General features: G+C 36.4%; 1 long non-coding RNA gene across 1 annotated transcript; it reads right to left on the bottom strand.

Moving 5' to 3' along the window:
* Positions 1-41,581: 41,581 nt before the first annotated feature.
* On the bottom strand, positions 41,582-54,523 carry LOC139082641 (uncharacterized). The gene is made up of 4 exons (XR_011538848.1): positions 54,453-54,523; positions 46,210-46,238; positions 43,792-43,946; positions 41,582-41,719 (listed from the first exon to the last, which is right to left on the bottom strand). It is a non-coding gene; the product is annotated as an uncharacterized lncRNA (long non-coding RNA).
* Between the last annotated feature and the right edge of the window lie 17,566 nt (positions 54,524-72,089).

Here is a 72,089-nt window from a genome sequence, read left to right as displayed (position 1 = left end):
GTTTTTCCCCCATTGAGTATGATGTTGGGTGTGGGTTTGCAATATATGGCATTTATTATCTTGAGGATTTCCTTCTATCCCTGTTTTGTTAAGAGTTTTTTTTTTTTTTTTTTTTATCATAAATGGCTGTTGGATCTTGTCAAATGCTTTCTCTTCATCTAATGAGATGATCATGTATTTTTTATTCCTCAGTTTGTTAACGTGTTGTATCACATTGACTGATTTGCAGATCTTGAACCATACCTGTGTCCCTGGTATAAATCCCACTGGATCATGATATATGATCCTTTTGATGTATTGCTGAATTCAGGTTGCCAAAATTTTGTTGAGGATTTTTCCATCTATGTTCATCAGCGTTATTGGATGTAGTTTTCCTTTTTTGTGTTGTCCTTGTCAGGCTTTGGTATCAGAGTGATGTTGGCCTCATAGAATGTGTTAGGAAGCGTTCCATCTTCCCTCATTTTTTGGAATAGCTTGAGAAGGATAGGTATTAAATCCTCTCTGAAAATTTGGTAGAATTCCCAAGGGAAGCCATCTGGTCCTGGGCTTTTATTCTTTGGTATGCTTTTGATTACTGTTTCAATCTCTTTCCTTGGGATTTGTCTATTGAGATTGTCTGTTTCTTCTTGATTAGGCTCTGGGAGGTTGTAAGAGTCTAGGAATTTATCCATTTCCTCCAGATTTTCCATTTTGTTGGAATATAGTTTTTGGTAGTATTCTGTTATAATCCATGGTATTTCTGTGGTGTCCATTGTGATTTCTCCTCTTTCATTTTTAATTTTGTTTATCTGAGCTTTCTTTTTTCCTTTGTACATCTGGCTAGGGGTTTCTCAATTTTGCTTATCTTCTCAAAGGATCAGCTATTTGTTTCATTTATCCTTTCTACTATCTTTTTTGTTTCAATATCATTTGTTTCTGCTCTGATTTTTATTATTTCTCTCCTTCTACTGACTTTGGGCTTTGTTTGTTCTTCTTTTTCTAATTCAGTTAGGTGTAGTTTGATATTGCTTATTTGTGATTTTCCTTGTTTGTTAAGGTGTGCCTGTATTTCAATGAATTTCTCTGTTAATAGGGCTTTTGCTGCATCTCATTTGAGTTGGTATGGTAAGTTATCATTTTCAATTGTCTCCAGATATTTTTTGATTTCTCCTTTAATTTCTCCAATGATCCATTGTTTGTTCAATAGCACGTTGTTTAGTCTCCACATCTTTGTCCCTTTCTCAGCTTTTTTCTTGTAATTAATTTCTAGCTTTATAGCATTGTCATCAGAAAAGATGCTTGTTATTATTTCAATCTTCTTAAATTTATTGAGGGTTGCCTCATTTCTCAACATATGGTCTATCCTTGAGAAGAATGTGTATTCTGCTGTTTTTGGATGGAGTGTTCTATATATGTCTCTTAAGTGCAACTGCTTTAGCTTTTTGTTTAATTCCACTGTTTGCTTGTTGATTTCCTGTCTGGAGGATCTATCCATTGATGTGAGTGGGGTGTTGAGGTCCCTTACTATCATTGTGTTATTTTTAATATCTTCTTTTAGATTTGTTACTAGTTGCTTTATGAACATTGGCACTCCTGTTTTGGGTGCATAGATATTTATGAGTGTCATTTCTTCCTGATAGAATGTCCCTTTGATCATTATATACTGCCCCTATTTGTCTCTCTTTGCCTGTCCTATCTTGAAGTCCATTTTGTCAGATATAAGTGTAGTGACATCTGCTTTCTTTTGTTTGCCATTAATTTGCAGTATCATCTTCCATCCATTCACTCTGAGCCTGTGTTTGTCATTGGAGCTGAGATGTGTTTCCTGGAGGCTGCATATTGTTGAGTCTTGTTTTTGAATCCATCTTGCCACTCTGTGTCTTTTTATTGGAGAATTCAATCCATTTATGTTTAGGATGATTATCGATGTATGAGGGCTTTAATGCTGTCATTTTATCACTAGTTTTCCAGTTCTCCTGAATTTCCTTTGTTTCTCGCCCTGTATGTTTTGGTCTACCTATTGAATTATGTAGTTTTTTTATGATGTGTTTGTTTTCTCCTTATTTATTATTTGTCTCTGTTCTGCTTTTTTGTTTTGTGGTTACCATGAGGTTTGTATTTAGAATCTCATGTATAAGATTGTCCATTTTCTGATGGCCTCTTATTTCCTTAGACTAAACCGATTCAGTCCCTTTCCTTATACACTCCTAAGTTGTTTTTCTCAAATCCTATTCCATTTTGGATTGTAAGTTTGTTGTGAAAATGACGAGATTATCTCTGTTTTTGGTGTTTTCCTTCCCTTTAGATGAATGCTACACTTGAGTATTTACGATCCTGTTCTGATTCTGTCTATTATTTATCTCTTTACTCCGTGCATTGTAAAACCTTTCTCCCTTTTTTTTTTGAGGAAGACTTGCCCTGAGCTAACATCCATGCCCATCTTCCTCCACTTTCTATATGTGGGGAGCCTACCACAGCGTGGCGTGCCAAGTGGTGCCATGTCCACACCCGGGATCCAAACTGGAGAATGCCGGGCTGCTGAAGCAGAATGTGCACACTTAACCACTGTTCCACCAGGACAGCCCCTCTCCCTTTTTTTTTCAAGGTATGAGGGCCTTCTTGAGGATTTCTTGTAGGTGGGGTCTTGTGGCTACGAACTTCCTAAGCTTTTGTTTGTCTGGGAAAATTTTTATTTATCCATCATATCTGAAGGTTATTTTTGCTGGATAGAATATTCTTGGCTAAAAGTTTTCTCTTTCAAAGATTTCAATATGTCATTCCATTCTCTCCTAGCTTCTAAGGTATCTGCAGAGAAATCTGCTGAAAGACTCATAAGGGTTCCTTTGTAGGTTATTTTCTTCTGCCTTGCTGCCCTTAATATTCTTTTTTGTCATTCATTTTTGCCAGTTTTACTACCATGTGCCTTGAAGTAGATCTTTTTACATTGACATATCTAGCAGATCTGGAAGCCTCTTCCTCACTGATTTCCATCTCTTTTGCTAGGTTTGGGAAGTTCTCTGCTATTATTTATTTGAACACACTTTCTGCTCCATTCTCCTTCTCTTCTCCTTCTCTTCTCCTAGAATACCTATAATTCTTATGTTGCTTTTCCTAATTAAGTTGAATATTTGTCAGAGACTTTCTTCATTTATTTTTAGTCTTAGTTCTCTCTCCTCCCTTGTCTGGAGCATTTGAACATGTCTATCTTCGATTATACTGACACACGCCTCTATGATGTCCACTTGAGTGTTCGGGGAATCCGTATTTTGTTTTATCTCTTCCATTGTATCTTTCACCTCTTATATTTCTGATTGATTCTTCTTTATAATTTCAATCTCTTTTGTGAAGTAGCGCCTTAACTTGTTGAATTGTTTCTCTACATTCTCTTTACCCCATTGAGTTTTTTGATGATAGCTATTTTGAATTCATTGTCATGTAGATTACATATTTCTGTGTCCTCAGGTCTGAATTCTGGGTACTTGTCATTTTCTCTCTGGTCTGGAGATTTGATATAACATTTGATATTGCTAGACGGGGTGGCTCTTTTCTTATGCATCCTGATATTATTTGGTTGCAGTTACCACCTACCACTACTGGGTGGGGGTGGCTGTCAAGAGCCATGTATTCTGAGCCCTGTTCCTTCAGCTGAGATCCCAGGCAGTGGAGCAGGTGTGGGGTGGGTCACGGGAGGGGTGCTTTCTCCTGCATGCTCTCAGGGCTTTCTTGCTGTGCTGTCGCTATCTGCTCTCCAGGGGTTGTTTACTTGATGAGGTCACCCCCTGCGAATGCTCTTGCTCTGGTAGAGGTCTTCCCTCTAGGTTGCATAGGCCCTCGGGGATCCTTGATGTTCCTGTAAACAAACATCCCCTTCCCTGTTCCTTATCTCTTGAAGGCCTCTTGCAGTCAGAGATTGCAGTCTTTACGGGAGAGAGCAAAGTTTTCTCTTACCCCATTCTAGCTTCTCTGAGGGGAGCTCCAGCCTCTCCACCCTCCCTTGTATGTCTGTGTGTGTCTCTCTGACATTTTTTGAGTTGTGTTAGGATGTCCTCTGTTGGAATATGAATGTCCCTTTTTGTTGTATGTTGGAGGGAAGAGAATCCCAGGCAAGTTCACTCTGCCATGATGCTGATATCACTCTTCTTCATTTTTGAAGGATAATTTCACTGTATGGAGAATTCCAGGTTGATGCTGTTTCTTTAAGCACTTTAAATATTTCACTTCACCGTCTTCTTGCTTGCATAGTTTCTGAAGAGAAGTCTGATATAATTCTTATCCTTCTTCCTCCAAAGGTAAGTTTTCCCCATTCTCTAATGTCTTTCAAGATTTTTTCTTAGTCTTTGATTTTCTGTGGTTTACATTGATATGCCTAGGTTTCAAATTTTTTTTTTTTTTTTTTTTGTATTTATCCTGCTGCTTCTCTGAACATCCCAAATCTTTGGTTTTATGTCCATCTTTAAAAGTTTTAGTCAATATATGTCAAGTACTTTTTTCTGTTCCTTCCTCCCTCATTCTCCATATACTATTCCTATAACACATTATATCTATTGTAATTGACACATGGATTCTTGGATACTATTTTTGAGGGGTTTTCTTTCTTATTATTTTTTTCTATTTGCTTTTCAGATTATGAAGTCTCCATTGATGTATCTTCAAGCTCATCAATTCTTTCCTTGATTCTTCCCAGTCTACTGTTGAGACCATTAAAAGCATTCTTCATGCCTGTGACAGTGTTTTCGATTCTAGTTTTTCCTTTTGATTCTTTCTTAGAGTTTCCATCTCTCTGGTTATGTTACCCATCTTTTCTTGTGTGTTGTCCACTTTTTCCATTAGGTCCTTAACGTATTAATCATAGTTATTTCAAATTGCTGATCTGAGAATTTAAAATTCTCTATCATATCCAAGTCTGGTTCTGATTTTTACTTGGTCTCTTCAGACTGTGTTTTTGCCTTTTAATATGCCTTGTAATTTTTTCTTCAAAGCCAGACATGATGTATTGGATAAAAGGAACTGAGGTGAATAGGCCTTTATCTAGTTAGTATTAGTCTGTATTTACTATTTTCTCTAGCTGTGGTTTCAGAAGCTAATATTTCCTATAGTGTCCTTGTTTTTGTCTCCTCTCTTGTCCTTAGGTTTTCCTAGAGACTTGTTAAATAGGGTGTGGAACTGGCAGTTCTCTCAGCTGTACTTCTCTGTTAGTATATAAGAGTGCCATTGATGTGGTGATAAGGTTTGAAGGGAGGGGAAGCATTATATAATCCTATGATTAAGTTTCAGTGTTTTAGTGAGCTTGTGTCCTGTGCCTGTGCTGTGATCTTCACAAGTGCTTCTGAGCTTTTTTTTCCCCCTTAGGTGAGACCAGGAGGCTGGGGGTCATGGGGAAGGGCTGGAGTTGGGTATTTCCTTGCCCCCACTTTGGTTAGGCCCTTTTAAAATAGATTCACTTGAGGGTAAGCATGTGCTAAGGAAAACAGAGTACTCTTGATGCATTTGAAAGGTTACTTTTCCCCTCCCTTTGGCAGAAGCATGAAGGATATTTTCTTCTGTCTTCATATTCAGAACCTAGTAGGGTTCCCAGAGGTCAAATTTACGAAAGAGAGGGCCACCAGGAATTTTTCTCTCTCAAGCTGGCCCATGCTCAGTCTCCAGCAATTGGTCAATAACACTTAAGTGTTCCTACCAGCCCCAGCAGTGGCTTCCACTCCCAGTAAGCTGTGATTCCCTGTGTCTGCCTGCCTCTCCAATTTTGGTGATTGTGGTCTGCCCTGTGCCCTTAATTTCCTAATGGATCTAAAAAGAGTTGTTGATTTTCAGCTTTCTCAGGTTTTTTTCTTGTTGTAGAGATAGATGACTTCCAAGTTCTTTACATGTTGGATTAGAAACTGGAAACATACTAGAGTATCTTTGCTAGAGTGGAGAAGCATGTTCAATTCCTATTAGCCTCATCTTCCCACATAGGTATTTAACAGAACTTTAGAAATCAAACATTAAGGAAACTGTAATATAACATGGCTTTCTGAGGAATTAATTCTGTTGGGACAAAAATCTTTCCTTTATATGGTACAAGGATAAATCGTGAGATTCATAGACACATGTACTTGCCTTTAATAAAATTTCAAACTCCTCTTGCATAAATGTGCTAACTCATAAAGAAATTGGGACAAATAGTATGGGTTTATCTTCTGTTAGGCAACCATCAAATAAATACATGAACAAGTTTCAAAAATAGGTAAATTATTTAGTGCAAGTCTGATGGATATCACAGCATAAGTTCTTTAGAGACAATTTCTGGTTTTGTTTCCATTTAATATTTTCAGTTAATCTTATAACACATGAAATGGAGAACATATTCATCTTTTTCTGAAATTATCAAGATGAATGGAATGTTTTCATCAGCTTAGAGATATGAACTCAAATTTAAAAAGTCCTTTTCATACAATAAGAATGAGCAGAGTTGAACCTATTAAATTTCAAAGTGTCACTTGAAAAGTGGTCCATTTATGAGTAAATGGATGGAGTTGTACATTGACAATCTCAAGATAGTATCCACCATCAGGGAAGCCTAGCCCAAAGTTTCAGAAGTGACTGCAAATGTCATGCCAAATCTCTGATATGGGCACAGAGACGTATCCTACATCAACTGGAAAGCATCATGCTATAGGGACTACTTCATCTGACTACTGATTGAAAGTAGAAGTTTCAGAAGAGGGAGATGAAAAGCCTTTTTTATTTAAAACACCAATATTATAGATTTGCATCTAAAAAATTCATTTCATCAAATATATTTTAAAAGGTCTGCTTATTGCTCATAACACCCTCTTTCATAATAAAATGTATATTAACATATTAATATCTTTGAGAGGTCGTATTGCAAAATTTAATATTTAACTTTATTTAACCCAGCATTGTCCAAATTTATTTGACCATAGAGTGTTTTTATGGCATGTTTCAGTTATTAACTTTGTGGAATGCACTTCAGGAGATATTGTTCCCAAATTATTATTTTTTACTATTTATTCAAGTACATGAAATAGTATAACTTTCATCACAGGCTCAATCTTAGAACATGGTTTTGTATCCTCTCTCTGAGGAAATGAACCAGTACAATTAAATTGTGTAATTTTTATTGATATAAGTATTCTGAATTTAGAATCTTAATTTGTCTTTTGAGTAGTCTGTTTTACTGAGACATTCCTATATGAAATTGTTCAAATTTCCCCAGACAGTAATTGTAGAAATTTTGCATTTGCACAGCTGCTGGAAAAAATTCAATTCTCTACAAATAGATGAGGTAAGCTTGTTTTTTTCTTAACACATGACAGATAAAAATTCAGATTCAGCAATAGATTTAACAAGTAATTTGGGGGCACAAAATATGTCAAACATGATATTACTAGTTTCTTCTGTACCTCCAATTATCAGAAATTATTATAACTCAAAAGTAGCAGGCAGCATTGTTCTAAGAAGCAAGTCACACCACATAATTGAATCTGACTTCCCAATTTACTTGACTGTCCCAGAAAGAGAAGTGTATACTGCTTTCATTTTATCTTAACTTTGTCTCTGAGATGCCATATACATTTGTGGGGGTTTTTTCCCCTCTTTCCAGGAAAATTCAATTCTTTAAACTATGGCCCCTTTCCTAACTTATACCAGTCACTAGTGGGAAGACCTTGAAGCTATGAATGACTTTACTGGGAGATTTGTACACCAGCATTCATAATCTAGGACCCATTTTTAAAAACAAACATATGTACATGAGTGTGCCTATTTAAATGTTCTTGATAAATATTGCCTCACAGAACTGAACCCCAGAGTAGAACAAAGAACATATATGCACATTATGACCATGCCTATCTTGCCTCAGAAGAAGAGAAAAAATAAAAATTTAAAAAAATCTCAATGTCAGTAACTGTCACTCAGATGCACTTCAACATTATTTGAAAAATCAATCAATGCAGTTTCATCAACTTTTTCACATTGTTTCCTATCAACATCATACTTAGAATACCAAAAGAATGTCTAATGATGGCAAAATATTTCTAAGAAATATGGTATAACAAAGTAATTGTTTACTTAGATAATTGTATAAAACAATCAAGCAAATTTCTATAATAATTTTGGAGTGATCATTCTAAATTTAAAAAAGGAAAAAAAGAATAAAGACTGCCGCTGTAATGGCCTAGATGGGGAGAAGGGGAATATTTATTTATCTTTGTTTTTCCATCAATGTAATAGAGTTTATGAGTTTCAGATGTACATCATAATCTATTTCGAATTCTGTGTAGATTACATCATGTTCACCACCCAAAGGCTAATTATAATCTGTCACCACACATGAGCCTAATCACCCCTTTTGCCCTCTTCCTTTCCCCCTTCCACTCTGTAACCATCAATCCAATCTGTTGCTATGTATTTGTTTGTCCTTGTTTTTATCTTCTACTTATGATGAGATCATATGTATTTGACTTTCTCCCTCTGACTTATTTCACTTAGCATAACACCCTCAAGGTCCATCCATGTTGTCATAAATGGCCAGATTTCTTCACTTCTTATCGCTGAGTAGTATTCCATTGTGTATATATACCACATCTTCTTTATCCATTCATCCCTTGTTGGGCACCTATGTTGCTTCCAAGTCTTAGGTATTGTGAATAGTGTTCCAATGAACATAGGAATGTGTATATCATTATGTGTTTGTATTTTGAAGTTCTTTGGATAAATACCCAGCTGGATCATATGGTAAATCTATTTTTAATTTTCTGAGGAAATTCCATACTGCTTTCCATAGTGGCTGCACCAGTTTACACTCCCACAGCAGTGTGCGAGGGTTCCTTTCTCTCCACATCTTCTCTAATACCTGTTGTTTCCTGTCTTGTTAATTATAGCATTCTGACCAGAGTGAGGTGATACCTCTTTGTAGTTTTGATTTGCATTTCCCTGATAGCTAATGATATTGAACATATTTTCATGTGCCTGTTGGACATCCGTATATCTTCCTTGCAGAAATCCCTATTCAGATCTTTTCCCCATTTTTCGTTTGGGTTGTTGGTTTTTTTGTTGTTGAGCTGTATGAGTTCTTTGTATATTTTGGATATTAACCCCTTATCCAATATATGGTTTGCAAATATCTTATCCCAATTGTTAGGTTGTCTTTTTGTTTTGTTGACAGTTTCCTTTGCTGTGCAGAAGGTTTTTAGTTTGATATAGTCTCATTAGTTTATTTTTTATTTTGTTTCCCTTGCCTAGTAAGACATGATACTTGAAAATATGCTGCTAAGGCCAATGTCAAAGAACATGCTGCCTATGTTTTCTTCTAGAAGTTTCATGGTTTCAGATCTGACATTCAAGTCTTTAATCCATTTTGAGTTCATTTTAGTAAGATAATGGTCTACTTTCATTTTTTTACATGTGGCTGTCCAGTTTTCCCAACACCATTTATTGAAGACAGTCTCTTTTCTCCATTGTACGCCCTTGACTCCCTTGTCAGAAATTAGCTGTCCATATATGCATGGATTTATTTCTGGGCTCTCAATTCTGTTCCATTGATCTGTGTGTCTGTTTTTGTGCCAGTGCCATGCTGTTTTGGTTACTATGGCTTTATAGTATATTCTAAAATTAGGGAGTGTGATACATCTAGCTTTCTTCTTTTTCCTCAGGATTCCTTTCGCTATTTGGGGTCTTTTGTTGTTCCATATAAATTTTAGGATTCTTTGTTCTATTTCTGTGGAAAATCTTATTGGAAGTTTGATAGGCTTGCATTGAATCGATAGATTGCTTTAGGATCTTCCAAGCCAAGAGCACAGAATATCCCTCCATTTCTTTGTGTCATCTTCAGCTTCTTTCAACAATGTTTTATAGTTTTCGGTGTACATATCTTTCACCTCTTTGGTTAAGTTTATTCCTAGGTGTTTTATTCTTTTTGTTGCAATTGTAAATGGGATTGTACTCTTAATTTCTCTTTCTGCTACTTCGTATTTAGTGCATAGAAACACAATCGATTTTCGCCTGTTGATTCTCTATCCTGCAACTTGACTGTATTCATTTATTTATTTATTTATTTTAAAGATTGGCACCTGAGCTAACAACCGTTGCCAATCTGCCTTTTTTTTTTTTCCTGCTTTTTCTCCTCTAATCCCCCCAATGCATAGTTGTATATCTTAGTTGTGGGTCCTCCTAGTTGTGGCATGTGGGACGCCTCCTCAAGGTGGCCTGAGGAGTGGTGCCATGTCTGCACCCAGGACCAGAACCTCCGAAACCCTGGGCCACCACATTGGAGCGTGCAAACTTAACCACTGAGCCACAGAGCTGGTCCTATATTCATTTATTGTTTCTAAAAGTTTTTTTAGTGGATTCTTTTGGTTTTCTATACATAAAATCATGTCATCTGAAAATAGTGACAGTTTCACTTCTTCTTTTCCAATTTGGATCGCTTTTATTTCTTTTTCATACCTGATCGCTCTGACTAGGACTTCCAATACTATGTTAAATAAGAGTGGTGAAAGTGGGCATCCTTGTCTGGTTCCAGTTCTTAGAGGGAAAGCTTTCAGTTTTTCTCCATTTAGAATGATGTTAACTGTGGGTTTGTCATATATAGCCTTTATTAAGTTGAGGTATTTTCCTTCTATACCCATTTCATTTAGAGTTTTTTATCATAAATGGATGCTGTATCTTGTCAAATGCTTTCTCTGCATCTATTGAGATGATCATGTGATTCTCATTCTTCTTTTGTTAATGTGATGTATCATGTTGATTGATTAGCACATGTTGAACCATCCCTGCATCCCTGAAATAAAGCCAACTTGATCACAATGTATGATCTTTTTAATGTATTTTTGTATTCGATTTGCTAGTATTTTGTTGAAGATTTTTGCATCGATGTTCATCAGTGATATTGGCCTATACTTTTGTTTTTTGTGTTTTCCTTTGCTGGTTTTGGTATCAGGATAATGTTGGCCTCATAGAATGAGTGAGGAAGCCTCCCCTCCTCTTCAGTTTTTTGGAAGAGTTTGAAAAGGATAGGAATTAAGTCTTTTTTGAATGTTTGGTAGAATTCACCAGGGAAGCCATCTGGTCCTGGACTTTTATTTTTTGGAAGGTTTTTGATTACTGTTTCAATCGCCTTACGGGTGATTGTTCTATTCAACTTATCGCCTTCTTCTTGGTCCAGTTTTGGAAGGTTGTATCGTTCTAAGAATTTATCCATTTCTTCTAGATTATCCAATTTTTTGGCATATAGCTTTGCATAGTATTCTCTTATAATCTTTTGTATTTCTGAGATGTCTGTTGTAACTTCTCCTCTTTCATTTCTGATTTTATTTATTTGAGCCTTCTCTCTTTTTTTCTTGGTGAGTCTAGCTAAAGGTTTGTCAATTTTGTTTATCTTTTCAAAGAACCAGCTCTTGGTTTCATTAATTTTTTCTATTTTTTTTAGTCTCTGTTTCCTTTATTTCTGCTCTTATCTTTATTCTTTCCTTCCTTCTGCTGATTTGGGGCTTTGTTTGTTCTTCTTTTTCCAGTTCCTTTAGGTGCCCTGTTAGATTGTTTATTTGAGATTTTTCTTGTTTGTTGAGGTAGGCCTGAATTGCTATAAACTTCTCACTTAGAATCGCTTTTCCATATCCCATAGATTTTGGCATGTCGTATTCTCATTTTCATTTGTCTCTACATATATTTTTATTTCTCCTTTGATTTATTCATTGACCCAATCATTGTTCAGTAGCATTTTGTTTAATCTCCACATTTTTGTGGCTTTTCTGATTTCCTTCCTGTAGTTAATTTCTAGTTTCATACCTTTATGGTCAGAAAAGATGCATGGTATTATTTTGATCTTCTTAAATTTATTGAGACTTGTTTTGCGGCCTCATATGTGATCAATCTTGGAGAATGTTCCATGTGCATTTGAAAAGAATCTGTATTCTCTGGGTTTTGGAAGGAATGTTCTATATATATATCTGCTAAGTCCATCTTATCTAATGTGTCATTTAAGGCCAAGGTTTCCTTATTGATCTTCTGTTTGGATGATCTATCTATTGGTGTAAGCGGAGTGTTAAAGTCCTCTAAGTCCTCTACTATTATTGTATTACTGTCTATTTATCCTTTTATGTCTGTTAATAATTGCTGTATATATTTAGGTGTTCCTATGTTGGGTGCATAGATATTTACAAGTGTTATATCCTCTTGTTGGATTGTTCCTTTTATCACTATGTAGTGCCCTTCTTTGTCTCTTGTTATAGTTTTTGTTTTAAAGTCTATTTTGTCTGATATAAGTATTGCCACCTTGCTTTCTTGTCTTTGCCATTTGCTTGGAGTATCTTTTTCCATCCTTTCACTTTCAGTTTGTGAGTGTCTTTAGGTCTGAAATGTGTCTCTTTTATGCTGCATATATATATGGGTCTTGATTTTTTATCCAATCCACCACCCTATGTCTTTTGATTGGAGCATTTAGTCCATTGACATTTAAAGTAACCTTTGATAAAAATGTATTTATTGTCATTTTGTTCCTTTTTTCTGGGTGTTTTAGTAGTTCTTCATGTTCTTTTCTTCTCTTGCTCTCTTCCCTTGTGGTTTGATGGCTTTATTTAGTAATATGTTTGATTTCTTTCCTCTTATTTATTTACTTGTTACAGGTTTCTGGTTTGTGATTACCATGAGGTTGCTGTATAATAGTCTACATATACAGCAATCTATCTTGAGTTTATAGTCTCTTTAGCTTGCCCTCTTTCTAAAAGCTCTACTCTTTTACTCCTCTCCCACATTTTGTGCTTTTGAAATCATATCTAATCTCTTGTTTTGTGTGTGTCTATCAATTACCCTCTAATCATTGAAATAAGTAATTTCAGTACTTTTGTATTTAACCTACATTCTATCTTCATAGGTGGTTGATCTGCTACCTTTACTGTATTTTTGCCTTTACCAGTGATTTTATTGCCTGGGTTGTTTTTCTTTTTGATAATTTTCTTCTCCTTATTTGTAGTCTTTTTCCCACTTAAATAAGTCCCTTCAGCATTTCTCGTAGAACTGATTTCTTGGTGATAATATCCTTTAACTTTTGCTTGTCTGGGAAGTTCTTTATCTCTCCTTCCATTCTGAATGATAAACTTGCTGGATGGAGTATTCTGGGCTTTAGGTTCTTTCCTTTCAGTACTTTAAATATGGCATGCCACTCTCTTCTAGCCTTTAGGGTTTCAGCTGAGAAGTCGGCCAATAGCCTAATGGGCTTTCCTTTGTATATCACTTGTTGCCTTTCTCTTGCCACTATTGGGATTCTCTCTTTATTTTTAATTTTGGACATTTATTTATAATGTGTCTTGGTGTGGACCTGTTAGTGTTCATCTCGTTTGGTGCTCTCTGTGCTTCCTGTACTTGGATGTCTGTTTACTTCCTTAGGTTAGGAAAGTTTTTAGCTTTTATTTCTTCAAATAGATTCTCTGCCCCTTTGTCTCTCTCTTCTCCTTCTGGGATACCTATAATATAAATGTTAGTGTGCTCAATATTGTCCCAGAGTTCCCTTAGACTGTTTTCATTCTGTCTAATTCTTTTTTCCTTTATCTGTTCAGCTTGAGTGATTTCTTCTACCTCACTCATCCATTCTTCTGTATCCTCTAATCTGCTATTGAGTCCCACTAGTGAATTTTTCATTTCCAGTATTGTATTCTTCATTTCTGATTGGCTCTTTTTTTATATTTTCCAGTTCGTTGTTGATATTCTCACTGTGTTCATCCATTCTTCTCCCAAGATCAGTGAGTATCCTTATGAGGTTTTGTTTGAACTCTTTGTCAGGTAGATTGCTTATTTCTGTTTCATTTAGTTCCTTTTCTGTGGTTTTGTCCTGTTCCCTTGCTTAGAATGTATTCCTTTGCCTCTTCATTATGCCTCTTTCTCTGTGCTTATATCTATGTATTAGGTGAGTTGGCTATGTCTCTTGATCTTCGAGAAGTGGCCTTATGTAAGAGATTCCTTTTGAGGCCTAGAAGTTGCTTCCCTGTCATCACCAGTCCAAATTATCCAGAAGTAACCCCTTTGCGGGCTACTTGTGTCCTTCTGTCCGCTATGACAGGGTTGCTCTTACTGCAGGTACCCACGGAGTCTTGTCTTTCCCTTCCTGGCTGGCTGTTTGTAAATTGGGTTTGGGGAACCCCAGCATCATTGGCTGCAAGGTCTAATGGCACACTCGTGTTATAATTTTCCTGTTAATTGAGTAGGTACCCAGTGTAGGTGGTTGCTAGGCTAAAGGGCTTACATTTGCTGTAGGCCTCAGGCCTGCAAGGCTGTTGTCAGCTCTCTTAAGATTGCATCTGAGTAGGGCTGGCCCCAGGCATAGGAGCACCCAATTGTTTCAGGCTTTGGAAGGTGGGACCAATTCTCTCTGTGGCTATTTGTGAAGCACAGTTCTTCTGCCATTGATAAGCCCTGTCCCCCACACGTGCACACACACCATCCACACAGCCCTGATCCATGCACACTTCCCAAACCCCTGGAGCATACCCAGTTGCCCCACTGCAGAGGCCGCTACCTCTCCACCAACGTCCCCCCACAGTTCACCTGGTCCACACACAGGCCCTGCCCCACAGAGGCAGACCCAATCATCTGCCTGTAGAGGATCAAGTCACCCAGTCTATGCAGGCCGACAAGTATCCTGAGAGCTTGCTGTTGGGTGGGGCTGGTCCCTAGGGTGGGAGGCCTGCCCTGGCTGAACTGGATTAAAACTATGCTCTAGTGGGTGTGGCAGATCCCTGGGCTATGAGGCCAGGGGAAGAACTTCAACGGCATCTGCCAGGGTCTGTGTTAGCACTCTTGTACCAGGTCACAACAATGGCCACAACGAATGTCCCCATCCCCAGAGAGGTCCTATCTCTCACTGAGATGCGCTCAGAGCCCAGCAGGTGAGTCTCTTTTCACCAAAGGACTTTGCAGCCTTCTTTTTATTGATTTTAGGTTGCTCTCTAAGATGGATGAATTTGTGCAAGGGCCCTTTAAGAGCCAGGTTTTTGGCTTTCATCTGATAGCTTTTCTGGGGATACTCCCCCGTTGCTGTTAATAGCCAGTGAAGCCAGATAATATGACACTTATTTCAGTTGTGCTAAGTCTGAAGGATGCTTATAGCAGTAATGTGCCCCCACTAAGGTCCCCACTACTCCAGGGAGGACTGCATACCTTAGGTTGGCTCCCACCTGGCTGGCTGTTGAAGCTCTGCCACTCATGAAGGTGGCTTTTTTCTCTCCAGAAGGAATTTGTGCCTCTTGTGCCTCAGTTAGGACTGTCCCTTGTTGTGGGGGTTCTTTTTAACCAGTTTTCACTTTTCTCTCCAGGGTAATTTTTCCAAGAATAGTTGTAACCTGGCTGTGTTTGTGGGAAGAGATGAGTTCAAAGTCTGCCTACACTGCCATCTTGATGAGATCCCTATTCATTCTTTTGTGTTTGTCTTATTTTACTCAATAGTATTTGTGACATATATCTATGTTGTGCATAGCTATAACTAAGTCATTCTTATTGCTGTTATTTATCACCTAAAGATACCACAATTTACTTATCCATCTTAATATTAATGGGCATTTGGTTTCTTTCTAGTTTTTAGCTATTTTAAATAATGCTGCAATGAACAGTCTTGTAGATGCCCTCTCGTGGACATTTGTATGCACTTATTTTAGATATCTATCCAAGAGTGAAATCACTGGTTTATAGGACAAACCATAATAAACACTGTCAAACAGTTTTCCAAAGTGATTATTATAATTTTTATCCCCACCAGGAGTATGTAAGTGTTCCAACTTCCCTATATTTTTGTCACAACTTAGTGTTGTCAGTAGTTTAAATTTAGCTATGTTGGTGGGTGGTTTGTCATTAATTTAGTTTATTCTATGGAAAAGTTTACAAAAAGATTACTGTCATTCCTTAGGTAAGGATGGGATGTTTTTTCTGCTAGTACTTCAAAAGGCACATTAAAAAAATATTCTATCATTGCAATTTATAAAGTTTCATAAAATGCAAACTAACCTATAGTAACAAAAAGCAGACCAGTGATTTCCTGGGCATGGATAGGGGAGAAAGGTGGGAGGGAGAGATTACAAATGTTCTTGAGAAAATGTATTGAGGATATGCTGATGCATCCTGTTTATTTTTATCTTCAATGTGTTTGTCTGGAATTTTTTTAAAGGATAATTTGCTGGGTATAGAAATCTAGGATGTCAGTTTTCTCTTTTTTTCCAGCCTTGTAAACATCACATTCTACTGACTATTACTCTATTATTTTTGTCCAAAATCTGCCATCTTATTTTTGCTCCTTTAAAGATGATGTATCTGTTTTTCTTTAACTGTCTTCAAGATTTTCTCTTTTTCTTTCTCACTTAAGCAATTTTACCTTGATGCACCAGGATTTTTTTGTGTGTTTTAGCTACACAGGTTCATAGTGTTTATTAAATTTGTGGCACAAAGGTAAGAGTATTCATCAGCTCGGGAAAATTATCAGTAATTATGCCTTCAACAATTAATTCTGTTCTTAAATATTTTTATTGGTGTATTTTAGTATTCAATAAACTACACATATTTAAAATGTCCAATTAAAGATATATATTTATAGATTTACACATATACACATACATACATACCTAGAAAATGATCACCACAATCAGGATAAGGATTACGTCCATTACTCCCCCAAATTTCCTCATGTCCATTTGTAATCTCTCACTCCCATCCTTCTTCCCCATCCATTCCTAGGAAACCACTGATCTGCTTTTTGTTATGATATAATAGTTTGCATTTTGTGAAACCATATAAATTGGAATCATAGAGTATCCGTTCTTCCTTTGAATCTGGATTTTTCTCCTCAGCATAATTATTTTGAGATTTATCTGTATTGTTATGTGTATTAATTGCTTTTTCCTTTCTATGGTCATGTGGGTTGATTTCAGATTTAGCTATTGAAAAAATCTGCTATGAATATGTGTGTACAAGTTTTCTTTGGATGTATGTTTTTATTTCTCTTGGGTAACTATCTTGGAATATAATGGCTGTATCATATAGTAGGTGTTTGTTAAACTTTTTAAGAAAATGCCTGCTTTGCAAAGTGGTCGTACCATTTAACATTCTCACCAGAAGTACATGAGAGTTCTAGTTCATATTCTCGCCAATACTTGGTATAGTATGTTATACTATGGCCTTTTAATTTATCTACTTAATACATTTATAGTTGTATCAGATTGTGGTTTTAATGTGGAGTTCCCAAATGATTAACAATGTTGAGCACATTTTCATATGCTTATTTCTCATTCATATGTCATCTTTTGTGAAGTTTCTGCTCAAATATATTGCCAGAATTAGCGGGTTTTTTTTATTATTATTATTCACTCCTGACATCTCTTTATATATTCTAGATTAAAGGATTTTTTTTTATCAGGTATATGATTCTGTCACTAGGTGACGTGTTGTTTAATTCTCTTGAGTATCTCTAAAGAACAGAAGTTGTTATTTTTTATGAAATCCAACATATATTTTTTGCTTTGCCTTTATGAATTGTGTATTTGGTGTCATATGAAAAAGTCTTTGACTAATGCAATATCGGACAGATTTTTCTCCTATGTGTTCTAGTAGAAGTTGTATAATTTTAGGTTTTATATTTAGGTCTATGATCATTTTTAAGTTAATCTTTTCATGCAGTGTGAAGTGTAGATTGCAATTCCCTCATTTTTTGTTGTATATATATATATATATACATATACATACATATATATATAAAAACACAATGTGTATATATATGTATATATATACACACAATTATTTCAGCGTCATTTGTTGAAAAGACTAGCTTTCTCTCATGAATAATCATTTATTATTATATCACTATTATATCCATATTATTCAATCATGGATTGCAGTTCCCTCATTTTTTATTGTTTTGTTTTGTTTTACAAATTTTGATACATACACACAAAATTGTGTATATATTGTGAATATATATATGCATACACACACAATTATTTCAGCATCATTTTTTGAAAAGACTTTCACCCACGAATAATCTTTAAAACTTTGCTGAAAATCAGTTCTATATTAGTGAATCTACTTTTGGATTCTCTTCTACTCCATTCATCCATTTGCCTGTCTTTTATACTAATCCCACACTGTTATGACTATGGTAGCCTCATGTTATTTCAAGTCTTGAAATAAAGGAATATTAGTCCTCCAAATGTGTTCTTTTCAAAGTTGTTTTAGCTTCTTTGTATTTCTATGTGAATTTTAAATTCTGTCAATTTCTACAAACAGAAATCTTGCTAGGATCTTATTGGGTTTGCATTAAATCTATAAACCAATTAGGAGACATGATATCTTAGTAACTTTGAGTTTTCTGACACATGAATACAGTGTAACACTCTGTGTATTTAGGTCTTGATTTTTTTTTTTCAGCAATGTCTTATGGTTTTCAGTGTAGAGATCTTATACATTTTTTATAACATTGATCTCTAAGTATTTCACAGTTTTTTATAATGTTCAATAATATTAATATAATTATAATATTTAATATATAATAATTAATTAATTTTATATCTAATAATTATATTATAATTTACAATATATTATATATAATATAATAATATTTAATTTAAATAATTTAATATTTATAATATTTAATTTATAATATTTAATATAAATAAATTTCAATTTCCAATATTTTTTGCTATTTATAGCAGCACAGTTGACTATTTTATATTAATCTGTGTCCTGCAACCTTGCTAAGATCACTTTATAGTTCTGGTAGTATTTTTTTTTGTATGTTCCATTGAATATTCCATATGGACATTTGTTTCATCTACAAATATTAAGATAGATTTACTTCTTCTTTTCCAATCTGGTTGTCTTGTACTTTTTTTCATATTTTACTTATTGACTAAAACCTGAAATATCAGCTTAAATATGTCATAGTCTTGATCTTAGAAGAAAAACAGTTTTTCTCCACTAAATCGACGTTAGCTGTAGGTTTTTCCTTGGTGCACTTTAAGGGATTGAGGAAATTGCCTTTTATTCCTTATTTTCTGGGAGATTTTATGAGACTTGAATTTAGTTTCTTAAGGTATAAATTGAAGATATTGATTTGAGACCAATCTTTTTTCAGATATATAAAGCTTTTTAATGCTGACATTTCCCTCAAGTACTTCTTTGGCAGAATCTCACAAATGTTGATATGTTGTGTTTTCATTTTCATTTGATTCAAAACCATTTCTAATTTCTCCTTTGATTTCTACCCATAAGTTATATAGAAGAGTTTATTTAGGGAATTTTACAGCTATGCTTTTATTTGGGGATTTTCTAGATTTTTTTGTTGCTATTTTTCTTATAGTTCATTCCACTTTTAGGGAACATGACATTTATGACTTGAATTCTTATTGTTGGCGTTGCACTCTGCACACAGCCAAGTTGTAGCTTCCTTGCCTTTGTTATATTAGTAACCACACTTCCAATAATTTGATATTGTTTAAATCTCCCACCAGGTGTTCTCTCTTTTCTCCTGGTGACTGTATACATGTGTGTGTGTACACCCAGACATATGTATATTTAATTTATTTATTGCCATTTTAATGTAGGTTTAGAAGCAAGAGTAGGTGAATACATTTAGTTAATCTTCTGTTTGCAACCAGAAATCCTTTGCCAAATACGAATTTAAGGGTACAGATAATCAGCCCCTAACCTATATTAAACTTTATATTTATTTTGTGTTTTATAGAATTTTGCTTTTTACCTCTTTGATCACATCATATTCATATTTGCTTTTGTGCCTTTTCTCCTAGTTTTTCTATATCTACAATTATTTTCCTTGATTATCTAAAGCCTGTGCATTCTCTAAATCTAAGTAACAAGTCCTTCCAATTTTATGAAGGTTTTTTTTAATCTACAAAACTTCTTGTTGATATTCTTCTCTTATAATCTTTCTGACTCATAGCCATAGGCTGGGGCGAAGGAGGGTTGGGTATGGTGATGAATGTAGTCCAAGAATTGTAGTAATCTTCGGACATTACTATGTTGCATGGGACATTTTCAAAAGTTTCCAGATTTTCTTTTATAATTTTACTATAATGAGATGGGTTGTTGTCATTTAGTCAAGAGACAGAGATGCTAGAGGTTAAGCAATGTATAGGACAGTCCCTAACCACACAGAATTGTTTCTTAGCCTATATAACAATCTAACATCCTAGAAAAGATTCATGCAGTTGGTAATCAGTTTATAATTTCCTGAGCTTAATACTACCTATGTTTTACACATTTTTGATGAACTTATAAACTGTAATTTTCAGGAATGTAAATATCACGTAAATCAAGGGAAGATTAAATTTTCCCTAGAATTTTTAAAGTTTTTTCACTATTTTAGAAAATTGTATCATCAATGGCAACACAGTTTATGGAAATCATGTGACCAACACAACAGACCTATATTAGTGGTCATTTATAGCTGTTGCATGCAAATAAGCAATGAAGGAGATTTGAAAATTCTTTTAATTATTTGGAATCAAGTAGTATTTAAAGTAGACAAACATAAAATGTAGAGACTTCCTTGCAAGCTTCATTTGCAAGAGCTGTTTTATAACATTTCATGTTACCATCCTAAATATCTTTGTGTGTATTAGCACACTAGTAAAGTTACGCTGTGAAGATTTCATAATGAAAATACAGTTTTCTAAAGATTGGTACAACCCCTAAGTTTCTAACACACGATTTCGCTATTGAGAGAATTTACTTTCTCAAATTATTCTTTCCCCCCTATTGTCTGTAATGAATACGACGTCTTAAGCACTAGAGACTACATGTATATTTTGACTTGTGCTATACTTCAAGAGAAGAGATATGTTTTCAATGATACTTCATTTCTATACCGCTCGATGTTATGTAAACAGATATTATTGTGTCACCACATTATAAACAGAATAGACAAAGAAAGGAAAGAAAATATGTGTTCAATTCATACTTTGCAAAACTTTTGTTTTATTCATATAATCGTGTACTTAAGAAAATATATGTTAGTATCCTAAGTCATGACGCAATATGTTCCCTTACTGTAGTTCTCAGTAATAAATATATATATGTTTATAAATACACACAACATTGAAAGCGGGAGTCCTAAAGAAGGATTCTGCAGGAGTAAAATTCCACTTACACTACATGCAATATTTCACATTATTTCACAAAAAATTAGCTCCCACAGATCGACAGTTTATGTAAAACCTTATTACTTGCTATGGGTTATGGTTCAATTTCAAGTTTACAACAGCCAGTGTTCAGATTTGAGGTGGATACCAGAACAAAGAAACCATGTACTTTCAAATACACGTTCTAGTTTTGCACATTATTGCACAGAAAACCTGCTTACAGCTTTGAAATTGCAGTATTACCTTCATTACTTTCCACAAACATCTCTAAATCTTAGGGACATATTTTGTCATTTCTCAAATTCGAGATACCATTTTAGCCCTCCTCTAATAGAGGATCATATTCTCAAGGATATGGTCCAGTAATAGGTTTTAAGGTATCTTTTAAAAGATGAAATTGGAAGCTCTATGTATCCCTTCCACATTTATTGTCCAAGAACCCAGGTCATTTCTTTATACATTCTCTTTTATCTGTACCTAATGACTCCTTTGCTTTAGCTGTTAAACAAGTTACTACAGAAGAAACAAGAGTGAATAGATCCATGTCCTCTGTCCTCATGTTGTTCACGAGTTTAGGGAAGAGGAGACTAGTACTTGAAATTGGGGTGATCGGAATGATAAATTACTATTAAAATTCTTATACAGGTAAATGAAATAGGAATTCAGAGCAGAGAGGGAGAAGGCAGAGGCTGTGAAGAGAAAATAGAGAACAAGGCAACCAGTCTGATCATGAGAGAAAGGCCATATTGTTAAATCACGGAGAAAAAATGAGAGGGATGGAGAAAGAAGCAGACATATTACAGAGTCCCCAGTACATAATCAGCTTCATAAAAAGTACAATGTGAATCTGTGGCGAGAACAGATATTGCTTAAGTGGCTGGGTGAAAATAGCTTTTTGGGTCTTAAAAATTGCTTACATAATTTCCTAACATCACTTTTAATGCACTAAATATATTTTTCCTTACCTCTTTTGTATGAGATTCCTGATTTAAAAAAATCATTGTTATTGGGGCAGAAAGCTCTTTAAAATGTATTGTTTATTACTTAAATTTCGTATGTTTTTGCCTTTGTATGTGTTTTTTCCTATTGTAGAAACCTTTTAATGTTCTTATTCTCTTTGTTAGTAATTCAATTTTTGTTCTTTCTATTTTCTTATTTCTCTAAAGAGTCAGTATTAAGAATGTGTTTCTAACACTCATGGGACAAAATACGAAAAGACTAAGGTCAAAATAGGGCAGCATTAAATTCAACAAAAAACATGATAAATACATAAGCATTACTGTATTCATAAAAAGCTAATATATCTCTCATTCATTCACTCCCTGCTACTTCCAATGGCTGTTTTTGACAACCATATGTTGTTTTTGATCTTTTACGTGCTGAGTATTACTGGACGCTGAACAACCTTTTGCAGTTTAAAGCGTATAAATTGGTTGTATGTTACAGAGAACTAATCTTTAAAATACGTCTCTTGTGTGTACCTGTTCATTGATCCAATACCTTGCCTTATGGTCATGTCCACATTCAATAATCATCATTATGGAAATAACAATACTTGCCTGTTTCAACCAGAGTATCAGCAGATGCTAAGAGTACTAGAAATCACACAGGCTTTCATCCATACTTTTTGGACTGACTGACTGCTTTTGACTGGGGAATACATTTATGAGTGTATTCTCATTCTTTTCTCCACCTGTTTTAAATCTTCAAAAAGCTTAAATTCCTGCTCCATAATTTTAGTGCTTCAATATGGTCTCCTTTATTGTCCTTTTAATTTATCTACTGCTCAGAAGAACTTGCAAAAAACTTCAGGAGAGACCTCAAAGAATTGTGAAAGCTCTGACATGCTCTGGGATGACACCATCCAAGAACAGTGGAGTTGAAAACATTTAGGGAGGAAAAAAATTTTGCCAGGTGAGTTGACTTTTAGAGTTTTGACGATATTGTCTAAACAAATTCCTGTTTTAATTTTATCCCTAGTTATTCAGATAGCATGTAGTTACATATTTAAAATTTTGGAGGAAAGAGAAACACTAAATAGCTACCAACTTTGAGCAAATGTTATATGTTGTCCTTTTTCTCTCTCTAAAAATTACTTTATAGAATTTATATAATGGAAACATAAAGACCTGTTTTTGGGGGGCCTGGCTCCCATGATTCAGCGTAATTATTTTGAGATTATGCACCCATTTTGTTTGTGTATCAATAGTTTATGTCTTCATTGCTGACTAAAAATCAGTTGCATGAATATATCACAATTTGTGTCTCTATTCACTCTTTATGAATGTTTGAACTTTTTCCAGTTTTGTGCCTTTACAAATAAAGCTGCTGTGAATATGCATATACATGTCGTTGTGCAGACCTATGCTTTCCTGTCTCTCAAGTAAATACTTAGGAGTGGAATGGGTGACTAATGTGGTAGGAGGAGGTTCGAATTTAGAAAAAGTTAACTGCTTTTTAACTGTTTAAAAGTTAATTGCCAACTGTTTTCCAAAGTGGTTGTACCATTTTACATATCCATAAGCAGTGTATGGAATTTATAAATGTTCCCTGCTCTCACCAACACTTGACATAGTTAGTCTTAAAATTTAGCCATTCTAGTAGGTTTATAGTGGTATATTGGTGTGATTTGAATGTGCATCTCCTTAATAACCAGCGATGTAGAGTGTTGTTTCATGGGCTTCTTGGGTAAAGTGTCTGTTCATATTGTTTCACCATTTTTAAAACTTAGGTTCTTTGTTTTCTTATTATGTTTTGAGACATCCTTAAATATTCATGTATAATATGTCTTTTATGTATTATATAACTTGCAAATATTTTGTCCCCATCTAAGGCTTGCCTTTTCATTTCTTCAATAGGGTCTTTCAAAGAGCAGAAATTTTTCAATTTTGGTAAAGTCAAATTTAACAATGTTTCTTTTGGTATCAAAGTGAAGAAATTTTTGCCTAACTCAAGATCACAAATATTTTCTCCAATGTTTATTCCTACGTGTTTTATAGTTTTAGATTTTACATTTAGATGGATGATACATTTTGAGAAAATTTCTGTAATGTTGCAAGGTATCAAGATTTGGGGAAGAGGTGGATACACAATTGCTCCAGCATTATTTGTTGAAAAGTCTATCCTTTTCCCACTAAATTGTCTTTGCATTTTTGTCAAAAACAAGTTGTCCATATATGTGTAAGTCTATTTCTACACACTCTATTCTGTTCCATTGGCATATTTGTGTATATTTGGGCCAATACCACAGTTTCTAATAACTGTAGCATTATATATAATGTGTTGAAATCAGGTAATTTTAGTCCACCAAATTTGTTTTTCTGTTTCAAAATTGGTTTGGCTATTTTGGGTTCTTTGCACTTCCACATGAATGTTAGAATTGGCTTGTCAGTTTCTATTTAGAAAGCCTAAGGAGATTGTGATTATAGTTTTGTTAAATTTGTGCATCAGTGTTGAGTGCCCATTTGTGGTCTGAGGTGGTAAATCCAAAATGAGGAGTTTCATTCATTTTGGATAGGCAGACTATTAAAAAAGAATGGTATTTGAATAGCCAATTCTCCCAAGAAGATATGCTAATAACCAATAAAAAGATGAAAAGATATTCAACATTATTTGTTATCAGAGAAGGGCTAATCAAAACCACAATGAGCTATCACTTTATGCTCAAAAGGATAGCTATAATCAAAAAGACAACAGTAAGTGTTTGCAAGGGGATGGAAAAATCAGGATCTTCATTCACTGCTGATGCCACTTGGAAAGTAGCCAGGCATTTCTTCACAATGTTAAATGCAGAGTTACCAGATGACCCATCAATTCTACTCCCAGGTACCCAAGAGAAATGAAAATATATTCCACACAAAAACTTGTAAATGAAAGTCCATAGCAGCATTATTCAAAATCCCCAAAAAATATAAACATCCCAAATGTCTATCGTTTGATGAATGCATGAACAGAATATAGTTATGTCCATACAAATCACACATCTGATAAGGGCCATATATCTAGAATATATAAACAATACTTACAACTCAAAAATAAAAAGATGGATAATCTGATAAAACTGTGGGCAAAGGATTTGAAAAGATACATCAACAAAGAAGATGTATCAGTAGCCATGAGCACATGAAAAGATGCTCAGCATGATTAGCTATCAGAGAAATGCAAGTCCAAACCACAATGAGATACCACCTCACATCCACTAAGATGCTTAAACAAAAAAGACAGACAATACAAAGCGTTGGTGAGGATGTGGAAAAATTGGAACCCTCACACACTGCTGGTGGGATTGTAAAATGATGCAGCCAGTTTGGAAAACAGCTTGTCAGTTCCTCAAAATGTTAAATATCAAGTTACCACAGGATCTAACAATTCCACTCCTAGGTATATATTCAAGAGAAAGAAATTAAAATATATGTTTTAAAAAAAACTTATATATGAACATTCACAGTAGCATTATTCCTAATAGGCAAATATGGAAATAACCTAAATGTCTTTTAACTGATGAATGAATAAACGAAATGTAGTATATCCATGTGATGGAGTATTATTCAACCGTAAAAAAGAATGCAGTACTGCAACATGCTATAATGTGACTGAACTTTGAAAACACTACTCTAAATAAAAGAAGCCAGTCACAAAAGACTACATTTTATGTAATTCAATTTATATGAAATTTCCAAAATAGGCAAATCTATGAGACAGAAAGTGAATTAGTCGTTTCCTAGAGCTGGTGGAGTTTAGGAGGATTGGGGGAGTGATAAGTAAAGTGCGGTTTCTTTTTATGGTGATGAAAATGTTTTGAAGTTGACTGTGGTGATGGTTGCACAACTCTGAGAATATACTAAAGACCATGATTATACACTTTAAATGGTGGATTGTATGGCAGGTGAATTTTGTCTCAATAAAGCTGTTACAAAAAATATTTTTTAAAAGTGAGTGCCATAGAGTGAAATAAATTCTTTAATAGGAAATAGGTAGCCTTATGTAGGCACTTGATAATTAGAAGGCTCCTTAAGGAAATGACAGCTCAGTGGTAGCATGAGTATTAGGTTGGAATAGATAGGTGAGGATAGGGCATGGGGAGATTTTCATAAGGAAGGCAAGATAAAGGAGAAAAAAATATTCTAGGTAAAGGCAATAGCAGGTTCTAGAACTCAGGAGTAATAACAAGTTTGGCAGATGAAGGAAATTGAAGAGGCCCCCTATCTGGAGTATTAGGGGCTGGTGTATGGAAGCAGGAGCACTGACAGATGAGGCGAGAGAAGACCATGGAGTGTCTTATAAGCCCAATTAAGATATTTGGACTTTTTCTTAGATTTATTGAGATATTATTAAAAACTCTATTAGGGATTGAACCTTTCAAATACACCTGATTACACACTGGCTAGTTTTAAAACAGAACTTACATAGAGCCCTCAAGGAAGAAAACTCTTTATAAGAAAATTTACATTTTTGCTATCCGTAACTGGCTTTGGTCTTGATGTGTGAAAACGAGAACATATTTCTTTCTTACATCTGTACCTATTATTTAAAATCATAACGATTTCCATGGTAGATAGCTTCCTGGTTCACATGAAGACATCTAACCAGCTCAAAACTTCATGCAGTTTTCTCAATTAGTTTGAGCATCTTAAACATAAGGGGGAAGGCAACACTGGAATTCAGAAAGATGTTAATTTGATTTTTATTTTTCTGTAACCTCTTTGACATCTCTTTATCAGCAAAATTAAAGGTAAAAAATGTCTACCTTTAATTTTGTTTGAATTGGGGAATATTGTTTTTTAAAATACTGTTTCATTGACTGTTAGGTGACTGGCAGGCAAACAAAGATAGCCATCTTGAAGCATGACACAAACGTAGCAGGGTAATATTTTGAAGTGTTGATTTGGCCTGTGCCTTTTCCCATGCACTCAGGCTTTACTTGTGTATTTGATCCCAGTAAAAAACACAAGAAAAATACTTTCACTTCAAAAGCCAAAACTTTTTAGTTTAAAAATCCTAAATCCTAAATTATTTAGAAATTAAAATTTGTGCCTAAAATTATTTAGGAATTCAATTTATTAGTGATTTAGAAAACCAAATAGTCAGAATGAATTTTAGGGAGTGCTTCTGCTACCTCATTTCTACCACCACCCCTGAGCCTAGATAAAGTTGGTCCATAGGAGTTAAACAGAAAGAAATGAAACAAGAGTTTAAATACTGATGATTCCCTAAAAGGGTCTTTGACTCCCCCGGAGAAATCTTGGGGCAAGGATGGGAACTACTGATGGATTTAGACTGGGAAACTCAAGAGCAGATGGGAGCCAGAACCACTTCTTCAGTTAGGGCCTAGGAAGAATCAAGAATCAGGGTTCTCTCCTTTCCAGCCCAGTATAAGAGCATAAGAAATATCTGCATGAGCTATCTAGGCAGTCAGTTCTGAGTCAACTTGATAGAATCCCTGTTTGTACCCATCATGAACCAAACCACAAAAAAAGAGTTTTCCTCTGTAGCCAGGAGCAGACAAATCTGGCACCTCAATCTGGTAGACTGGAAGGCTACTGTGGCAAGATGAAGCAATATGTCAAAATGAACCAATGATCTTTGAGGAGCCACCATCAATGAGCAGAAGTGAATGAGGACTTTATTGTAGAAACCATCATAGATACACGACCATGCACTTTGTTAGACATATCTTGCCTCCTAAGCATAGGCCTTCGTCTTAAGTCCCAAAGAAAAACAACTCCATGAATCGAGGCGAAGATCAACTTGTTAAATTTAATATTTGGCACCTGATAAATGGTGGCTCAAAAGTTAAGATTTAATCCAACACCGACACCAATTTAGTCAGAGAAAAATCATAATCCTTATTCAAGAATTATGGCCCGAGAATTGCAGCTATTAAACCAATAAAAATCATTACTATTTACTGAGTGATTACAAGGTGGCACGGATTAAATTAGCTGCTTTACATAGGTTATCTCAATTTTATTAATAGTAAGGCATGGTCTAAAAATGTTCCCCCTTGAGCAAATGTTTTTAATGACGACTCATTTCAGTCTGATGATAAAAGTTGGGATTGGTACACCCTCTTATAGTTGCTTAACACAAGACACCTTAGATAAATATTGGATTAATTGTTCTTATATCTGGCAGTTTTAGATCTAGCAATTTGAGGTTCCTGTTCACACCATAATTAACTTAATATTCACATCCCCTATCTTTTAATGCCATTTCCCTTTAGCAAGACCTTTAAGATTTTCCAGCACAGTTGGCAACAATTTTATTTCTACCAAGCAAAAGACAACAATATGTTAGAGGTATTCACTGTAAAATAAATAATGTTAAAAGCTTATCTTGTCCTGGGGCTATCCTTGCCCTTCAAAAAAATTAATTGGCCCCACAGGCTTAGATGAATTTTAAATTTTTGAAGAGAGAATTAGACAGGGAGGATGGATGTTAAAATTATCATTTCTCCTTTCCCTAAGGCACCCCCTTAAAGGCCACTCAGAATGGGAAATGTGAGCTTGAGGCCTCGCCCAGCAAGAATTAACAGGAACCACACCTCATTCAGCTGCAACCTTTACAGTACATTTCTAAAAAGTGAATTCGGTCTTCAGCCCTGCCAAAAGGTGTAAATAAGCTTTACAGGTTTGACCCTAGCTAACTGGGAAGCAACCAAACAAGCCGATATCAAAGAATATTTGCCTCTATTTTTCAAACATTTCTTTCGTGCTTCTAAAAATCTAAAGGTAGGCTGAGTGAGTAGGGATGGGGCAACAGGAAGGTGGCCTGGATAGGTAAGGGGTGGTTTCTGTTCTCTTGATAAGCTGGTAAAACTGCTAAGCAAAAATCACGTATGGAAAAAAGGAAAGCAATTGTTTCTATCGATCTAACCATTGTGTACATTCTTCTGTCCTTGAGTGGTGTGAGTGTGTGCATTTGTGTATGTGTGTCTGTCTTAAATCATTGCAATAAGGGTAAGATTACAAAGAAGAAATGTTAAACCCCTCAGATATGAAAACAATCCCTAGGTATTTCTCTTGACCCTGCAAAAGTAAAAAAGCATGAAATAGTTTTGCCAAGAGGAACAGATGTTTCTGTTGTATATTTCTTACTCTCTGGGCATGTTGGAGAATTCTAAATATAAACGTTCAAACAGACAGGGTGCAAACACACAGGAAGTTTGGGGGAGTGTGAGGATTCATTTAGGCAATTCAATCTGATTTACAACTTTGCACATGAATCAAAAATCAGGGAAATTGGAAAAGGGACCATTTAGACATATTAACATGTGTATGGCATACATCTTAAAAAGAAAGCAAATTCAGAGAGTTAGCCAATCTCCTGACTAACTTACACTACATAAAGAATCAATAGAAAGAAGTTTCAAAGACATACATACTAACGATTTTGCATAATTATCTCATTGCCCTTATTTGACAGATTGGGGTCAGACATCTAAATATCCAAATTTCACTTATATTTAGTATGGTTTTATACATTAAATTAAACAATGAAAATTTTTCTCTCAGCAGAAACAGTAGGTGGGTCAGAATGATTATTCTAACTAACTAACCAACACGTTACTTGGCACATAGTCATCTAATATTCAGTACAAGGTCATAATCTAAGCTCGCTGATCAGGGTGCTATAAACAAATTAAGCTTTGAGCCTCCAATGGACAGTGAAACAATTTTTATTTCGGTGATCTCCCTGACATATAGAACAAACTATAAACAGTCTCCTTCACAAAGTAAAATAGTTTATTATGATGAAAATAATGTTTCTGGGTGATGTCATTAGGATGGCAACATAGATCATTCCTGACTTCAATCCCCCTCATAAGAACCAACCAACAACTATCCATAGATGAGACACCACTGAGAACATCCCAGAACCCAGGAGTGAGGCTGAAGCACTCCCCTGGACCACAAAGACCAAGAAGGTCCATATCAGAAGGGCTGGAGGAGCAGCTACACTCTGACCAAACTGCCCTCCCCCAGCTCTTGCAATGCCATACCGAGAGGGCCTCCCTGGGCCTACAGTTTCTCCAGTGGGAAAAAGAGAGCCCAGGGTTGACATCCAGCTCCCCAGAATTTCAGGATGCTTCCTTGGAGGCCCACTCAGATCTCCTCTCACAGGGACCATGAGGATATTCTGCAGGGCTGGCCCACTGGAGATCAGATAGAGACGGAGAAGAAGACGCGTTTATAACAAAGAGTGCTCAGCTTTCAGACTGCATTCCTCCTGGTAGGGCACTTGAGCAGAGATCCCAGCAAGCAGTTCTGCCCATCTGCACAGCAGAGCCAGTGCCCCCATCTGGCCAGAGGGCTCAGCTGATAGTTCTGTCTGATTTGGGTCCCAGCCAGCATGCCTTACTGGATCTGGAGCCCATTCTACTCCCCACCCAAGCAGGGAAGCAAATTTGAAGCCTTGTTGGACTGCTAAGTACAGCCTCCAGTTCCACCTGACCAGTAGGCTGGACCAGAGAATCCAGGTGGCCCCAGAGTCCATTCCACCCTTGAGCAAGAAGCCAGGCCAGCAGTACTGCCCAACTGTTAAGTATAGCCACTGGCTCCACTTGCCCAGGGAGACTGAACAGTTCCCCTTAACCACCTCAGAACCCAGACTATGGTACCACCCAGCCATGAAGCCCAGCCTATAGAAGAGTCCAGCCCACAGCTTTGCTGAATTGCTGAATACAGCCTGCGGCTTTGCCCAGGTTGGGACCCCAGCCAGTGATCCCACCCAATCATGGAGCACAGCCTGCAGCCCCACCTGACTAGGAAGCATCAACAATGACTCTGCCCTATCACGGAGAATAGTCTCTAGCACCGTCCAACTGCAGGATTCAGCTGGCGGTGTCTCCTAACCAAAGAGCCCAGCCAGCAACTTTGCCCGACAGAGGAGCACAGCCAGGTGCCCATCTGGCCATGAAATCCATCCTGCAGCCCGCCCAACTTTGGGGCACTGTCTGCATCCCTACTTGATCACAGAGCAGAGCCTGAGGACTTGTCCAACCTCGAAGCCCTGCCTGTGGCCTCACTTGAACAGAGCCCAGCCAGCAGTACCGTCTGGTGGGGGAGCTCAACCTGAGACCCCACCTGACTAAGAGCAATTGCAGAGGCCAGCTCACAGCCCTGCCTAGTAGTGGAGTCCAATGAGTGGCACCACCCTACAAGGGAACCCAGCCTGCGACCACATCTGACCAGAGGTGACTGCAGAGCCCAGATAGTGGCCCCACCTGGGACAAGAAGTAAATACAGAAAGTAATCTTGGAGTATCTTATTGTGCCTGAAAATAAGCGAATTCTGAAAAAAACCCCAAAATGATGGGAGTATTTCAAAAGGACACAGGGCCAACTGAAAGAGCTACTAATGGCCAAAGCTCCAACAATATTCTCAATAAAATAAGGCAATTATAACCCAAAGTATAAAATACATATATGTGGGTCCATACTGATAGAAATACATGGTTGAGTAAAGAAAGAAATGAGGGAGAAGAGGCAAATCTCCCATACAAAAGAATTCAAATAATTTATGTAGATATTTATTCCAGGAAATACCCTTCCAGGAGATGGAGTGTATCTCTGTATTCCTTAAGTACAGAATGCACACAGTGTTTTCCTTCCAAAGACTAACATCTGGAAAGGGGGATAAAGAGTAAGTTTACAGTGGAGAAACCTGACACGCCCTTCCTCAGCCAAGTTATTAAGGTTAACATCAACAGCAATGGCATATTGATAACATATACCTTTGATATGACATGAGGAAATTGGCACTTTCCCTCTGTGGTCTTCCTTCCAAGAACACCTAAGTTCTATTTAGCGATGAGAAAAATAACAGAAAAATCCCTACTGAGACATTTTACAAATTATCTGACCACCACTCTTCAAAACTGTCAAGACCATCAAAACCAAGGAAAATCTGAGAAACTGCCACAGCCAATAGAAACCTGAGAGGACAGGATGATTAAATGTAATATGGTATCCTGTATGGGATTCTGGAACAGAAAAAAGATATTAGGTAAAAACGAAGGAAAATCTGAATAAATAATGCACTTTATTTAGTAATAATGTATCAGTACTGTTTCATTAATTGTAACAAATTTACCGTACTAATGTAACATTTTAATAAGGAAACCTGGGTGCATGGTATATGAGAATTTCTTGTGCTATCTTCTCAATTTTTCTGTGAATCTAAAACTTTCCTAAAACGTAAAGTTTATTTTGTTAAAAAGGCAGTTTTTCTTGAATGCTACTGAGCCCAAGTTGAGATTGAGCATCTGACCATGGCACGTTAAATAAATATGTAAACAGAATTTTCCATCAAGATCTGAAATTACTTGGTCAGTGGACGTAATCCAGGTTCCGTCCTCGGCTACCCAATGATTATAAAATGGATTCATGAACTGAAAGCTTTGGTTGCAGAGATGGAGGCTATCTCTGTACATCCTAGTAACTACTGCTGCTGCTGAATGTCTGAACCACAAGCAACAGAGACTAACATTGATCATCATTACAGAACCTTCCTTGAGGAGACCACCACCTATTTCACGGCAGGTTGATTTTCTCAGATCTCTTCGACCATGGAAAGAGAAATTATTTATCTTGACTAAGATTGACATGTATTTTGGGGTATGGATTTGCTTTTCTTCTGCACAGTGCCTCACTCAGCACTACTATCAGAGGTCTCAAAAGATGTCTGACCTGCTGCCAAGGGATTATATATAATGTTGCCTCCGACCAAGGGACTCACCTTATTGCAAAGAAGGCTCAGCAGTAGGCATATGACCATGAAATCCACTGGTCCTGCCTCATCCTATACCGTCCCTAAGCTGCCAGCCTCATACAGCAGAGGCAGAGTCTTTCAGAGGTACTGCAGATGCACTGGCTTAGAGGTAACCACCAGGCAGCACAGGGCACTTTGTCCCCACAACTTTAGGTTCTAAATGTCTAGAGGTCTTTGTTCCCAGAGAAAGGAATGCTTCCATCAGAGGATGCAGTTAGTGTCCCAGTAAACTTAAGAGCTACAACTACTGACTAGACAATTTGGGCTCCATCTGCCAGCTGACTAGCAGGCAATGAAAAGGGTGACAGTTTTGGTAGGTATAACTGATCTTGATCCTTACAAAGAAATAGGGCTATTCTGTCACATAATGCAGACATAATGTGGACAGGGAAGAATATGTTTGGCGCTTAGATTGTGTAGGACAGTATTTTGTGTTTTTTACCATCTCCAGTTCTAAATAAAAATGGGCAAGTACTGACAACATACCCTCCTAAGGGGATGGTAGTAGGGCCTGAGATGCTTCAGAGAGGAGGATCTGAATCACACAGTGGGCAAGTCACAGACAAGGAGAAGTTCTAGCCAGATAGGAGTAGAAATTTAACAGAGAAAGTGAAGAAGGGAGATGATGGGCATCGGTGATAGCCACGGGACCAATTATAGTAGCAAGAATTGTAATTCATGCTACTAACTTCCTCTTACAAGTATTTTCCAGAAATTGTGACCAACCAAAATCCTAGAGAAGTGTGCCCAGATAGAATGAATATAATTTGATAGGCAAGAAGAGCTCGTGCATGCAAGGAGGTGACTGGAGTAGATATTGTTGATACTGCTTGAAGATCTCCTTTACTAAGCCTATGTACACATAACCTGGCTACAATGCATGTTGGGTGCTAAAAACTTATAGCTGTCGCCTTCCCTGAATAACTGGCCTTGGCCAAATGGAAGTTCTTTCGTATAAAATATTATCCACACACAGAAGGGGCAACCCACAGCAACTGAACGATAAGGTGGTACAAAAGTCTGGTTTTGTTGCTTCAAACAGAACTACTTCTTATAGTGCAATTTATGCTCCAGTTTCCCATGAGATTTCAGCTGAAGCAAAACTCCACCTGAGTCCACTTCCTTACCAGCGCCGTTCTCTGCCCTATTCCCTTTCCCTCAAATTTTTCTCCTGAGACCACTCCTTCTCTAAGTCATGTTCTACATTCAAACTGCTGTCTCAGTCTCTGCTACTAGATAACTCAGTCAAAATTGAACTATTCATGAACAAACATTAAATGGCGTTTATTCAGATAGGAGTTTGGATCATTCCTTACACAGAAACCATAGTCTCAGTTTGTTTGATGTTTTTTCAGTTGCTTTTTAAAGTGCATGTATTAGACACTGAGCAACAATTCAGAATGTCCTTTCTACAGAACTGTGACATAGGATATTACCTTTAACACTACAAATAGCTAAGTTTTGAGCCCTCATCACATACCAAAAACAGCAGTAAATGCTTTACTTGCATTATCACATATCCTCAAACAACCTGTTAAATAGGGGCACTGTTATCATGCTCCTTTTACAGATGGGGACACTGAAGATTAGAAAGGTTTTAAAAATCCCTCCCAAGGTTATATGCTTAATAAGGGAAGGAGTCAATATCGAACACCAAGGTTTAGCTCACACTATAAGCTATAAATGGAAGCTAGTCTGAAAACACTAATTTCTATAGATAAACGGCTTTCTTTTTTTCAGCTTTTGTTCAAATAAAATGTACAGAAACTTGATATGTGAGGTAGACAAAAATAAATTTGATATTTATCGTGGAAACAGGGCTGTAGAATATGGATCTATACATAGTTGACCCCCTTCCCTCTCTGGACGCTAAAGTCGCTCAATAAAATACCTGGATTTCTGCAGAGAACAGATTGAAAATAAGTGCTTTGTATTATAGGTATTTGACACAAACTTCCTGTTGTTTACCCAACACTTGTTCACCTTACCCCTTTTTTCCTGATAACAGAATGCAGTTCTGGAAAACGAGTGATGTCTTGCCTAAACTAGAAATGTAATCTCATTGCCATTGAGCAATGACTTTTCAAAGATGAGTTTATAAACCAATTTTGACTAATGAGATATGTGAGGAAGTTTTCTAGACCTAATGGTGCTTGCCAAATAAAAAACACAAATCTCTGTATAGAAAGAGCCCTTCTTTCTCCTTACCCGGATTTCCCTGCCTGACACTAGGATAGAATGCCTGAATGTGCAGCAGGCATCCTGTTAGTCTGAGGCAGCAAAGTCAGGATGCTAAGCCCAGGTGGAGCAGAAACCAGAAAGAACCTGAGGTTCTGATAATGGATTTGACTCAAAGCAAAAGCGCTAAATGCCTACTTTGTTAAATATCTTGATATGATTTCATTCTTCTTCAATTTATTGCCTTATTCCCCAACATATGGTCTATCTTTGAGAATGTTCCATGTGCACTTGAGAAGAACATATATTCTGCTGTTTTTGGATGGTAAGCTCTCTATACGTCTATTAAGTCCATCTGATCAGCTGTTTCACTTAAATCCACTATTTCCTTGCTGACTTTCTGTCTGGATCATCTGTCCATTGATGTAAGTGGGGTGTTGAGGTTCCCTACTATTATTGTGTTGCTGTTAATTTCTCCCTTTAGGTCTGGCAATAGTTGTTTTATAAACTTTGGTGCCCCTGTGTTAGGTGTATATATATTCATAAGTGTTATGTCCTCTTGGTGGAGTGTCACTTTTATCATTATATACCACCCCTCTTTGTCTCTCATTGTCTTTTTCATGTTGAAGTCTGCTTTGTTTGATATAAGTATGGCAGTATCTGCTTTCTTTTGTTTGCCATTTGCTTAGAGTATCATCTTCCATCCCTTCACTCTGAGCCTGTTTGTCTTTAGAACTGAGATGTGTTTCCTGGAGGCAGCATATTGTTGGGTCTTGTTTTCTAATCCAGCCAGTTACTCTGTGCCTTTTGATTGGAAAATTCAATCCATTTACATTTAGAATGATTACTGATATATAAAAGCTTAATACTGCCATTTTATCTCTTGTTTTCCAGTGGTTCTATATTTCCATTGTTTTTCTTCCTTGGTATTTTTGACTACTATTTCATTTTGGTGGTTTTCTGTGGACGTTTTCTCACTTGTCTCTTTTTTTGTGAATTTTGGCTCTGCTCTGATTTTTTGTTTACTGGTTACCTTGAGGTTTGTCTGAAAAATTCTGTAAATGAGATAGTCCATTTTCTGATAGCCTCTTATCTCCATTTGCCCAAGCATATTCCATCCCCCTCCACTTTCCCTTCTGAGTTACTGTTGTCACAAATTTTTGTGCTTTGTGTTGTAAGTTTCTGACTGAGTTGAAGTGTTTATAGTTACTTTTGATGGTTTCCTTCCCTTTAGCTTTTAAGTCATAATTAAGTATTTTGTTCCCTCTTCTGAGAGAGAGCTGCATTTTTCTGATTTCGTCTCTCTATTTATCTCTTTGCTCAAAGCTTTGTGGACCTTTGCCTTTTTATTTCAGGTATGAGGGCATCGTTCATTATTTCTTGGAGGCGAGGTCTAGTGGTGATGAATTCCCTCAGGTTATGTTTATGATGATTACCATATATATTTTAACATATCACAACTGATTTAAGATTAGCATTGTACTGTATCAAATAAAATATAGAAATTTACAATGGCATAATTTCATTTACCAACCCCACTGTATTACGATTCATTCTGGTCTGATGACTTTTCCTTTAGCATTTTTGGGAGTGCTTTTCTCCTAACAAAATTTTTTTCAGTTTTTGATTCCCTGAATGATTCTTTAGGCTCATCTTAATTTTTTGTTTGTTTGTTTGTTTTGGTGAGGAAGATTGGCCCTGAGCTATATCCACTACTCAATCTTCCTCTTTTTTGCTTGAGGAAAATTGTCCGAGAGATGACATTTGTGTCAATCTTCCTCAATTTTGTGTGTGGGATGCCACCACAGCATGTCTTGATGAGTGATGTGTGGGTCTGTCCCCAGGATCTGAACCTGTGAATACCAGGCCACTGAAGAGGAGTATGTGACCTTAACCACTACGCCACTGGGCTAACCCTTCACCTTAATTTGTAAATCACATTTTTGCTATGTATTAATTTCTGCATTGACAAGGTTTTTTTTTAACTCTCTAAGAATGTTTTACCACTGTCACCGGACCTCCATTGTTTCCAATTGGAAGTCAACTGTACTTTCATTATTTTCACCATGTGTATAAGGGATCATTTTTCTGTGCTGCATTCAAGATTTTTCTCTTATCTTTGGTTTTCAGTAGTTCAGCTATAATGTGTCTCTGTATTCAGACTACGTAAGGATTTTTGAGCTTCTAGAATCTGTGAGTTCATATTTGTCACCATATTTGGGAAAATTTTGTCATTATTTACATTTACTCCATTTATTTAAAAAATTTAGTCTTTTCTCTTTTTTAAATTATTTTTACTCCTATATTCATATTGAACAATTTCTATTGATATATTTTCAACTTTACTGACCATTTCCTATACAATCTACAACATGACTCAAATTCCATCCACTGAATATTTTCTTTTCAACTTTTATACTTTCAAATTCTAGATTTGCTTTTTTTTTTTTTTAGTTTCCATATCTCTGCTTAGATTGCACAAACTTCTACTAATTATGACCATGTTTTCTATTAAATCTAAGAACATATTTATAAAATCTGTTTTAAAATCCTCGTCTGCTGATTCTAACATCTAGGTTATCTCGGGTTAGTTTCTATTGATTACTTTTTCTCTTGACTCTGGGTCACATTTTCCTGTTTCTACTCATGACAAATGACTTTTTCTTACATAGTGGACATTGTGGATGACATATTAACAGACCTTTTTCATTTAATTTCTTCTTAAGAGCAACAATTTTGTTGTAGCAGGGAGTTAACTTGGCTAGAACAATATCTAAACCCTGTCTCCCCTTGTGGGCAACAACTGAAATCTCTGCTCAGTTCCCTCAAATTTCTATCGGTCCCTTACTCTGAGCTCCTTAGAATCTCCCTTAGAAAGTACTATTCTAGGGTCATCCAAGAAGCTGTGCGTAATTCACACACACAATTTTGGGCTTCCCCAACAATGGGTGTCTATTTAAGGTGTGGGTGCCTCACACTGATGCCTCTCTGGAAGGCCCAAACTCTATCCTCTAACTTTTCAAGCCAGAAAGATTACAACTTTCTACTTCAGCTTCAGCTGCTTTGCTCCACAGGAAGTAGGATATGTCTCAGGCTCCATAAATAAAACAAATATAAAATTGCTATATAAATTCAAATCTCACCCAGCTTTTCCTTTTAATAATTGGCTCTCCAACTTTTTTTTCATAATTTTGGCAAATCTCTAGTACTTTCAAAAACTTTTTTTCTTTACTTTTCTGTACAGATCTTATGATTAACATCTCTTGGGGGGTTAGTTCAATACAGCTTACAAACATACCCCAGTTAACTTCAAAGGTAATGTGAAATAAAGACATTGTTAGAGAAACAAAAGGTGAGAGAATATGACACCAGTATGTCTGCACCAAAAGTAATAGTAAAGGTTATTCTTAAAACAGAAAGAAAATTGCTACAGATAGAAAACACAGAAATGTGGGAAGGAATGAAGAAGAATGGAAAGGAGAAATATAAATATTAAAAACAAAACAATTGTTGGGGCTGGCCCCGTGGCTGAGTGCTTAAGTTCGTGAGCTCCGCTGCAGGCGGCCCAGTGTTTCGTTGGTTCGAATCCTGGGCGCGGACATGGCACTGCTCATCAAACCACGCTGAGGCAGCATCCCACATGCCACAACTAGAAGGACCGACAACGAAGAATATACAACTATGTACTGGGGGGCTTTGGGGAGAAAAAGGAACAAAAAATCTTTAAAAAAAAAAAATTGTGTGAAACAATTATGAAAGTCTAGAGATCAATAAAATAGGTGTACAATTAAAATTAATGAGAACAATAACACAGTGGACAGGAGGAAACTAAATGAAGTTAATATTCCAAGGTCCTCGAATTGTATGGAGAGCCTTGAAAAATCTAATTGGTAAGCATATTTGGAAGTACTAATAAGTCAGGAATGCATGTTGTAGTATTCAAGTTCTCTAATAAAATAATATTAAAAGGATTTATCTAACAAGCTAGTGAAAAGAGAAAAGAAAAGAATTTTTTAAATTATTTTATTTATCGAAATGAAGGCGAAAATGAGTAAATTAACATAAGCTCAGTGAGACAATAGAAAACAAGTGATATTATGATAGATACAACCTAACTCTAATAATAATAATTTTGAGTTAAATGATTTGAATTCTAAGATTTGTTAACCCGAACTCTGTACAAACACAAGCAAAGCAAAGACATACTCAATTATATGCCGCTTACGGGGACACCATTTCAGTTTCAAGACACAGAAGCTTTAAAGTAAGAGTGGCAAAAAGATACACAATGCACACACTGTTTAAACATCTGGCTTTTCTATATTAATATCAGGAAAAGGAAATACTAAGGCAAAAAGCATCTTTAGAAATAGGAGGGACATTTCCAAATAATAAAGGGGCTAATTCAACAGAAAATTATAACAATCTTAAGTAAATATGCACCAAAATTAAATGGCTTCAAAGTAAATAAAGTAAAAGTTGTCAGAACCAAAAGGAGAAGTTAACAGATTTATAATAAGAATGAGAGATTTAGCAAATTTCTTTCAGTGATTGACAGAAAAAGCAGATCAGGAAAAAAAAGTATAATACAGAAGTTCTGCTCAAGATTAACAAACCTGATCTAATTGACCTATATAGAACAATGTAACTAATAATAATAGAATAAATATTAATTTTGAGTGCCTTTGGAGCACATAACCAAATAGACTGCATGTTAGGCTCTAAGTCATGTCTCAGAAAATTTCCAAGAAATGAAATTATATGAAATGTATGATATGACCATGGTGAAATTAAGCTAGAAATCAATAACAACAAAAAAAGTTAATTAGGAAATTGCCAAGTGTTTGGAAATTAGGCTTTATATTTATAAATCAGAACATATTTTAACTGTGTAGTTATGAGAATTCAACATATCACAATGTCATGTAGTTATATTAGAGGCAAATCAATAACCTTTAGTGCATATATTAGGAAGAAGAAAGCCTAGAAATTAATGAATTCACTATCTTATAAGTTAGAAAAATAAAAGCAATTAAACCCAAAGAAAGTAGAAAGATGAAAATTAAATTATAAATTAATAAAATAGAAAACAATTTTTCAAAATCAATAAATCCATATTGGGAAACACTTCTTCATGGGTCTCTTGTGATTTACTTGATTGGTTATCCCAAGAAGTACCAGTGTGGGAATTGTGAGGGAAGGAGGAAAGCTAAAGATAAGGATGCATAACTGAGGTTAAGGTTGTTTTATAACAATAGAGGTTCCATTTTGCTGCCACCTCCTGGGTAGTTTAGAAAATATAGGCAAAAATTGTGCATTTTAAAGATGGAAGCCTAGAGCATTTATAAACCAGCTCTCAACATCATTTGGTGAGGGATGCTTCGGGTGCCTTAACCACCCTCTACCTTTGGACTGTGCTTATGTGGAGGTGGCGTTTCCACAGCATCAGTTTAGGCTCTAGGGCAAAATGTAGAAAGATACACAGTATGTGTTTGAGATGAGATACTGGTAGCACACGTGGCCCAAGTAGCAGGACAATGTGGACTGCAGCTGTATTGACTGCAAGCTGCTCACTTGCTCTAGGCTCCACTCAAAATGAACAGTATTCTGAGTCACTCAGTAAATGAGTTGCAGCAGTATTTTCAAGTATGTTACATGCTGCCTCAGAAACTGACAGAATCACTCATAGCTCAGTTTATCTTTCTAAGCCGTACAGAACAAAAAAATGCAATAAATTTTCTTATACTTTAGAGAAGTGTCCCAAAATGCCCCAGACCATTGAACCTTATTTGTGGCAGGACTCTGAATCTTTATAGTGTTTATCTCCCAATCTCTGCATATGTGTGTCATGCTACAAGATCTGATGTACTTGCTTCTTCTTGTCAACCAGGTCATGTTAGGACGACTCATCAAATTAGTAAAGCAGCATAAGGCAAGAAAAGCAAGGTTCTTGTGGATTATAACAGAACTGAGGATATTAACATTATCCTGGGGCAAGAATGTGGGGGGTAATGTGCACTGCTATCCCTCCCAGGTGAATGTAAATGCTTTTGATCTCCTTTCCTGAAGGTGACTAGAATAAATTTTTTCCATATCAACAGCCACAATATAAGAAATAGATGCTGTGTTGATGAGTTCTAGTAACACTGCCACATCCAGCCTAGCAGCTAAGATTGGGGCTACCACTTATTATTCCATTGTTTGCCACAACTCATTTGCTGTTTCCCCTAAAGAATGTACAGGTTAATTAAACTTGGATGTAACGGGAATCACCATGTCTGCATTCATTGAGTTTTTGAGCATGGCATTATTCTTACAAATTATCTTAGACTCCAGTACTGTTTCTGATTTACCATCTTGGCCTGAAATGGGAGCAGTTTCTGGGGCTTTTATTTGGCCCTTCTTGATATAGACTCTTGGTCAAGCCATAGTAGACTCCATACTAGCCAATCTGCCATTTGTTTAGTATATCATTCCTAAATATGTATTCTTAGAAACCAAGAAATAACAACATGAAGGTTCTGTAAGATCATCGGCTTTACTTTATAGGAATGACTCAGACCAGGACTTCTGGAATTCCATCAGCTCCCATACTCACTAGAGGACCCTGATGGTATTTCTGTTCTTCTGATATCAGAATCAGTTAAGGGCTGATATCTAATAACAAAGAAAAGAATGTTATATATTATTTTCTCCCCAAGTGTATAGTTATTTCTACTAAACAGCCACAGATTTCTTTGGGGATCCTTTACAGTAAGTGGTGTTACAAGGTCCTTCACCAAAGGGATCTAGACTCCACTTCAATCCATATGCTCAAGATTTGAGATGTAGCTCATGTCTGAAAATCTGGTGAGTAAAAATAATTTTCCATTTGGAGAACTAATATCAGCCCTCTGTCTGTCAGCTACCAATTTTTTTTAGGTTGCATATGTTAACACCCTATTCAGCAACCCTACTATCAAAAAAGAGCATGATTTATTAACCATCACCACAGATCCCTGTGAGATAAGGCAGCTAGTGGTCATCTGGCAATGCTGTAGGTTAAGATAATTACTTTTTTAAAAAAATGTAATTCCACAGAAAAACTTTGAGAAATGATGTAAAAATATGCCTCTTTCAGCAAGGGCAGGAGAGTTGGGTTTTTTATTCAGATTCCTTTAATCATGCCCTAGGTATGCTCCCAAGGAGTGTTATTTATCCTGATATTCAAACCAGTTACCTGTGCAAAGTAACTTCCAAGTCTTCAGTAAGAACAAACAAAAAACTTTTAGGCAAAAAGATGCAAGTGCTATCAGTTAGAAATGGTCTGGAACTTGGTGACAGCGTATAGATGTGGCACCAGTATTTGCTACATTGCACCCTTTACGCTATTCAGATCCACTTACCTCCCTGGGGAATGGAGATATCCTTTGAGTTGTAAAGCTGTATACAGGAGTCTCATCTTCCCCTAGTAACATTTATTTAGATTCCAAAGTGTAAGGACCCCGAATACTTCCCATTATATTTCCAAAGAGACTCTTAGAAGGAGAGGAGGGACAGCTGCCTCTTTCTTCTCTAGAAATGCCAAATTTCTTTTTTGTGATCCTCACCTACAGTAGATCCTGTTACATACAGGATCATAACTGGTTCTTTTCACATCACCCCAGGGATAAGAATTGAGGCAAAGAGAGGCCCAAGCAGTTATTACTGTATATAAGGAATAACAATCTACCCTGTTCCAGAATCCTCATGTGGGCATTCAGGATAATGTTAATGAATGTAGACATTAAGGACGTAAGAAACTCCTTTTTCCCTCCTGTTTGTCTACTGTCTAAAAGAGTCCAAAATGACAAAGCAGCAGCCGTAATCCTGACTAAGGGTCAGGGTTAGTGGACCCTTTCTAGGTTTCCTGATAGAAGCATACTTTTTCTTCCTCTTTGTCCCCAAGACACCACTCCCCACACTTCAGGAATCAGTTTCTTCATTCCAGCAGTGTCTAAGTTGTGCACATAGAAACACAAATTCCCAAGGGTGTCATGGGGAGTTATGACGAGAGGAGCAAATCTTATTTCCATGCGATTGTTCCCAGACCAGTGAATTCTACCTATCAGGAATATAGTGCCACAAAATAGGCCAAAATTAGGCCAAATTGTATATTTCATCTTGAAATATAGCAGCCCAGCTTCACAGAATGTCATGCCCAATTTTGTACATTAGGTAAGCATTTACCTAGTCATTACAATGTTTTCCCATTCAGATCTCAGGCATAATTTTTAGCAAATTTTTTCCTCTAGCCATAGGAGATGAGAGATTCTTTAATTCTCCCACAGAATCCTTCTACAATTCACTGTGTACCATGAATCGTTTGTTAGCTAAAATATGCCTGTCATTTTCTTCTTTCATTGCACTGAATAGGAAATTTCCAAATGTACATTCATTTTAATTGCCAATGACATCATCTCTCATGCAGTGGTATAAACCAGTGTTTTCTGGAGTAGTTTCAAGAGTCTAAGGGTAATCTCAAGTCCTTAGCATAGACTTGTTCAGAAATGAGGCCTCAGCTAATTACCGTATGACCTAGCCATGGGAACAGATAATATAAAAAGTCTGGGATTTCTGAGAAGGCAACACACTTCAAAGGAAGCAAATATAAAAACGGCCTCCATTGTTTCTTGGACATGATGGTATAAGACGTGAAGCCAGCAAACAAAAAGAACATACATGAGGGAATCGCAATAAAATGGAACTACCTAACTTTGTTGATCCCGAGACACATAGTCCTCTGGATTCCCAGTTGCAAGCTGAAAAAGTCATCACTCATTAGGCCAGTTTAAGTCAGGTTTTCAATTTCTTCCAGCAGAAGTCATCTTAACTGATATGTGTGGTAGAACTGAATGCTATCTGTCTAGAGATGAACAAATTTTATCTATCATAAATAAATTCAAGGGAAAAGCTAGAATAAAAATGCACTTAAGATTAGACAGTAATTATTATTTTTTACATATTTTTCCAGCTTAATTGAGATAAAATTGACAGACAACATTGCGTAAGGTATACAACATGATGATTTGATACATGTATATATTGTGAAATGATTACCACAATAGGGTTAGTTAACAACTCCATCACCTCACATAATCATCATTTTTTTTGTATGTAGTGAGATTTAAGATCTACGCTCTTAGCAACTTTCAAATATACAACATGGGATTGTTAACTCTATTCACCATGCTTTACATTAGATCCCCAAAACTTATTTAATTTATAATTGGAAGTTTCTACCCTTTGTGGAATTGTGATTTATAACAAGAAATATGTATTTGGTCTTCACCCCCATATCTGGCACAGAGCTCCTAAAACCCTTGGAATTTCCTAAGTGATGAGAGTAATAAAGGTACCTCTTGTGTTAATGAGGTGACTTTTGGATCCCACCTAAGAATGTGGGCTGGTTGCAAAGAGAACCAAGCATGTGATTAGAAGGTTGGAACTTTCAGTCCCACCCCACCCCGACATCTGATCTCCAGGGAGAGGAAAGGGTCTAGAGGTTGAATCAAGTACCAATGGCCAATGATTTAATTAATCATGCCTAGGTAATGAAGCCTCCATAAAAACAAAAAAGATAGGGTTCCAAGAGCTTCCAGGTTGGTGAACATGTGGAAATCTGGGAAGTTGGCACACTTGGAGAGGGTATGGAAGCTCCTTGCCTTTTCCTATACTTTGCCCTAGGCGTCTCTTCTATCTGGCTGTTTCTGAGTTACATCCTTTTACAATAAACTGATGATCTAGTAAGTAAAATATTTCTCTGAGTTCTATGAGCCATTCTAGCAAATTAATCGAACCCAAGGATGGGGTTATGGAAACCTGTGATTTATCAGAGTTGATCAGAAGTCCAGGTAATAACTTGGACTTGCAACTGGCATCTGAAATCCATGGAGGGGATAATGGGAACCTCCAATCTGTAGCTGGTCAGTCACAAGCAGAGGTAACCGCCTGGGCTTACGAGTGGCATCTGAAGTGGCTGGGGGGCCGGCGGGGGGGCTGTCTTGTAGCACTGAACCCTTAACCTGTGGAATCTGATGCTATCTCCGGTAGAAAGTATCAAAATTGAGTTGAATTCTCAGACACCCCGCCACTGTCTGGGATTGCTTGTTGTCTTATGGGGGACCCCCTTTCCACCACACAAATTGGAACTGGGTCCAGGAACCCACAAGACCCTTTGACCATCATCTCCTCATTTCCTCCACCCTCCTCCCCATCAACCACCATTCTAATCTGTTTTTATGAGTTTGGCTTTTTTATATTCCACATATAAATGAGATCATGCAATACTTGTTTTTCTTTGTCTGACATATTTCACTTAGCATAATGCCCTCAAGTTTCATACACGTTGTTACTAGAGACATAATTTCCTTCTTCCTTATGGCTGAATAATATTCTAGAGTGTGTGTGTGTGTGTGTGTGTCACATTTTCTTTATGCCTTCATCTGTTGATGGGCATTTAGGTTGATTTCACGCCTTGGCCATTGTGAATAATGCTATGATGAACATGAGGATGCAGATACTTTAAGACAATGATTACCAAATTCATTGTTTCCAAAATAAATCCTGAAGTGGGGTCAAATTCCACGTGTTCTATGAATTGGTGTCTGATCTTTTACCTATTCCAGACATAATTATATTAAGCTGGATCACATGAAATTCCTTTTTTAAAGTCAAAAATTGTCAAATATTGGGGCCGGCCCAGTGGCATAGCCATTAAGTTCGTGAGCTCTTCTTCAGTGGCCAGGGGTTTGCCTGTTTGGATTTTGGGCACAGACCTATGTACTGCTTATCAAGCCATGCTGTGTCAGGCATCCCACATATAAAGTAGAGGAAGATGGGCACGGATGTTTGCTTAGGGCTAATCTTCCTCAAAAAACAATTGTCACAAATTAACAAGTTTATATGGGACAACCACTTCATTATCTCAAAGATATGTGCATAATACTATAATATTGCATTGTGTTATGTTTTTCTATTTTTATATCTGTTTTCCTATATAGCCAATGTGATAGAAATTAGACAGACAAAAATTAATAAGATTTCATCCCTTCTCTTAAATAACTTATAGTTGATACCTGATAAGTATGAAATAAAGTAAATGAACTTATGGATAAATGAATACATACAGAATGCAAGTGGCTGATACTAGGCAGATCTAGGAGTAAATGAAACAATAGAAATGAAATTAATAAAGCAGTCATTTATTACCTGGGGATTACTAAGTAAATGCTTTGTAAATAACAATAATGATAATCATGCTTTCAGTATATCATTCCCCACTTAATCATTAGAATCACATAATTGCAGACAGTAAATTTTTGTTATCTCCCTGAGTAAACCATGTAGGGCTATTTTCTCTTAATTTAGTACAAGAAAAAGATAAAATGTGGTGGCAAAGAGATTTGTAGCAGTACATCTTGATTATGAGGCATTCTAACAGTTTTCTTTTATGGGGGACATATAGGCTCTTTTCTCCAGATATAAGTTAAGCAGATAATGTTTAGATGAAGACTTCTTTATAAGCACAGCATCTTGAAGTTCTGTAATTTTGTAGCTACATCAAGAAAATATATAATCCACAATGGTGAGCATCAGCTAACACATATGATTGAGCTATAACACTTGTTCATCATAAAAGACACATTATTCTTTTATTAGAGAAAGTATAAATTAATCTTTAAAGAAATATTCTTAATAAGTTCCAGATCTAGAAAGCAACTTAAAACAAAATTCAAACTAAAAAACACGCTGTTCATTTTTTTTCTCATTACACGATATATTTTTTTCCAGAATAAAAGAAAAATTAGGGGCTCCTTTTAGATTCACAGCCACAGTAAATTCACTCTTGAATTTAGTAGGCCAGGATAGCATTATAGATTTGATTTGGATTTCTCCCTCTCTAGATATTTATTTACTTAAGAGCCTGAGTACTAAGAATATTGAAGTGCACATTAGACCTGTAGATCAAAATATATTTGAAGAAGAAGCACTTCAGGAATGTCAGAGCAAGACCTCTGAAAAGCTGCTCTTCCATAACAGCAATGAGAATGTTGGTAAAAATTGACTTGAACTTTTTCAGAATTCTAGGAGATTAACCAAAGGCTTCAAACAACCTGAGGAGACATTATTCAAGAAAAAAAGACTGAATCTCAGGAAGTGGTTAAAGTGAGGTTTAAAGTGTTATAACAGGCCCTCTGCCCATCGCTTTATTCCCAGTGCAGAGTAGTCTTGGAAAACAATAGCCTGGCCAGCAGTAACTGTGAAAAACCTAGCAGCCATTGGAGGGGGCAGAATGGATTAAGACTCCCTGTAAAGTTCTATCCCAGAGAGTTGTCACTATTTACCTGTCTGTATGGTTTACAAAAAGCTTAGTTCTCAGAATTTGTCTGTTTTTCACTTGATTCAGAGCATGTTTGTACCAAACAGCACTTACTGTGGGTTTTTATCTAAAACCATCAGTGGCAATTGTTTAAAATCTCATCTGCTTGAGGTGACAATAATAATTGGGACTAAGAAGAGGGTTATCAAAAACTTAAAAGTGAAAAATGGAAGATGAGATCTATAGGGGACTTTGAAAGCTCTAATATGTTTCTGAAAATCAGGAAAATAATGCCCATGTGCAGGGTTACATGCATGCCAAAATAAAACAAAAGAAGACTTAATCTCTAGGCTCTGTCTGACCTTGAAGCTCTGAGAGGAGGAAGTGAAAGCTAAGGCAGACCTGTAAACTGCCTGCCAGAGCACTGAAAACAAACACAGAGCCCTTCTGCTAAAACTGGGAGTCTTATAGTTTCAAGGGATTTAAGGAAATCCCTTTTGAATCCTTAACTGACAATTAAGCTAACCAAGAAAAGAGTTCAGTGGCCACACCAGACGAAGAATACAGACCTTATAGAATTTGCCCAGGAAAGACACAAAACAAACAAATAGCAACAAGAACAACATAACAACTCAACAGTCAATAACAACCAACCCCAGGGGAGGGAAGGAATTGAGTTGCCAGATCCTCCCATATTACACTACTTAAAATATGTAGGTTTCAACAAAACATTATGAGACACAAAAAAAACCAAAAAGCCATGGCCCATGCACAGGGGGAAAAGCATCAGTAGAAACTCTCCCTGAGAAAGTCCAGCTATAAGACTTAATATTCAAAGAGTTTAAAAGAGCTAATGTAAATATATTCAGAAAGCTAAAGGAAACCATGTCTGAAGAATTAAGGAGACTGTGGGAACAATGTCTCACCAAACATATATTAATAAAGAGATAGAAACTATTTTTTAAAAAAGAAGAAATTTGGTGGCTGAAAAGTATAATAAGTGAAATAAAAAGTTCACTAGAGGGGATAAACATCAGATTGGAATGGATAGAAGAAAAAAGAAACAGCAACCTTGAAGAGAGGTCAATTAAGGTTATCCAATCAAAGGAAGAGAAAGAAAAAAGAATGAAGAAAAATGAATAGAGACTCAGGATCCTGTGAGGTACAATCAAGCATGCTAACATATGCATAATTGGAGTCTCAAGAGAGGAGTGAGAAAGGAGCAGAGAGAATATTTGAATAAATAACAATTAAAAAAACAACTCTCCAAATTTGGTGAAAAACATTTATCTGCCCATCCAAGAAGCTCAATTAACTCCAAGAAGGATAAACGAGAGAGATCCACATCTAGATATATCACAGTGCAACTGACAAAAGCCAAAGACAAAAAGGACGCTGAAAGCCACAAGAGAAAAGCAACTCATCACACATGAGGAATTCTCAATAAAATTAGCAGCTGACTCTTCCCCAGATAATGGATGCCAGATGGCAGTGGGATAACATATTTAAAGTGCTTAAAGAAAATGAATGTCAACCAAGAATTCTGTATTCAACAAAACTATCTTTTAAAACAGAAGGAGAAATGAAGATGCATCCTAATAAACAAAAACTGAGAAATTCCATCACTAGCAGATCTGCCCTATAAGAAATATCAAAATGTGTCATTCAGGAAAAGACACTGTACAGTAACTCAAGTTCATGGGAAGAAATGAAGAGTGCCAGTAAAAGTTGTTGTATAGCTAAATATAAAAGACATTATAAATGTATTTTTCTTTGTAATGCTTCATTTCTGTACAAATAAATAATTATAAAACTGTGTGGATGGACTTGTATAAAAGTGTTTATTTATGTGAAAATAAGAAAAAGGGGAGGATGGAGCTATATTGGGGCAAAATTATTGTACATTCTATAAATTGTTTGCTTTAATATAAACTAGATTGTTTTAGTTAAGATGTTAGTCGTAATCCCTAGGGGGATATACCAAGAAAATAACCAAAAAATATGATAGCAAATACAAAATAGAATTAAAAGTAATACCTCAGAAAATATATATTCAGCAAAAATAAGCAGTAAAAAAAGGAACAATCATACAAAAATACCCTTATGATATATAGAAAACAAATAGCAAAAATGTCAGACTTAAATTTCTTCTTATCAATAACTACATGAAACACAGGTGAATTTAATGCTCTAAAAAAGAAAGAAAGCTGACTGGCAGAAGGGATTAAAAAACATTAACTACTGTCTGCAAGTGATACACTTCAGGTTCAAAGACGTAAATAGGTTAAAAGTCAAATGAAGGAAATATGTATACTGTACAAAGACCTGCAGCTGCTATGTTATCAGACAAAATAGACTTAAAGACAAAAATTATAACTAGAGACAAAGAAGAACATTTTATAAAAATAAAGGTCAATCCATTAGGAAGACATAACAATTATAATCATATATGTGTTTAAAACACTGCCTAAGATACATGAAGGAAACACTGACAAAATTGAAGGGGAAAAAAAATTCCACAATAATCACTGGAGACTTTGATATCCCACTTAAGATAACGGTTAGAAAAACTAGGCACAAGATGAACACAGAAATAGAAGACTTACTACTAAAAAAATCAAGTGACTTAGATGTCTATAGAGCACTTTATCCAACAGTGGAATACGTACTTGAGAGTGTTATTCTTAAGTGCATGTGGAATATTCACCAGGACAGACCATTTGTCAGGCCACAAAATAATACTCAATAAATTTTAAATGATTTAAATCATACATAGTATAATTTCCAACCACAACTGAACTAAATTAGATATCAATAAAGGAAAGAAATTTGGGAATTTCACAAGTATGTGGAAATTAAATAACACACTCTTAAATAACTAATAGCTCATAAAAGAAATCACAAGGGAAATTTGAAAATGCTTTGTGATGAATAAAAGTACAAAGTACTAAAACTTATGAGATTCAATTAACTAGTTCTTAGAGAAAAATTTATAGCTGTAATCACCTGTATTAAAAACAAAGGCTCTCAAATGAGCACCCTAATTCTCCACCTGAAGAAACCAAAAAGCAGAGAACAACCAATCCCAAAACAAGCAGAAGAAAATAATAAAGAATAGTGAAGAAATAAATATTATAGAAATAGAAAAGCAACCAGAGAAAACCAAAAAGATCCAAAGTTTTTTCTTTGAAAATATTGAAAGAAAATTGACAGCACTTTAGCTAGAGTAGCCAATAAAGAAGAGACAACACTAAAATCAGAAAAGAAAGAAGATGGCCAGCCCTGTGGTGTAGTGGTTAAGTTCAGTGTGCTCCACTTTGGTGCCCCAGGTTCATCGGTTCGAATCCAAGGTGCAGACCTACAACATTCGTCAGCCATGCTGTGGCAGTGACCCACACATAAAAGAGAGGAAGATTGGCACAGATGTTACCTCAGGGCTAATCTTACTCAAGCAAAAAAAGAGGAAGATTGACAACAGATGTTAGCTCAGAGCTAATCTTCCTCAACAAAAAACATTAGAAAAAAAAAAGAAAGGAAAGAGGGACACTGTCATCTTCTTTCTAGAATAAAAAAGAATTATAAGATAATGCTATTAGGTAACATAAGGTACTACAATTATAAGTCAAAAATTGTGGTAACAGATGAAATGGACCAGTTCTCAGGAAGACACAGCTATGGAAATACAACTCAAAAATTAAAAAAAAAAATCTAAATAGACTTAAAAAAGTAGAGAGATTCCAGTAGTCATCAAAAAACAAAGGAAATCCCATGCCCAGATTACTTCATTGGTTCATTCCAAAAAGTATTCAAAGAGGAATTAACACCAAATCTTCAGAAACTCTTCTAAAACATAGAGAAGTGAATATTTCCCAAATCATTCAATGGGGCCAAAATCACCCTACTATCAAAACCTGGCAGACATCACAAGAAAAGAAGCATGATAGTAATATCCCTTATGAATATAGATGCAAAACTACTCAGCCAAATACTAACAAATTGAATCTAGCAACAGACAAAAAAAATTACACACCATGTTCAAGTTGGATTTATCTCTGTAAGGCAAGATTTGTTCAAAAATAGAAAAAACAATCCATGTATATACTATATTATTTAGAAGACCAAAATCACATGATTATCTTAATAGATGTACAAAAAGTATTTGATAAAATCCAATCCCTCTCACTATAAAAACACCTCACAAACTAGCAGAAGGGGACTTTCTCAACCAGTAAAGCACATGTATGAAAAATCTCCAGTTAATATCATACTTAAAGGTGAAAGCTTTCCACCTAAGATCAGGAACAAGACAGGGATATGTGCTCTCCCCAATTCTTTCTAACATTGAAATTGAGGTCCTAACCTGGGCCTTTAGGCAAGAAAAAGAAATAAAAAGAAACAAGTTTAGAAAAACAGAAGTAAAACTATCTCTATTTGTGGATGCCATGATTTTGAGTATAGAAAATCATAAGGAATCCATTAAGAAAAAACTTTAGAGCTAATAAATGTGTTCAATCAGTAAATAAAAATCAATTGTATTTCTATGCATTAGCAATGAACAATCTGAAAATGAAATTAAGGAAATAATTTCATTTATAGTAGCACCAACAGGAATAAAATAGAAGTAAATTTAACAAAATAAGTACAGGACTTGTATGCTTAAAACTATAAAACATGGCCAAAGGAAATTAAAGATATCCTAAGTAAATGGAAAGACATCTCATATTCGTGGATTGAAGATTAGTACATTGAGGAAATACTTCCCAAATTGACTTGCAGATTCAATACAATCTCTGTCAAATTCCAACTGTCTTTCTTGCAGAAACTGAGAAGCTGTTCCCAAAATTCATATAAAAATACAAGTGACAAAGAATAGCTGAAACAATCTTGGAGAAAGAACAAAGTTGGAGGATTCACATTTCCTGATTTCAAAATTTACTAAAAACTTACACTAATCAAGACATATGGTACTGGCACAAGGATAGACACATAGATCAATGGAATAGAATTAAGAGTACAGAAATAAACTCTTACATTATGGTTAATTTATTTTTGACAAGGTTACCAGGAAAATTCAATGAGAAATTAATAGCTGTTTCAACAAATGGTGCTGGGTCAACTGGATATTCATATGCAAAAGAATAAAGTTGGGGTCATACTTCATGCCATGTACAAAAATTAACTCAAAATGGATCAGAGACTTAAATACAAGAGACAAAAAGATAAAACTCAGGAGAAAATATGGGAGTAAATCATTGTAACCTTGGGTTAGGCAATTGTTTCTTACATATAACACTAAAAGCACAAGTGGTGAAAGAAAAATAGTTAAAATCAACTTCATTAAAATGAAAAACATTGTGATTCAACCATCAAGCAAATGAAAGATAACTCACCAGTATGGGAGAATGATTGCAATTATTGATCTGATAATGATATGTAAGTATAATGTATAAAAACTCTCAGAACTCAAAAAGACAAATAACCCAATTAAAAATGGGCAAAATATTTGAATATACATTTCTCCAAATAAAATGAGCAAATAGCCAATTAGCTCATGAAAAGACGTTCAACATAAGTAGTCATTAAGGAAATGCTAATCAAAACTAGAATGCAATACCACTTCAAATGTACAGGAATGGCCAAAATAAGAGACAGACAAGTGCTGGTGAGGATGTGGAGAATTATAACACTTGGAATTTGCTAGTAAGAAGCATTTTGAAAACAATTTGAGAGTTTCCCAAAAAGTTAAACATAGAGTTATCATATGACTCAGCAATTCCAATCTTAGGTAAAAACACAAGAGACTTGAAGATATATGGTCATACAAAAACTTGTACATAAGTGTCCATAACAGCATTATTCCTAATAGACAAAAAGCAGAAACCACACAAATGTCTATCACCTGATGAATGGATAAACAAAAGTAATGTACTCATACAATGGGATATTATTTGGCCATAAAAATGAACAAAGTACCAGGGCTGGCCTGGTGGCATAGTGGTTGGGTTTGCACACTCTGCTTCAGCAGCACAAGGCTCACAGGTTTGGATCCTGGGCTTAGAGCTGCACACCACTTATCAAGCCGTGCTGTGGCAATGTGTCCCACATATAAAATGGAGAAAGATGGGCACAGATGTTGGCTCAGGGCCAACCTTCCTCACCAAAAAGAGGAGAATTGGTGGTGGATGATGGTTCAGGACTAAACTTCCTCATCAAAAAAAAAAAAAAATGAATAAAGTATTGATCCATGCTACAATGTGAATGAACCTTAAATACACTATGCAAAGTGAAAGAAGACAGTCACAGAAGACTGCATATTATATGATCCCATTTATACGAAGTGTACAGAATAGGAAAATCCATGTAGACAGGAAGCAGATTAGTGATTTCCAGGAGCTGAGGGAAAGAAGAAAGAGGGAGTGGCTACTAACGGTTTTGAGGTTTCTCTTTGGGGTGATGAAAATATTCAAAATTATGTAATGGTGATGATTGTACGAGTCTGTGAATACACTGAAGACCACTGAATTGTATACTTTAAAATGGTGAGTTTTGAGATTGCTGGGAAGATGGCAGCATAAGAGGACTCTGAACTCACCTCTTCCAATGGAAACAACAAATTTACAACTACATTTAGAAAATTACCCCTGAGAGAGAATTGAAAACTAGATAAAAAGAACCCCCACAGCAAGGGCCTGTGCTGACTGAGGTGGAAGAGGCAAAAATTCCTTTCTGGAGAGAAAGAAGCCACATTCTAGCCATGACACTGGGGGAAGTCCTAAGGTACAAAGCTTTTTCTTGGAGGATTGGGGTATCTGAGCAGGAGAGCTTTGCCAAAATAAGCAGCTTTTGGATTCAGCACAACCGAGATGAGTGTCATAATATCTGGCTTTGCTAGCTAACAACAATGGGGAATCACCCTGGAAAAGCTATCATACATAAGGGAAAAGAAAAGCCTGCTCTAAAAAGGCCCATGCCCAAATTCACCCATTTCAGGAAGGCAACCTAAAATCACCAGAAAGAAAGTTGCACAGTCCTTTGGTGAAAAAGACTCACTTGATAGGCTCTGGGCACATCTTGGTGAGAAGTGGGACCTCCCTGGGCTTGGACCACCTCCCCAGGTGACTGAGACTGAGATATTGGCAGCAGCCATTACTGTGACCTAATAAAGGTGTGTTGACACAGAGACTGGTAGATACCATTGGAGTTCTTCTTCTGGTCTGTTAACACATGGGTCTGGCCCCTCCACTAGAGTACTGATTTAATCCAGCTCAGCCAGGACAGGCAGCCTGCCCTAGGGACTGTTCTCACCCAACACCAAGCCCTCAGGCAACTTGTGGGCCTGCATAGGCAGAGTGGGTAGGACCTCTGCAGTGGGGTGAGTGGGTCTGCCTCCGTAGAGCAGGGCAGGCACAAGGGGCAGGCCTGCACTGATGGAGTGTCTAGGGCCTCTGAAGTGGGGCAGAAGGGTCCACTTCAGTGGGTCAGAGCACATGCACCACATAGGGAAGGACTGTGTTGACAGGGTGTGTGGCCTTGCTGGCAGTGGGGCTAGTCAGCTGCAGCAGAATTCTGCTTCTCAAACAGCCACATAGGGGATCAGCTTCACCTTCCAACACCTGAAACAATTGTGTGCTGCCACACCTGGGGCCAGCCCCACCCAGCTGCACTCCTGAAAGAGCTGACAACAGCTTTGCAGGCCAGAGGCCTACAGCAATTGTAAGCCCTCAAGTCTAGCAACCAGCCATGCTGGGGGCCTACTAACTTAACAGAAAAACTGCAACAGAAATGTACTATTAGACCTTGCAGCCCACTGTGCTGAGGCTCCCCATGCCCAATAAAGTGACTGAAGGGACTACAGCAGCCACACACAGCTGAGAATTACAACCAGGCAGCCAGGGAGACAGCCTAGCCTCCACATGCGCCTGTAGCTAGAGCAACTCTGCCACAATAGAAGGACACATGTAGCCCATACTGGGGACACTCCTGAAACATTGGGAACTTGAGATGAGAGGGAAGCACACTGCTGGGCCTCATAAAGCATCTATTACATAAGGCCACTGCTCCAAGATTTGGGGATGTAGCTGACTTACCTAATACATAGATATAAGTACAGAGAAAGGCAAAATGAAGAGACAAAGGAATATGTTCCAAAAAAGGGACAGGATAAATCCTCAGAGAAAGAACTAAATGAAATGGAATTAAACAATCTACCTGATAAAGAGTACAAACTAATAGTTACAAGGATGCTCACTGCTCTTCGGAGAATGGGTGAATTCAGTGAGAACTTCAACAAAGAACTGGAAAATATAAAAAAGGACCAATCAGGAATTAAGAATACAACACTGGAAGTGAAAAGTTCACTAGAGGGACTCAATAGCAGAGTAGATAATACAGAAGAACAGAATGGCAAGCTGGACAAAAGACTAGAGGAAATCATGAAGCTGAACAGATGAAATATTTTTTAAAAAATTAAAAAGAATGAGGACAGTCTGAGGGATGTCTGGGACAACATCAAGCTCACTAACGTGTATTATAGGTGTCCCAGAAGGAGAAGAGAGAGACAAAGGGACATAAAATCCATTTGAAGAAATAATAGCTGAAAACTTTACTAACCTAAGAAAGGAAACAGACATCCAGGTACATGAAGCACAGACAGCCCTAAACAATAAACCCAAAGAGGCCCACACCAAGACACATTATAATTAAAATGTTAAGAATTAATGATAAAGAGAGAAACCTAAAAGCCACAAGAGAAAGACAATAAGTTACATGCAAAGGAAACTCCATTAGGCTATCAACTGACTTCTCAGCAAAACCTTACAGGCTAGAAAGGAATGGCAAAATATATTTAAAGTACTGAAAGGAAACAAGCTACAGCCAAGAATACTCTACCCAGCAACGTTATCATTCAGAATGGAAGGAGAGATAAAGAGTTTTCCAGACAAGCAAAACTAAAAGAGTTTGCCACCAATAAACCAACCTTAAAAGAAATGCTAAAGAGACTTACCTAAGTGGACAGGAAAAGACCACAAATAGGAATTAGAGAATTAACAACAGAAAAATAGTAAAATCAGTGGTAAAGGCAAATATACAGTAAAGGTAGCGGATCAACCACCTATGAAGTTCATATGAACGTCAAAAGACAAAAGTAGTGAAATTACCTATTTCCACAATAAGAGTGTAATGGATACAAATGCACAAAAAAGAGGTTAAATATACAAAACATAAATTGTGGGAGGAGGGGAGTAAAAGAGTAGAGCTTTTAGCAAGAGGTCAAACTTAAGAGATTATCAACTTCTATAGATTGCTATGTATGTAGGTTATTATATATGAACTTCACGGTAATTAAAAACCAGAAACCTATAATAAATACACAAAAACTTGAGATAGGAAACCAAACATAATACTAAAGAAAGCCATCAAACAACAAGGGAATAGAGCAAAAGAAGAAAAGAACAGAGAAGAACTACTAAAACATCCAGGAAAAAAGTAACAGAATAACAATAAGTACATACTTATCAATAGCTGCTTTAAACGTCAGTGGACTAAATGCTCCAATCAAAAGACGTGGAGTGGCTGATTGGATTAAAAAACAAGACTCACATATATGCTGCACACAAAAGGCACACTTCAGACCTACAGACGCTCACAAAGTGAAAGTGAAGGGATGCAAAAAGATACTCCATCCAAATGGCAATGAAAAGAAAGCTGGGGTAAATACTTGTATCAGACAAACTAAACTTTAAAACAAAAACTCTAACAAGAGACAAAGGAGGGCACTAAATATTGATACAGGAAACAATCCAACAAGAGGATAAACCACTTGTAAATATCTATGCACCCAACATAGGAGGAATAAACATATAAAACAACTATTAACAGACATAAAAGGTGAAATAGACAGCGAGACAATAATAGCAGGGGACTTTAACACTCCATTTACACCAATGGATAGATCATCCAAACAGAAGATCAACAAGGAAACATTGGCATTAAATGAAACATTATAACAGATGGACTTAGGAGATATATACAGAACATTCCATCCAAAAATCTCAGAATATACATTCTTTTCAAATGCACGTGGGACATTCTCCAGGGTAGATCACATATTAGGCCACAAAACAAGTCTCAATAAATTTAAGAAGATTGAAATAATACCAGGTATCTTTCCTGATTGCAACAGTATAAAACTAGAAATCAACTACAGGAAGAAAATCAGAAAAGCCACAAATATGTGGAGATTAAACAAAATGATACTTAACAACAATTGGGTCAACAAATAAATCAAAGGAGAAATCAAACACATCTGGAGACAAATGAAAATGAAAATACAACATGCCAAAATTTGCAGATGCAATAAAAGTGGTTCCAAGAAGGACGTTTATAGCAATGCAGACCTACCTCAACTAACAAGAAAAATCTCAAATACACACTCTAACAGTGCACCTAAAGGAGCTAGAAAAAAAAGAACAAAGGCCAAAATCAGTGGAGGAAGAAGGAAATAATGAAAATCAGAGAAGAAATAAATGAAATAGAGACTAAAATCACAACAGAAAAAATCAATAAAACCAGGGGCTGATCTTTGAAAAGATAACCAAAATTGACAAACATTTAGCCAGACTCACCAAGAAAAAAAGAGGGAAGGCTCAAATAAAATTAGAAATGAAAGAGGAGAAATTACAACAGACACCTCAGAAATACAAAAGATAATAAGAGAACATTATGAAAAGCTATATGCTAACAAATTAGATAATCTAGAAGAAATGGATAAATTCTTAGAATCATACAACCTTCCAAACCTGAATCAGAAAGAAATAGAGAATTTGAATACACAAATAACCAGTAAGGAGATCATAGCAGTCATAAAAACCTCCTCAAAAAGCAAAATTTCCAGGACTAGACAGCTTCCCTGGTGAATTCTACCAAACATTCAAAGAAGACTTAGTACGTATCCTTCTCAAACTCTTCCAAAAGAATGGAGAGTAGGAAAAGCTTCATAACTCATTCTATGAGGCCAACACTACCCTGACACCAAAACCAGAAAATGACAATACAAAGAAAGAAAATTACAGACCAATATCACTGATGACCATCAATGCAAAAATCCTCAAAAAAATACTAGCAAATTGAATACAACAATACGTTAAAAAGATCATACACCATGAGCAAGTGGGATTTATTCCAGGGATGCAGGGATAGTTCAACAGCTGCACATCAACCAACCTGATACACCACATTAACAAAATGAAGAATAAAAACTACATGATCATCTCAGTAGATGCAGAGAAAGCATTTGACAACATACAGCATACATTTATCAGAAAAACTTTGAATAAAATGGACATAGAAGGAAAGTAGCTCAACATAATAAAGGCCGTATATGACAACCCCACAACTAATATCATCCTCAACTGAGAAAAACTGAAAGCTATCCCTCTAATAAGAGGAAACAGACAAGGATGCCCACTGTCACCACTCTTATTTAACATAGTATTGGAAGTCCTAGCCAGAGCAATCAGGCAAGAAAAAGAAATAAAATGGATCCAAACTGGAAAAGAAGAAGTAAAACTGTGACTATTTCCAGATGATATCATTTTATATATAGAAAACCCTACAGAATCCACCAAAACACTTTTAGAAATAATAAATGAGTACAGTAAAGTTGCAGGATACAAAATCAACATACAAAAATCGGTTTCATTTCTATAAACTAAGAATGCAGTAGCAGAAAAAGAAATCAAGAATACAATCCCTTTTACAATTGCAACCAAAAGAATAAAATACCTAGGAATAAACTTAACCAAAGAGGTGAAAGTCCGGTGGACTGAAAACTATAAAACATTGTTGAACTAACTTGAAGAAGAAACAAAGAAATGGAAAGATATTCTGTGCTATTGGATTGGAAAAATTACATAGTTAAAATGTCCAGGGGCCAGCAGGGTGGCACAGCAGTAAAGTCTGCATGCTGTGATTTGGCGACATTGGGTTTGTGGGTTCAGATCCCAGGCACGACCTGAGCATGCTGTGGTGGATATCCCACATATAAAATGGAGGAAGATGGGCATGGATGTTGATTTAAGGCCAATCTTCCTCAGCAAAAGGAGGACTATTGGCAGTGAATGTTAGCTCCGTGCTAATCTTCCTCAGGGAAAAAAAGTTAAAATGTCCATACTTCCTAAGGCAATGTACAGATTCAGTGCAATCCCTATCAAAGTTCCAACAGTTTTCACAGAAATAGAACAAAGAGTCCTGAAATCTATATGGAACAACAAATGACCCCAAATAGCCAAAGGAACCCTGAGAAAATAAACAAAGCTGGCAGTATGACACTCCCTGATTTCAAAATCTACTACAAAGCTACTACAAAACAGCATGATACTGGCACAAAAACAGACACACAGATCAATGGAACAGTATCAAGAGCCCAGAAATAAAACCACACATCTATGAACAGCTAATTTTCAACAAGGTAGCCAAGAACATACAATGGAGAAAGGAAAGTCTCCTCAATAAATGATGTTGGGAAAACTGGACAGGTCACATGAAAAAGAATAAAAGTAGACCATTATCTTAACACCATACACAAAAAGTAAGTCAAAATGACTTAAAGACTTCAATGTAAGATCTGAAACCATAAAAATTCTAGGCAGTAGGCTCTTTGACATTGGTCTCAGCAGCACACTTTCAAATACCATGTCTGACTGGGAAAGGGAAACACAAGAAAAATTAAACAAATAAGACTACATCAAACCAAAAAGCTTCTGCACAGCAAAGGAAAACATCAACAAAATGAGAAGACAACCTAATATTTGGGAGAAGATATTTGCAAACCATATATCTGATAAGGGATTAATATCCAAAATATATAAAGAACTCATACATCTCAACAACAAAAACGTAACAACCCAATTAAAAAATGGGAAAAAGATTTGATCAGACATTTTCTCAAAGAAGATATACAGATGGCCATCAGGCACATGAAAAGATATTCAACACCACTAATTACTGGGGAAATGCAAATCAAAACTACAATGAGATATCACCTCACACCACATTCTGGCTATAACCATAGTCAGAATGGCTATAATTAACAAGACAAGAAATAAAAAGTGTTGGAGAGGATGTGAAGAAAAGAGAATTCTCATACACTGCTGATGAGAGAGTAAAATGGTGCAGCCACTATGGAAAACAGTCAGCAGACTCCTTGAAAAATAAAGACTAGAACTACCATATGATCCAGCTATTCTACTGCTGGATATTTATCCAAAGAAAATTAAAACACAAATGCATAAAGATATAGGAACCCCTATGTTCATTGCAACATTATTCACAATAGCCAAGACTTGGAAACAGCCTAGGTGCCCAACAGAGGAAGAATGGATAAAGAAGATGTGCTATATATACACAATGGAATACTACTGAGCCATAAAAGATGATGAAATCTTGCTATTTGCAACAACATGTATGGACCTTGAGGGTACTATGCTAAGTGAAATAAGTCAGAGGGAGAAAGACAAATACTGCATGATTTTGCTCATAAATAGAAGATAAAAACAACAACAAAAACACACATAGAGACATAGATTGGATCGGTGGTTACCAGGAGGGAAGTGGGGAGGGAGGAAGGTGAAAGGCGTGATCTGCACCATATATGGTGACAGATGGTAACTACTCTTTGAGTGGTGAACAACACGTAATCTACGTAGAACTCAAAGTATACTGATGTACACTTGAAATTTATATAATGTTATATACCAATGTTACCTCAATAAATAAATAAATAAAATAAAAATTCAGTAAATTCTTCACAGGTAAAGCACTTTACCTGCCACATTGAAACCAGTTAAAAAAACTAATAAATAAAATGGTGAGCTTTATGGTATGTGAATTATATCTAATGAATCTGTTAGTATAACAAAAATATAATTGGGAACAAGAAATCTATCAGAACATTTTTATATTTTGAAAGATTGAAATTGGTGAAGTGCAGAGTCAATCTTAGTTTGAGTTTCCTGGAAAGTAAGAAATTGACTATACTTCAAGACGAAGATGCAGAAAAATGTATATAAATGTGCTTTATAGAGCATGTGTGGAGCAACAGAGATTTGATTCTTCCAGGAAAACCATAAAAATGTCTCAGAATTGTTCACCTGGCTCCTACTTTCATCTTGTCGCCCCCGGGGACATTAACTTCCCTGTACTTTCTGGCTACATTTATATATGACCAAGTAGGCCACCACGGAGAAAGTGGAAAGACATTGTGGCTGAGAGGGGCCCCTCCCACCATGAAAAGAATTAAAATTTCATCTTATAACTGTATTTACATAAAGACAAATGTATTACTATTATATATTAAAACATTTCATAGACCTAAAAGTTTACTTTTTTCTTCTAATTTTAGAAGAAATGCAAACATTTTTATGGGCTCCTAAAAGTAGTGGCGTCCTGGGCACTGTGCCTAATGGATAGGTCAGCCCTGAAGACCTGCGGTCAGCACATGGAATGGGAGTCTTAGCACACAGAACTGCAGGACGAAGGGACGTGACCTGCAGGCATCAGAGGCATTCGATATCACCAGTCATATGAATAAATATTTTTACTTAAGTCAAATATCATATCTTCTTACAACATCTTTCACAGAAAATCATTTCTAAAATATATGGTTTGCTACTCTAAATCACCAACTGTATTTTATAACTGGGACAATATGTAATGGGATAAGGTTATATTAAAAGACAAAATGATGCTTGATATTTTTTTTGACATTGTTTATCTACGAGTCCTTGAAAATGGCATATCCAGCAACATGAATCAAGGCAATAAAAGAGACCACTATAATAATGCTGATGTTGGAGGATAAGGTAACACCTACCTTGTAGGCTCCTTCCATTTTATATTAAGAGAAATGCACAAGGTACACAGTGGTCATAGTGTGACCCAAGGTATAATCAAATCTGTGAAATAGTGAAGTGCTTTGTAATAGAGTTTTACTGTAATTGCTTTGTCAGGTTATCAATCTCGCAGCTTTACCCTAAAGAGAAAGATTTCCTGCTGCTTGCAGGTATAGAGAATGGTGGAAGACGAAATGTATCTCAGCTAAGGTGGCACTGACCCAAGAGAGACTGGAACACTGAACAAATCAAGGAAGAATCCTTCTGATTGCACGCTAGTGCGGGCAGAATATGAATTCATCAGATAAATGGTGTTGATGTGGTGGGGAAAGGAGTTAAAAGGAGAAAAGTAACTTCATAAAAAGTTTTGTCCCATACTGAAAGTTTTGAACTGAAAAGAAATGAACTTAAGATGCTTTTGTTAAATTTTCCACCAGTTGCTATAAAGTCATGAGAAGCCTCTGAGAGTAAAAGAGGCAACCCACAGAAAGTATTTATAGATTTTGAAAGAGAGGTTAAGTTTCCTTGGAGACATAGTTCTCTCAGGCCAGATCTAACTTGGTCTGAAGTAACTTGAATATTAGGAAAATTTAACTGAATCTCGTCTGCTTTTTTCTAAATCAACCAAAAATATTACAGATTCACAAATTTTAGACGAGAAAGAGACTTTTGAGAATAACGAGCCCTGCCTCCACATTTTAGACATTATTTCCACTGAGACATTTATTTTATAAAGATAGTTATGTATATGATGGATATAATTTACACTGTAAGTAAGATAAATAGTTATAATATAATCTAGGGGCCAACCCTGTGGCCATCTGGTTAAAGTTCCACGGGATCCACCTTGGCTGCCCGGGTTCGCAGGATCAGATCCTGGTGGTCGACCTACTTCACTTGTCAGCTACGCTGTGGAGGCATCCCACATACAAAGTGGAGGAAGACTGGCACAGGTGTCAGCTCAGGGCTAATCTTCCTCAAGCAAAAAAAAGAGGAGGATTGGCAACAGATATTACCTCAGAGCAAATCTTCCTCACACACACCCCCAAAATATATATATATATATATGAAATATAATATAACCTACCTTAGAAATAAAAGGTAAGTTTCTTTAAAATTTTATAGCCATTCACATTTAGAATCATTAAATTTGCCGTTGGGGAGATCCTTAATTGCTCCCTTATTATAGAAACATGAAAAGAATCACAACTTCTTAAGATTAATGTAGAAAACAATTCATACAAAATCATCATTTTGCACTTTATGCTGAAATCCTTAATCGTCTTTCACATTTTTGAAATGTATTTTTAAGTTCTATAATATTGTGACTAAAGCAATTGTAATAATTTTGTTAAATTTAATAAACAATATTAAAAATTCAAGTATATATTGATATGTATGTCTTGGTGTACATATGACTAAGGCTTTTGCTTCCAGACTCCATTCCACATTTAGTTTTTCATTCAAAACTTGAGACATATATTTTGTGAAATATATAATAACTTGATTCTCCTAGGGTAGTGAGTCTTAAAATCTAATATCAATAAGGATAGTTTTGTGTGCTTCTTAACAGTATAGATTTTTGGTTCTATTTGGAGATATACTAGGAATCTGCATTCTAACAAGCTCCCTAGTCTCTTTTAATTGAGGAAAGGGGAAAAAGAATGTTATATATGATTATGGCTTAGGCAATATAGATGTTGTCTACTTGTATTCAGCAACATACGCAACTCTCTACGTTGTCTCCTGTAGCCCTGAGGCAGACTAACTTCCTGGCTGAGTTCTCAGTTTAGATTCTGTCAAACAAAGGCACTTTCGCAAGATTCTAGAGATAGATGAGAACTAGAATGCATTTCTGTCCCACTAACAACAGTGGGCAGGCACACTGGCTTTGGCTGAGAGCAAGGTTATGCTGTCTTCCTGATATCCTCCTATGAATCAATTAATTAGTTACTACAGGTAGCTGAAATTAGCAGTGCTGGTTTCCTATAATTCCCACAACTTAAAAATTTCCTGATCGTCATGAGCTTTCTCTGACATTTGCTGCCCCACCCTTCCGAGGTTACTGAAAGCACCTAATTAAACTCCTTCTTGCCTGAATTATTTTCCTGGCAAGACTTTGACACACATAGCCTGTTCATAAAATGCAGGTTAACTACATGCCTAAATCCTGCTAACTTTTAACCTAAACTTGTATGTCAGCAAGTCCCCTGCCTTTATTCCCGGATGTTCCTCTGGACCTTAGTATGCCGCATTCCAAGAGTGTCTCCCCAACCCCTGCTGACTAGGCCCTTTGTTCTCAGGCACAGAGTCTTCTTGTTACCCTATCAGAGAATTCTCTCTAAACCCAGGGCAAGGGTGGGAGAGTCTACCCACCTGGTCTTCTGAGTTAGAACACAGAAGACACATTGTCTTGGTCACAGTGTTATAAATGATGGTGAAATAAAATTTAATGAAGACTTTTACACCTTCTGTCATACTATAGAAAAAGACAGAAGCTTCTGAGGGTTACAGGAAAACGTATACATTTTTTTTCATGCAGTCAACATGGGAGTCCAATATGTAATAAACCAATGGTTCTCTAATATTATTACTAGGCATAAGAATCATCCAAAATTTGTATTAGAAATAAAGATGGCATAACATCAGCAAGATGGTGAACTAGATTGTTCTTGATTTCAGTTCCCCTCACAGAAAGAGCAACTAGCAACTGTCGTTAGACAAAACACCTTTGTGAAGATCCCAGAACCCAGGAATGAGGCTAAAGCACCCTCTTGGATCGCAAGAGTTGTGAAAAACTGCATTGGAAGGGTAAAAGGAGCAGATCATTTTGACTGCATCAGCCCTCCTCTGGGCTGGTGCCCCACCACGCTGACAACCTAGAATTTCTCTGGTGGGAAAAGGAGAGCCCAAGGTAGACATCCAGCTTTCCCAGCATTACAGGATGTTTTTGCAAGGCCTGCTTAGGTACTGCCTCATGGGAATCAATGGGGGAATCAGCTAGAGACAGAGAAGGGGGCAGGGTTCACAGCAACAAATGCACAAGATCTTGGCAGACTGCATTCCTGCTGGCAGTGGTGCCTAAAGAGAGATCTCAACCAATGGTCCTCTTCACATGCAGAGTCAAGCTGGTGGGCCCATTTGGCCAGTAAGTTCCATCAGCAGTTCTGCTCAGTTTTAGTCACCAGCTGGAAGGCTGTCCCCTATTCGTGGAGCCATTCTAGAGCCCTGCCTGGGCAGGGAAGCAAGTCACTAGCCCATCCAACCAGAAAGTCTGGCCAAAAATGCTATGCAGCTGTGGAGCACATCTTACAGCCTGCCAAGGCAGAGAAGCAAGTCAGCAGTTCCTCCAAACTACTGAAGAGGAGAATACTTCCTCAAATGCATAGATGCTAACAAAAGGAAATGAAATTACCATCTTGAAGAGATATCTGCAGCCCCATGTTCACTGCGGCAATATTCACAGAAGCCAGGTGGAAAAAAACCTAAGTGTCCATCCATGAATAAATGGATAAAGAAAATGCAGTATATATATATGTATATATGTGTGTGTGTGTGTGTGTGTGTGTGTGTGTGTGTATATATATATATATAATGGAAAGTCGTTTATCCATAAAAAAGAAGGAATCCTGCCATTTGTGACAACATGATGGACCTCAAGGTCATCATGCTAAGTGAAATAAGTTAGACAAGAAATACAAATACTAAATGATCTCACTTATGTGTGGGATCTAAAAAAGCTGAACTCAAGAAAAAGAGAGTAGATTGGGGGTTGTCAGGGGCCAGCAGATGAAGAAAATCATGAGACGTCAGTCAAAATGTACATATTTCCAGTTATAAGAAGAAGAAGTCCTGGGGATGTAATGTACAACATGGTGAGTAGTTAACAATATTGCATTTACTTGAAAATTTCTAAGAGAGTAAACCTTAAGTGTTCTTACCACTACAACAAAAACAAAAGGGTAGGGGCTGGCTGGATGGCTGAGTGGTTAAGTTCTCACACTCCGCTTTGGCAACCCAGGCTTTCGCCGGTTCGGATCTTGTAGGCGGACATGGCATCATTCATCAGGCCATGCTGAGGCAGCATCCCACATAGCAGAGCCAGAAGGACTTTCAACTAGAATAAACAAATGTGTGCTGGGGGTGCTTTGGATAGAAGAAGAAGAAAAAAAACAAACAAAAGGGTAATCTTGGAAGGTGAAAGTGTCTTAACTATCCATAGTGTGGAAATCATTTTGCAATATGTATGTGTATCAAGTCATCACGTTATATCCTTTAAACTCACACAATGTTATATGTCAATTATATCTCAATAAAGCTGGGAAAAAAGAAAAGGAAAAGTGCTTTGTTCTCACCTGCCAAAGATTGTCAAGTTGGGTTTGGGAATATGTTTTTATTTTTTTTAATAAATTTTGTAGATAATTCTGATGAATATATTTCAACAAAGACAACTTTTAAAAAGTTGTCTTAAATCATTGAGGGAAGAACAGAACTTTCCTCTAAAAATCTAATATCCTTTCTTAAACTAAAGAAAGAACTTTGAGAAGAACATGTTGATGGGAAATATTCACTCTTTTTGTCAGAGAATTCATATTTAACCTGGTGAGCAGAAAGATGGAATATTGTAGGCCAAGGATATTCCCACCTTTAATCTGGATGAGAAGATAAATTTCATGTTTAATTAGTCAACAAGTGATGTGTCATGACTGTAAGAGCCTCCAATGAATTACAGTCACTATATCATGATTCCTTTGCAAGGTGATGTCACTACTCTTCCTATCAAGAGGTGGAGTCTATTTCTCTATTACCTCCAATGTTGGATGCTTCATCACTTGCTCTGACCAATAGAATGAGCCCATTCTAGAAGAGAGGAAGCAAATGAGCTTAAGCAAGTTGCCAAAGGTTACATGGCCAGTAAGTGGCAGAGCCAGTATTTAATCCCTGTCAGTCTGTGTCCAAAGTTCATGCTCTAAATAAGTATACTATATTGACGATAATGGATTGAATCATCACAGAAAACACCCAAACTAGATGATAAAAATTTCCAATAAGGACAAAAAAGAAAGAAACCTTCAGCAAAGGAAAAACAATATGCCATTTTTTTTTTAAAAGATTTTATTATTTCCTTTTTCTCCCCAAAGGCCCCCGGTACATAGTTGTATATTCTTCGTTGTGGGTTCTTTTAGTTGTGGCATGTGGGACGCTGCCTCAGCGTGGTCTGATGAGCAGTGCCATGTCCGCGCCCAGGATTCGAACCAACGAAACACTGGGCTACCTGCAGCGGAGCGCGCGAACTTAACCACTCGGCCACGGGGCCAGCCCCAACAATATGCCATTTTTCAAGTCTGATTCAAAGTTGTTAAAATATTATCACCGCCATCAGGTGAGGATGAGATTTTCAAAGCTTTTTATCATTGGTTTGCTGTTGTCCTCTATGGTAAGAAACTGTGGATCGGGCAGATGGATTCCAACAAAAATGAAGAGTTAGCACAAGATAACCAAGTGGCTTGAACTGGATTGCAAGTCATCTAAGTACAGCTGAGAAACCATTAGGGGGGATTTAATATACGAGACCTGAAGCAAAGGAGAACAGGGGAAGGAGAATGTAATAACCGTCTGCAAAATTTGAGAGTCAACAAATATAATGAAGGAGTGTTTGCAGTTAGAGTGTGGTAAATAGGAAGAGTAAGAATAACAAGAAAAGAAGATTTACATTCAAAGGAATTATTATCAGTCAGAGAATTTTCTCCAGAGAATGACTCAAAGTGAATAATTTTTAGACGTTTGTCATTATAAAATCCTCATTTACCATCTTTTTCAATTATGGTAGCTGTATGCATGATGACCCTAAACTGGATGCAAAATAAGATCTCCGTGTTGCAGAATCCTCTTGCTAAGCAGCACAAATGTAAATATTTGGAAAATACAAGTCTCTATAATATGCTACCATATCTTTTCCTGAAAAGTTTCCTCAGCGTTATTTAATTAAAATTTGTTAACCAATGACAGTGCACTAGGCTGTACATAATCTATGCATAAGTTTACACAAAATACATGATATCTGGTCCTTATTTCTATTAATTTGCAATTTACGGTGGGAAGAAAGATCAAACTTACCAATGTTGTCACAAATCTTTCAAGTGAATCAGAGCATCATTGAGATACACTCATAAAGGATTTCTGAAGAATGGTTACTATTGACAGGGCTGGAGATGCCTTCAAAAAAAAAAAAGCATGCTTTTTCCCAGCAATAAGGTATGGTTTGAAAACTCAGCGGGCTTCTTTGAGAATGTTTGACTAGGTACCAAATTAAGAATGGAAAAAAAAAATACTCCCTATCCTATATCTGATATCCTCTTGCATTGTTAAAAATAAAACTTGAAATAAAAAAACTAAGTTAACTGAAACAAAAATAGGAAGGACTGATTTCTTATTGACTGCCAGGAGTCTGTGCTGCTAAGGCTGAAGACCTTGAGTCCCCAAGTCCTTTCCTCTCTCAGGAGTGTCATATTCTGTTGCTAGATAGCAACGGGAATTAATATGACATGATTTAGAAGAACAAAGAAGAAACCAAAAGAAAATGGAGCAAAAATCAGGTGCCAGAGGCAATTTCTGATGAACAAACAAGTTCAATTCAATCACCAGTGAAAAATCAATGAAGTGAAAATGGACTGCTAAATCACACTCCGGCCAGTTCAGATGTTGCAACAAAACTTGAAATCCCTATCCATTATCTCCATCTGTCCAGGGAATCGCTCTCTTCCTCCCCACCGATTGGGTGCTACAATATAGTATTTTAAAGTGTCTAAAGGACTATAAAACTTCTATGGTTCATGTTCATACATTAGACCTGTACATGCTCTAGAAAGACTTCTAAAATGACCCAGCAATCCTCCCTTCTATAAAAAAAAGAAAAAATATCCTCAAAGCCATCCCGGATACCACAGAACTTCCCAGCATTTACCTGGGTACCCAGTCCTGATACATCCTCAAATTCACAAACAGAACATTTTTACTTCTAAATTTAAACAGATTTGTAATCATTTTTTTATCCATGGATCACTTTGGCAGTCCTGTGAAGCCTGGACCCCTATTCAGAATAATGTTTTTAAGTGAATAAAGTGCATAGAATTAAATATGGGATAATTATATTGAAATACAGTTTTGAAAATATTAAGAACAAACATATTATTGTTTATTTATTAATGCCTAAAGGAATGAGTTTCCAATAGTATGCCTAATAACTATAATTTTGAAGGGGTCATGAGCATGAACTATATTTCAGAATATCTGCAATAAGTGTTTTGTAACATATAAAATCTCTGATTTCTACTAGTGACAAGATCACATGTACTGCTAATACCACTGTGATGTATATAATTTTTTCCCTCACACAGTGCGTGGACCTCTGTGTATGGACCCCTGAATCCTATCCACAGACTCTTGGGCATCCATGGACCTCAGGTTAAGAATCTCTCTCTTAGAAGCATAAACTGTCGCCTTAAAGAGTTACTTTGCCTTTTTATTCTTTTTCTTTTTGAAGAGCTTCAGTGATTTGAGCATTATTTGATATTACTCTGCAAATTAATATCCAAATACTCCCACAAGCTACCTCTTCTCTGTAACACTAACATCACATTCTATTTATGGCATCTTTGAAAAAGTCTGGGAAGAGAGACTGTCACTGTTGGGTTCCTATTCTCACTTTGTTTGGAATATGGCCTAAATATGTTATTTTGTGTGTTCAAGGTTTGCTTTTAATAAGAATAACATGTTCGTTCGTTTCTACCACCTTCCTCACAAGCCACTGCTCACATATATAGAATTTTATTGGCATCATGTTATTAACAAATAGGAGACTAGTAGTTCATATCACACACCACTTACACCTATTCTGTAAAAGCATTACTATAATTGACACTCTGGTAATTTGTGCCTCCTTTTGCATCCTAAAAGTGTCTTTTTGGGAAAAATATCACCTAAAATATTTAAATTTGTGGAGTAAAGATGCTACAAAATGTAGTTCCTTTCACTGCAAGCTGACAGCTGCCAGAAGTACAACAATGATAGAAACAGGTGCATACACACTGAGTGTACTCCTGTGTATACCCCGATTATCCATATAGCAATTAATTTTTGCAAAGCACTAAATAGAAACACATTAATGGAAAATACCTATATGAAGCAGCTAATTAAGGTTGTAGTAGAGGGTGCTGGCTGCCCTGGAAACAGAATATGGTGAGTTAAGAAAGGCATCCTTGCTTACTCTTTTTTTAAGTAGCTCTTTAGTCATTAACTAGATAACCAGCACACGATCACTTGATTATGGAAAACAAACTGGAAGAACGCTTTTTGACCTTGTTACAGTGAGATTCCTATGACCCAATTGCCCTTAGTTTTGGTCCTTTCCTTACTTCAGGATTCCCCACTGAGGAATAAAAAGGACAGAACAGTTGAAGTACTTGCCATTCATTCCTTCTCCGGTGCCTTCACTTTCATTTATGTGATAGAAGTAAATGAACTATATATTTTTCTATATTTGTTTTTAAATTTATTCCGTTTTATTAAATAAATAGATGTCAGTCTCAAAATTCAAGCAGTTTTGTAATCTTTAAAAACACACAAAGTAGTTGTATGCCCCACTCCTCCTTTGCTTTCCTTAGTTATCCAACTCAGGAAACAATAATTTGTGATTCTTTAAGCTGCGGCTTCTTCTGATGCCTCTGCATTTGTAGTAACACACATTTGCTGCCATTTCCTGATGTTTGGATTTTGAAAATAATATTTCCACAATTGGAGGGTGAGGATTTAGGTTCTCATATGTATTGTCTACTCATACATACACCTCCCTTCTTCATTCCCTTATCATATGCAAGCATCTGAATTTCAAAGATTGGTATTCAGGGTACACAATATTGTAGCTTGTCACTCCTGAGGATTTAATGTTCAATTAATAAATATCAATGGCTGTACAATTTTTCATTTTACTGGAACAATTACAGTTTTTTGATTTGCTTGATTTTCCATTTTCTCATTCAGTGCCAACAGAAAAACAACGCTTCTCTTCCTGTTGAGATATATATATACACATATAAGCCTATCTATTTACTGTTTTTTTTGCCCTGAGAAAATCTCTCCCAGACTAATTTTCCTCCTGTTCCAATGTTCCAATCTGGCTGATGGCTCTCCAGGCGTGTTGTTTAGCTGTCATCTTGGGATTTCTCTTCATGTTTATCCAGAGTATCACTTTTACCTATAAAGTATGTCTTATCTTCTATTTTCTGAAATCTATATTATCCTATTTCTTGGTTTAGTCATCATTTTGTGGAGCCACTTCTCTAAGACCTTCTGGAGAAATAGTGAATTTTAAAGATACTTCATGTCCAAAAATATCGTTATTCTCTCCCTCATACTCATATTTTGACTGAGTATAGAATTCTAGATTAGAAGTTCGGGGCCAGAAATTTTGAAGACTAAACACTAATGTCTAGCGTTATGAAGTGAAGCAATTCTATGCCTTTTTGTGATGTTTCTATCTTTCAATGATTTTAAGAATCTCTTTATCTTCACTTCTCTGAAATTTAATAATAAAATATAACTTCATATAGACGTTTTTTCATTGATCGTACTGAACATTTCATGAGATCTTTAATTCTGGAAGATTATTTTCTTATTTATTTGATAAGTTTTTCACCACTATTTTTGGTTTTATTCTTGGTGTGATTACTTTTACAGGACTTTCTAGACAGACCCTCTGATTTTATATCTTTTTGACTTTTGTTGTGCTTTTCAAGAT

The sequence above is a fragment of the Equus przewalskii genome, chromosome 3 (genome assembly GCF_037783145.1).
Source record: "Equus przewalskii isolate Varuska chromosome 3, EquPr2, whole genome shotgun sequence".
In the NCBI taxonomy this organism is placed as follows: Eukaryota; Metazoa; Chordata; class Mammalia; order Perissodactyla; family Equidae; genus Equus; species Equus przewalskii.
Note: the sequence above shows the minus strand (reverse complement) of the source record. Positions and strands in the feature narration are given on the sequence as shown.